Genomic DNA, 68,316 nt, shown 5'->3' on the forward strand with positions numbered 1-68,316 from the left:
GTCCTAACCTCAACTTTACTGACAGACCAAAAGGAAGCCAACATCCAAAGAAGAGCTTTGGATGTCCTTCCTGAAGAGCTATCCCTGAAATAAAGGTGGTCATGGCAAATATTTGACTTTCAAGCTTATTAGTTTTACAAACCTCTTTTCTGCCTTGTATGCTGTATTTCCATGTATGATTGCATTTGTTTCACACAGTTCCCATTTGCCTTTTTAAAAATATTTGAAAAAAATGAGTGATAGCTCAAGACTTTTTCATAATGCTATAACTACAGAGAATTAAAAACAATTTAGAAAATCGAGGGAGACGTGTTACAGCAACAGCCTGCGACCAGATATGAAAAAATTAATGGTCAGTATGCCCCAATTTTGTGCGTATTTAAACCACTTTCAATCAAAGATCTTGGTAGTTCTTTATCACTTCTTTAGTTTGGCTATACTACGAACTGATTGACCACCTATTTGTACGTACCACCGGTCAATGACATTTAACCTGCAGTAAGAATAATTGCAACATTGCCAAGTGAGATGATCACAAGGATGTCACATTTTCACAGCCACACAAAATAGGAACTGTAAGTCACCAGAGGAGTGACCTTAAAAAAGCTATGGGAGTAAAAGTGAAAATGCTTCAAGATGAAGACAGAGGAGAAATCAGAGGTTACTTTTTTACTTATACTTCCTCTTCTTCTTCCTCCTCCTCCTCCTCCTCCTGCCCCTTCTGCTCCTCCTGCCAGCCGATTCAGATCACCATGCAACTCTCACCACTATAAAAATCACCTCCATCACTATCAGGGGTAGCAAACATCCCACAACTCTGTTTGACTGGCCGAGGTGAAAGTAAACCCTCTGAGAGGTGAGTACTTCAGATCTAATTGACTCGATGACTTTTTTAAAAAATTTGACTGATGTGATCTTTAGCGCTCCGTCTGCCCGTGTTTTTCTCCGTCTCCGGTGACATTCCAGCGCTCGTGTCAGCGGAGATGTTGGCAGGTGCGTTAGTTCTGGGCACCATCCTTACAGCTTTACCAGGTAAGAGAAATCACAGAGAGATCAAAGTATGACATTTTTCTTTCCATTTTGTGCATCAAACAAGAAGCAAACTAAACCTTTGTGCATTCTTTGAGATTAATTACTAGATGTGTGGGTTGTTTGTTTTTTTTAATCAAAGATTAAACTGATTTTTATTGAAAAGTATATCACATGCAAAAGGATTTACATGACAGGAGTAAAAAAAACAACAACAGTTTTTACAGATGTATTGTGCACCAAGGCTTCTGCAGCCAGGTGTCCTTGCCTTTACGCTCAGGTTATTTATAAGTATTGATTGCCTTTTGTGCAACGTAGTCAGCCGAGGCAGGCTGTTAGGCGCACAGGAAGTCACAATGGCTGCTCATCAAGCCTCATTTACACTGCTTCACTTTTATGTGTCCCTCTGAACAGAGCAGTGAGAGCTGTGGTTTGACAGCTTTCCCTCCGAGGAGTCACTCTAACTTGTGGGTTGTTGAGATTTATTCTTTTACTTCCCAAATATGTATTCATTGACCCTGGTGGAGCCTGTATTATAAGATGACGTGATGAGATGGTGAATCATACACATGTGGTTTTTGTAGGCTTTCTTTTAACTGTGTGTGTGTGTGTGTGTGTGTGTATGTGTGTGTGTGTGTGTGTGTGTGTGTGTGTGTGTTCTTCAATATTTCTGTCTTATACCTGTTTGTGCCCCCTGCAGGCATCCAGAGCAGGTGGAGTGTCTCATTTTCTAGGAAGCAGATCTGTGTGTGGGCAGGAACGACCGTCACTCTGCCCTGTCGATATGACTACCCATCAGGTACAGAAGATGGGTATGGTAGATGGGTTCTGTACTATCAGATAAACACTGGATAGTAAGAAATAGTATAAAAATGTAAAGCGTTAAAGAAAGATGAAATTTGCAGTTTTTGTTTGTATGTTTGTTTTTATGATCTTCACAGGTCACACTGTAAAGCGGGTCATGTGGTTCCGTGTGTCTGCTGAGGGTCGCAGGGAGTTCACCCACCACACCGACCCAAACCAGATCAGCCTGTCATACCGCGGACGCACACGGTGGGACCACCCGCACATCACAGATGCATTAAAGTGAAAGTTTGGTTGTGAAAGTTCTTTTAACACTTCTAGAAATAATGTGTTTTAATATAAATCTATCTTCCAGTTATACTGGGGGTAGCTACTCCAGCTGTTCAGTCCAGATTCGCGGTGTAAAGCTGAGTGATGCAGGTCAGTATCACTTCAGATTTGAGACAGATCAGCCCCTGGGGAGATGGACCTCCCCGGACACCATCACTCTGGATGTAACAGGTAGGTTCACACTAATGAAAGTTGCTATGACTGCTATTATGTAATAAGGTCTTAACAGCTGTGCTTCAGACCTCCAGGTCCAGCTGCATCCAGCCAGGCCTGGCAACATGTTCGGCTTCGGAGACACTGTGTTTGTGGGCTGCCAGGCCAGAGGATGTGCTGCTCCAGGAAGGAGCCTTGCGCTCTACAGGTGCGTGAGTGTGCATGTACACAGTACACACCGTACATGTCTCTCAGCTGTTATTAGAGTAAAGTTAGAATTATGTTGTTTGTTGTTGGTGGCTGTAGCTCAGGAGGTAGAGGAGGTCATCAGCTAATGTGAAGGCTGGTTGTTTGATCTCTGGCTGCTCCAGCCTGCATGCCAAAGTATACTTGGGCAAGATACTGAGACCCTAGTTGCTCTCCAATGCATCCATCGGTGTGTGAATGCTAGACAGAAAGCACTTAAGCATAGAAAAGTGCTTGAGTGAATGGGTGTGAATGAGGCATGTTGTGTAAAATGCTTCGAGTGTTAGAAAAAAGAACCAGTCTGTTGAGCATTTATAAAAACAGTCCATGTTAAGTGTAGATTTTCTGTGCTGTTGTGCACGCAGGAATGGTCTAAACCTCGGCTCTTATGAGAAATGGATGATCATTAACCGCTTTGACCAGCAGCATGCCGGAGCATACACCTGTCGACCGATCCCACCCCAGAACGTACAGTCTCCATCACTCTCACTGGCACTGGGACGTAAGCAACCTCAGGCAACCAAACCTGAAAGCTTTTCATATCTTCTAGTTTATCTCTTCATGTCATGTTCACAGGCATGTAGGAGGATATTCCTGGAATAGCTGGAAAATGTAACTGCTGGAAAGATCAGCAATTAAATTTTCAGATTTTACTGAACTTCACACATATAGGGCATATATGCATGTTACTGGCCCTGATAAACGTTAAATTGTGTACAAACCCATTAGGATGCTGTGCACAATGTAAATCTACACATAACGATTTATTTAGAAATCAATTAAATTTTATATTTAATTCAAAATCATACAAAGACTACATAAGTATGTTACACTAATTTTTTTTAATCATGTCATAGCTAATGAGGTTACCAAGTAATGTGCAGAAAAAGGTCCTTTCAGAATAAAATATAGTGTGGCTAAACAGTTCAATAATTCCACAATGAAGTCTTCAGTATCCAGAGAAAACATCCGAACCTTCAGGGACAAGGTTGAAAACCAACACTGATTGCCCTCCAAAGAACATTTGCAAAAACTATCCTGAGGTCTGACCAACCAAATTAACTTTAATCGTCTTTCTTATTACAGTGAAACAATGCCAAACTACATTCTAAATGTACAGCATGGATTTGTAGAAAAATTGAAATAGAAACATTTTGAACTCCACGGAACAAAAATACAACAGAGTTGCCCCTAAACTGCTGTGCTTCTGCAATCCAAAATCAACCAATTCAAAAAAGCAACAACAACATCTGCTCTCCTCAGATCACAAACATAAAATATACTGCACACATGCTCTTGTTACCAAATTCGCAATGAGCATATTCAATAAAATTCGACTAGTTCAGCACTTGATATGTTGTCTGTACTGTTTTCTGTTAAATACAGGGTTTTCATTTTGTTATACTTACTCATCTTCTCAGATTTTTGGTAATGGGGTTGTCCCTCTTTGCTCTTTCTCATGCTCACCAGATGGTCCTCGCTTCACCTCCATCACAGTCTTTCCAGTAGGAGAGGTGTCAGAGGGCAGCTCCGTCACTCTGACCTGCAGCAGCGATGCAGCTCCGCCTGTCGAGAGCTTTGCTTGGTTCAAAGGTACCGGACTCACCTCTGTTCATTGTATTTAAATTATATGTGATACATCCACGTCCACCTGATTGAGATGGATGGACTAACTGGTTGATGACAGTTACACATAAGTAGACATAATAATGAATAATTTGTAGAAATAAAAAAATCTAAACTAACTGAAGTTTTGGAAACAGTGTACTATAGAAGAAAACATATTTCTTGGATTATGACCACACTTAAATTTTATGCCTGCACTAATCCTTTGTGTGTTTTCCAGACATGGAGAGTGGGAGCATCCCAGATAGTTTCAGGCCTCAGCTCCACCTGTCCAACCTCAAATACACAGACAGAGGAGAGTATTTCTGTGTAGCCCGTAACTCACTTGGAACGGATCGCTCCAAAGCGCTTCTACTCAATGTCACTTGTAAGTTTGTTGCATGTTTTTATTAATATCACAGAGACAATCTGCCCCCAATTAAACCAATCAAAATCATGTGTTTAGTAATAGATTGGTGTCATTTTCTGTAAATGGTTATTCTAGTCGGGGTTTTATTCTAGTTCTTATTGTGTAAATCTGTCAAAGGGCAGTCTGGGTTAAACTGATTAAGCAACGACTCTATTTTAAGCGAGATATGAAGCGAGTACTCAAATAAATGTCATATGGATAAAGGAACAGGAAGTGATACAACCTCAGCTCAGACAGTTTTTTTTTCATACTGTTCCACACAGATTAAGTTTAATAATCAAATAAAAAAGCTCTTTTGGCTGCTCTCTTACCACAAGGGTTTGTCACAGTGTTTAGCTCTGTGTGTTTGATTTGGAAATTTATGCTGGACGTCCTTACTGACGCAACCTGACCAATTTGCATAATCATTATAAATAATAGCATCTTTTTTTTCTTTTTTGACTGTCTGTCCGCTTCTTTAGACTCTCCAAAGAACACTCATGTGCTGGTGAGTCCTCGAGGGGATATGAGAGAGGGCTCATTTGCAAACCTGAGCTGTGTCAGCCACGCAAACCCTCCTGCCAACAGGTATGAGGGTACAGCAACAACCAAGTTTAATTCTACTACGTATTTTTTCCTTGTCTTGGTGTTTTTCCTCGTCAGTATCATGATTCTCTCATGGCTTTTCACCACATTAAAATTATGTAAATTCAAACTTCAGTCTTGTTTCTCATTTAAAACTGGATATTTTGCAAGTCCTGAATTATTTTATTATTTCTTCACCGAAAACCCCCCAGCACTATCAGTCATTAAAAATATAAGTAAGTAAAGTTTATTTAGTTAGCACATTTTGTGGCCATAAAAGGCACAGAGTGCTGTACAGCAATTAAGACACTTTTATTAACATCAATAGAGAAACATCTTAAAACAGAATTTAAAAAAAAATACTTAAAGACAAATGAATGTCAACAGCAGGCCTGATTATACCTGTTAAAGGGTCTGGGTGCCACAGACTAAAAGCCCCTGTCCCCCCTAATCTTCAGTCTTCTACCAGGGAAAACTAACAAAAAATTATTGCTTCATGTTTGCCCAGTCCCATGAATCATTTTCACCCTAATCATCATCATCATCCCCACCCCCATAATCACCTCTCTGCTACAGGTATGCTTGGTATCGTATCATTGGTGACCAGGTGATTGCTAAAGGTGCCTTTCAGAACCTGACATTGTCGTCTGTGCGTGCTCACCATGCTGGTCAGTACTACTGCAGAGCTTCAAACGGATTAGGATACCAAACGTCACCTGTTGCTACTCTCACTGTGCTGTGTAAGTAATGAATGTGTTGGCTGGCTTCGTGTCGTTTAGCAGTTTTGTCTCAGTTTCTGCTCTGCTTGTACTCCTGTGGCTTTTCTTCATAGAGTAAAGTTTGAAGCTGTCTTAATTCTTTCTTATTCTCTCTCAAGATCCCCCTAAGAACACTTCAGTTCTGGCTCGTCCCTCCAGTGTTGTGGATGCTGGCAGACCTTTGACCTTGACCTGCAGCAGTCAGGCGAACCCAGCAGTGGACAACTTCACATGGCACCGATTAGCTCTGGATGGAGGGGCTGTGCAATGTCAGCATATAAAAACTAACTAATACATTTTAAAGCATTTATACAAAGGCAACATTTCCATCTGTAGGATCCTCCACAGGAAGTATGTTATATGAATTTGTGTTGTGGCATGCATAAGAAGAATCTCCTTTCCTGTGCTCTGACATGCAGCTTGGGTCACCAAGTCTGGTCCTGTCTTTACCATCTCTGAGGTTGGCCCGAGTGCAAGCGGTCAGTACTACTGTGAGGCCAGGAATCGAATTGGAGCCCACAGCTCTCCAGTCCTCACCGTAAGAGTCAGAGGTACAAACACATTCACATTTGTTACATGTCTGTCAACAGGATGTTATCAAGCAGTTTTTTTGTTAGTTTATAAAAATATGGCTGTAATTTTTAACCACAGTGCAACTTTAAAGAAGGACATGTTGTTTGGTCTGCCCGCCACTTTGGCTGAGACTGAAATATCTGAACAAAGATGAAATTACGTAGGGACATGAATATTCTTAAAGAGGATCCAAACACTGATTAACTAGCAACACCTACAGACTATAAAAATATATATATATAAAGATGTGCATGGTTTGAAGCCTCAAGTTTAGTGTATTTGTTGTTATATGCAGCCAAAACTGATTATGACAGAGTGGAGTGCTAAGTTACCAGCTAACGCCTCCTGCTGTGGTTAGCAAAGTGCTTCTGCAAACAGACACATATCCCTGCTAATTAGAGCTAACATGAAAATAAAATGATACTAGAATACTGTTCACCAAATGTGTGTGAAACAAGCTATAGTTAAAAAGCACAGTTAATAAGAAAAAAATGAAGGATATTCATTATATAATTGCTTTAAAAATGCTACCACAGGCACAATTCCTTCTTATTCTTATTAGCTGAAGCAATACATAGCTAATAGCTAAAGCGCTATCAGAGAGCAGAAAAGCAGTTTAGCAGTTGGTTTTAGCCAAACCTTACCAGCATAGGTAGTTTTAGCTAGAAAAACTCCCCCCAAAAACATTAATAATAACATAAATATCCGCACAGTTTTCAATAAAGAGGTATGTTAGCACCATAGACCAAAGCTTTGTTGGTCTAATTCTGCCCAAGTTTAGATTGACTCACTTTTGGCACTAGCTAGCGCCAATGTCCAGTTTCAGAACTTCAGTTTTTGGTACTTTCCTCCCAGGATATTGCTCTTTGGAAGCAGCAAGAGATCATCAAAATGAAAGCTCAAAAATCATTGGAAAGTTTTTAAACTTTGTCCTCACATACACAATGTACACATTTCCTCCGGATAAACTGTAGTAATTTGGGGGATCTCTTCACTTTTTACACACTCACACTCAATCAGGCGCAGACTCAACAAGGCTTCGAGTATTTATCTGCAATTTTTTACCATAGGAGATGTTTGGATAGATTTTCCTTTGTCTGAATGGTGATGAAACCTTCCTGTCAGTATCGCAGGCTCTGGTCTTCATTGTATATGGTCTCATGATTTCTGACTGTTTTTGTATGAGTCATGGTGAGTCACTTAAAGCCCTCTCTCTACAAGGGGGGAGGAGGAGGTGATGAGGTGCTGTGGAAAACGACTCTGTGAGTCTAGACAGCCGAAGAAGTGGAGCTGGGTTTGGAAATCAGGACTGGAAACACAAGACTAAAGTCTAGACAGCGGCTAACTAATGCCGTGCTCTTTCCCTCTTTAGTCACATACACTTTCTATTTTTATTTCTGATCTTTTTTTAGCTTGCGGCACTTCTGTACTCCATCATTTCATCTCCTTTCTTCCACCCTCTAGTCACACTGATAACCCTTGTAATCCTTCCATTGGCAGGTCGTTTAAAGGTCATTGCCTTGGCCTCAGCAGTGGGTGTTTCTGCTGGACTCATCACACTGACAGTGGCTGTTATGATCAGGTGACAGGAAGTACACTGCTATTTATCCATTACTACTCCTGGGCTATTTCTGTGATCTTACGCAGACATAAAAAAAGCACAATTTCTTCCTCTGTTTTAAGGAGGAACATATGACAGTTTTGTCAGTTGCTCGTTTTTCTTCCCTTTGGCTTATTTGTATTAGTGTTGTTAGAGGGGTTGTCACTTGCTAACAATCCCTTTTCTTTACCTTCCCAGTAAAAACATGCACAGAGTAGACACAGAGTCAGTAGACGTGACAAACAAGGTACAGTGATCTTTGTTTAATTGGTTTTGATCAGTTATGGAATTGCTCTATCTCTTCATTTCTTGCTGTAGTTTTGCTGTAAGTCTAATTCTCAGTTTTCTCTGCTGTGTGTGTGTTTTCGTGCGTTTCCCCCACAGTGTCCATCAGTGACAGCTGACACTATGTTTTATGAGTCAGCTGAACATATCTACCCAGTGAGGAAGGGCAAGATGTCCGACATACCGGTGAGAAAATATTTACGAGGCATTCATGGCTATGGATGAGAAATGCAGTTTTTGCATTTGTGTGTGTGTGTGTGTGTGTGTGTGTGCGTGTGCGTGTGTGTGTGTGTGTGTGTGTGTGTGTGTGTGTGTGTGTGTGTGTGCAGGAGGAGCCAGAGGATTTGAGTGACAGCTCCCATCCCTCCATTGTTCCTCTGAAGGATGCTCCACCAATCACAGAAGGTCAAAGTTGCAGCCTTGCCTCCAACTACATCACTGTGCACTACTCCAGGTTGTCCAGGTACGGCACACCTGCATATCTTTTTCCCATATTACGCAAACTACAAACCTTCCCCATCCCAAAGGTCCCACCCAATATATAAAAAAATTTTAATTTAAAAAACATACACTCAAAATTAGCCTAGTACAATTGTGTTCAAGCAGTTAAAATAAATGATAAACAGCCGCCACATGTACAAGAACTTATTAGCATTCCCTCTGAGCCTGAATTAGTTTTTTCACAGTTTAAAAAAAAACATCTTTCAGCCAAAGTGATGTAGCTGGAGGGTGAGGACAGCAAAATTCTACATCAACACTGAAGTAAATGCAAAAACATCCATCAGCTTACGACTAAGGTTTAGAGTGGAATCCTCAGAGACCAAAAATGGAAACTAGTGGATGAGATTTCAGCGCAACGATCAAAACATGCGCAAGCACCTCAAAATAAAAAGTCCAGCATGACTGAGCTGGTAAAAAACATGCAAGTTAAATCACGGGCAGAGGTATTAAAAGGATGCCAGGATATGTTTTAGATCGTCTTGATTTTTACAAATGCAATCTGTATACAGTCTTAACCTGAATAAGGGCGAGTCTTTTTCATGAGGGTGAGGAATTCTGCCAATTACTTTTCCCCAGTAATCGTCCCCAAATTTAAGACCCACTTCCTGTTTCACTGTCGATTTGTTTCTCCAACGTTTAGGTCCACAGTACTATTGTTACTTTTGCTGTTTTCTACTATTGCTTTATGTTATGTTGACCTGTTACTTTTATGATATGATGTGAGATGAACTAATGTGGTTCCTGTTTGCTGTCCGTGCAGCACAGATCAGGTGCAGGTGCACAACCGGCCACTGGGTGCTGATAAAAAACCAAAGGATTCCTCCAAAGTTGTTTACACTTTACTGCCCCAGCTGAGTCACTAACCAGGAGGAAGCAGCTTCAGGTAAGTCACTTACAGCTGCTCGTGTCAAAAACAGCAACAGCACTGTGATGTAGGTTTGTTGTTGCTTTTCTTACCTGGACACGCTCCCTGTTTAAGTGCAGGTTTTATATTTTATTCTCTTCTCCTGTTTTCTTTCTTAGCTGAATGGCACATCAGCTTTCCTCATTTGAGCTAATCACTTTGCTTCTGTCCACTCAAGGGACAGGAAACTCACCCTGGTGACACCGTACACCGTTCTGGATCAGACACTCGGATTGTGTCACATTATGGATTCACTAAGAGAGAAGCATGTGTTCTTTCCTGGAGTCCAGCTCCTAACTTTGCTGTTTCTTTCTGTGCACCTGAACAGCAATAACACTGAATGCCTTTTTGCTTGCACTCCACGTTGCAGGTTGCCATATTTCTAGTGTTGCCTGTTTGTTGATACTTAACAGTGGAATTTTTGATGACCAATTATTAGCGGTTGCTACTTTATCATTTGCAGTGATGATTTGTATGAAAATAAGAGCTTGATATCTGAGGGAGAAATCGTGTAGAATCATTTTTGACATGCATAAAGGATATACAGCACTTCACATTGATGAGTTCCCGCACTGATTGATCTTCTCCACTAAATTTAGATGTTTGTGCAGTTGATAGAGCTTGTATTATATCCAATCAATGCAAATGAGCTGTCAATAAAATAAAATAAAATCAATCAGTTGTGCATGTCTGTTTTTCTTTGCTGCTGATTTTAAAATATCATCTAATTCATTTGTAATAAAATAATAAATATTTCAAACAATTAACTCTCACAAGAATCTTATGTATTTATCTATGACTGTGTACTTTGTGCACGGTTTTCACCGGACATTTGAGACTTTCCACAGTGACATGGATCAACTCAAGAACGTCTTGCTTCTTGTGGTGATCCACGTCTTGTTTTGCAACACTTTAGATTTTAAGCCTGAAAAGGAAAAATAAGCACATATTGGGTCTCATTCACTAACCTAAATGTTCTTATTGCGCAAAAAAAGAAAGAAAGTGAAACCTCAAACATGAACCAGTATTGTCCCAGTTATCACCGCGTTTGTTGGATTCACTCTCAACTACTCCTGACTGCTACCATAATCTCCATACCACACCCTCTTTTCTCTATATAAAGAAATCTCTTTATCTTGAAATTAATGGAAATAAATTCATAAATGAAGTCTGACTGAGGCTACTGAAACTATAGTCTCTGAAGAAAAAGTGCATTTTTACTCTAAAGTGATTGTTTCCCTTTTTTTAAGCAGAAAACACCAGGCTTGGGCTGGAATATATCTAAATTGATATTGGGAAAAAAAAGTTGAGGACAAGGATGTGTCAGCCTCAGATGAGAAACTGCACTGCAGTTATTGAAAAACATCCACTATCACGAGCAAAGCTGGGACAGTGTGGAGAAATGAAACTATACTCTTCATCTTCCATACTTGCTGGATGGAAATGAAGAATATTTTAAGATGAGATAAGATTAGACACCACAATGCCTTTGTTAGCTGTTATATGCTTATTAATAAAAAGGTTAAAAGTGTTCACATTTGTCACATATTTCATTCTAATTCTGAGCACTTTAAGCTTTTAGTGTTTTGGAAACCTTTGAATGATGAAGAAACTTATAATAACCAGTATTAGTAATAGAATTAGTAGTTGTAGTGTTCAGTTTAAAGATGTGTGACTAAATTTTCTAAGACATCCGGGCTTTTATCATTTGTTCATATGTTCTGAAGCGCTTCTACATTTGCTCGTAGAGTACGAACAAATTCAAGAAAGTATTGATGAGTCCCAGATTTGTACACAAATTTCTTTAGAGGCTCACTCACTCTTTCTGAAAGAGTCTACATATTTGACCTGATGCAGAACTTCATCCTATAGCTTCAAACTTTCAAAGTTTAGAAAATGTTTTTGCCTATAAATGTGTCACTAATGCGCTGTTTGTAACATTTCCTTTCTTTTGCAGCAATTGCAATATTTCGTGGGGCAATGTGTCCAGAAAAGACAACGTTAAGAAATCAGTCATGACAAATCATGATGTTACAATCATCCTGTTGGACGCACGATATAAAAGTACCTTAATAATGCCTTAGTTAAATACAGCGGAGAGGAGAGGAAATCACATGGTGATTGTTCCTTTGAGAACAGGCTCTTCCTGTTCATGGACACCAACCACAGTGCACAGCATAATTCACTTATGTTGGATACAAGAACCACAAACCTGAATGAGTCATGAAACATGCTCTTAAAATCCATTGCTTTTGATACTTAAACGCCTGCGAGATCCAAAACACAAAACAATCCATTGCCACAGCGTTAGAGTGACAGCTGCACACAGAGGTATCACATGAAAATACGTTAAGACGATCACAGCGCTGCACTTTGAGCAAAAAATATCTATGAAGACACCGGTGGGTTCTCCAGCTTCACTTAAATAGAGCGGTAGCCCCACCTGGTGGAAAAATATATTTCAGGTCGTCTACAAGCCCTTCCTACATCCTTGACTCCTTTCCTCGGCAAAAAAAGGCGATGAGCTAGAACAGCGGGCATTCAACAAATGAGAAATCCTTAATTAAGAACAGTCATTTTAAAGTGATGTTAGTCGAAGTCAGAGTTGATCATCTTAAATAAATAAAACATCTTCATTAGATGTAAGCTGTATCAATTAGTTGTCTTTTTTTAAATACAATTATTAGATAATGCTTGTTTAATAGAGTATGGAAACATTTTAATAGGTTAATTATAAATTGAAATATTTGTGTTGATATCCGTTTTAAAAAAAAATGAAACTATAACTTTTCATAATCATTCTGAAAGTGTGACATTAGAGGAAGCAACGAAAGGATGTGTGCCTACTTCTGCTTTTTGCACCACAAAAATGAAGAATGTGTAAAGCAATAAACCACTTTGCTTCAGCCGGTGAGTACTTCTGATCACTAACTCATGGTTTCTTTATTTTTTGGGACAGCTGGTGTATATTGACCTGTGTCATGATTGTTGCAGGTAAAACTTCAAATAATGGAAAGCTGGAGCCTGATCATTCTGGTAATAACGCCAGGTGAGGAGATTTATTTTTTTAATCTAATAAACAGGATATGTGATGACTAAAATGGAACTGCAGCGCTAATTCTGGAAATACATTTTTCTTCATTTTCTGCATTTTTGTCCAAAGGTGTCTGGAGCGGAGACTGGAGTGTGACGTCTGAAAATCAGTGTGCTTTGAAAGGAACATCAGTGTTGATCAACTGCAAATATGACTACCCTGTAGGTCACTTTGTTACTTCTGTCAGCTGGTTTAAAAACTTGTATGCATCTGGCAGATGGGGACTTTTTCCTCTTGATAAACTTACTTCAAGTCTGGACCACTTTAAATATTTGGGAAACTTCCGCGGCGACTGCAGTCTGAAGGTCAATGATGTACAACACACTGATGAAGGAGCTTACTATTTTTGTTTTACCACAACATTCAACAGATGGATGAGCATAAAACCGATGTACTTGTCTGTGGGAGGTAACAACTAATTACGAGAACATTTCTGTTTCGATGAGTTTAGCAAACATTTATTGATTTATGTTTCTTTATCAGAGCTGACCACAGTCATCGAGCCGAGCACTGTGACAGAGGGAGGTCATGTCGCGCTGACCTGTATGTCAGGCTGTCCTGAGCCTAAAGACATTGTCTGGTTCAGAGATGGGCAACCTGTGTCAAATCCAGTCTTCCAGGCCAGGAGAGAGGATGCTGGGGACTACTATTGTGCAGTCCATGGACAGGAATCAGTCAGATCCGCACCTGTGGCTCTGAATGTTCAATGTGAGTAGAGGGTTAAGAAAGCATACCACAGAATTCAAGTTACAGGCCCCGCTCTATTCATGTGCTACATGAATATATGATTAACTTTATTATATATGACTGTGTTTTTCTTTCTGTCTCCTGTGAGGAAGACCAATTGTTACAGGAGTACACTTGAATCTCATCATAATATTTCAATAACTTTGATCATGTGAATTATTAGAATCATTTTTGGACAATTGTGTCCAGAAATTGGCTCAAGTTGTACTTTTACATATCCTCACTTGGACATCACAATATATCACCTTTACTCTGGGAAATTAGGTTAAAGGCTGCTTGAAGTTTGATCTAAGTGTGAAATAAGGTCAGATAAGGTTATGTTTTATCCAGCATGAGCACCATTGTTGTGGCCCATGCCGATGAGATAAGAGACAGCAGGATGACAGAGGAGTTTTTTTGTGGCTTGTAAAAATTAGTTTTAAAAACAGAAAAGGGGAAGTAAAATACTGAAATTTTCCTTCATTGTATTTTATTTTTGTTGCATGTATTGACACTTTTAATGACTCCATCATTACGATCAGGATTTATCGTCCATGTGGCTACACTTCCTTATCTCCTCTCAAGCAGACGCTCCCAGAGAAGTGACACTATCAGTGAGTCCATGGGGAGACATCCGCAGTGGAGGGACAGCGACTTTGACCTGCAGCAGCGATGCCAACCCTCCTGTGGCACACAGCGGATACAGCCTGTATAAGGATGGACAGCTTCTCAGTTCAGGGCAGAATTACATCATCTCTGACATCCTCCCCAGCGACAGAGGATGGTACTACTGCCAGGCATGGAATAACATCAGCTGGAGGGGCATCGACTTGATCAACTCGACAGAGGTTCACCTTGACGTTAGATGTGAGTGTGTCTGGTTACTTGGAAGCTATCTAGGAGGGCAATTAGACACATGGTCATGAGTACAGTGTCAGACATTTCAAAGGCAATCCTCAACTGACTGATATCACAACTTCCTGATGATTGCTACAGTCTGTCTGTTTGCTGTCACAATGTGTCAAAAAGTTCAGTCTGGAGGAAGTGATATTAAAATATCCATGCTGATGCATCATTTTTTAACTTTTTACAGTAAAGCACACATGTCGTCTAACTGGTTTCACCATCTACTTAAAAAGGAAATTTTCTAAGACCTGATTATTCACAAGTTAACAAGTTCTTTAGTGTTGTCCATAGGGAGAAGAGACTGATGAATGAAAGGACCAGAAACACATTTTTAAAAAATCTAATTGTTGCAGTCTAAGGTGACCCCCTTAGACTGTTTTTTAGTGTTTAGGTGGGTTTATGTGGGTTCTAAAAACTTTTATTTTAAACATTTATTTCCTAAATTGAGCTTCACGGAAAGAGTTAAATCTATAACAGTTTTTTAGGGCTCCATGGTCCAAATTAGTCCTACATGCCCACTTTAATTTAGAGATCACTTCTGGAAGACAAAGTCTGTCCTGTCCTAACAAATACGTGATGAAATTAGAGTTTAACTGATACTCTTAAGGTTTATTCATTCAAAGAATTAATCTTTAACAAGATTCCAACAAATGTAACATTTTCCACTGAAGTTAGGCATCAAAGTTAGATGCAAGATTACATGCAACCAAATTAATTAAAGTCAGCAGCTTTTGTGTGTGTATGTGTGTGTGTGTGTGTGTGTGTGTGTGTGTGTGTGTGTGTGTGTGCCGGGGGGGGGGGGGTGTCATCCTTTTTTTTAATTTACATTTTGGATCTTAAAGCTATTGAGAAGTGTATCTCTTCTGTTTTTATTAGGAAGACAAGAGAGCACATTTAAATGTAATTATTTTAGTTGTAATGTGTCTCTTCAGATTTTAGCACTCAAAGAAGAAGAGGTTGTGAACAGCTGATCACTTATCACCATTTTTCCTGTCTTTTTATAACAAATCTGTTAACAATCGTGATGTTTGGGCTTTTTCAGACCCTCCAACGAACATTTCCATTTCAGTGGATCCACAGCTGTTTGATGAGGGCAGCAGTGTCAATCTGACCTGCAGCGGTGTGGCTAACCCCGCAGCAGACAGCTACATATGGTACAAAATGGTTGACTCTGACACCACCAGCTCCATGCTGCAGGTGGGCTCAGGACAGCTGCTCTCCCTTCCCTCTGTGGAAGAGTCCCACAGTGGAGTGTACCTCTGCAAGGTCAGGAACAGTCTCGGGGAGAGCAACTCAACTCAGGTGCTGCTGTCCATGCAGAGAAAGCAGGATGGTAGGAGCCAATACTTACAGATGCTCGTTGTATCCTCAAAAGGCAATCTGTGCCAAATACCACAACCTCTTAATCTGATATGAAAAATAAATCTTAAATTGCCTCAATTCCTTTATTGAAATTTATTGAGCTAATTGACTATATGTTATTTCCAAGCTGAGTGTGTGCTTTCCCCTCAGAAGGGCAGTCCCTCCCAGTCTTGGCTGGAATTGGAGTTTCTCTTCTTGTGACACTAGTGGTGGCGCTTCTTCTGTTCCGGTGAGTCAGTAAGAGATGGAGAGTGAGGCTTTAGTGAGGCTGACTCATGTCATTTTTTGCACTTAAACACTTACTTAAATGTGCATATTTCTTATGTCACTGTATTTTTTTTCACGTGTTGCAGAACTTTTAAAAACGTGTCTTACCTAATGCTGTAATGAGTGTTAACATGCACCGTGTGTGTCATCTGAATTTCCATTCTGCTGCTGCCATTTTTAACACATCAGTCACCGCAGCATATTTCTACACTGACAGTCGGTATCTTGGCATTTAGTAGGGAGGGGAGCATTCATTGCTAGGGTCCATATCAGCACAGAAGGTCACTACTATACATAAAACGACTTTCATGGATTCTTTATAGATTGTGTCTGTACATTTAGTTAGTTTTGATATATTAAGAAACTCCTAGAAGGCAGTATTTTAGCATGTAAGCTGCCTGTGTTTGCTAGTATTACATAACAGCTTCCCTTAAACATTAGGAAACGTGACTGAGCAAAGAAGAACGTTCTGTTCTGGCTTGAGTTGGCACAACTTTTGACATATTTAACCCTTGATTTATTTATCTTTTTAAATTTTGTTGTCATGGCAGGAAGAAACAGAAGACTAGCACAGACAAGAAAGTGAGTACATGCAAAAAAATCTTTAAATAAGCCATATCTGTCAGTTACACACAGGTTTGGGAAGTATCCCGCTGAAGAGCATGCACACACACACACACACACAGATAGCAGACCAAATATTCTAGTGGAGTGATGATTTTGATGTGTCCACTCTGGCAGAGAGTGTTTGACTCCAGGCTCATCAGAACAAGATCAAGATCTTCAGCCGCCGAAGATCCACCTGACACCACTTATGCTAACATCCACCCGCTTCCATCCTCGACTCCCTCTGTCCCTCCTCAGGCCATTTCTACGGCTTCACAGAGGAGCTCACACCGGGATGTAAGTAATGATCCACAGTCGTAACTGTTCAGCATCTCTACTAAACACAACACACTCATATTACATCAACTTCTTCTTTCTCTTAGGATACCACTTCTTATGAAGATGAGGTTACCTATTCCACAGTGACCATCAGGCCCAAAGACCCCAGTTTTCCACATCACCTGAACTCCAACAGACGGCCACAGCACTCCTGGTATGCTTCCTCTCCAAACTCTGACATGTTCACAGCACAGCATTGTAGGGTTTCCACACACGTCTCCAACTAAAGCAAAATAACTGAAATCATCACAGATAAAAAAAATTAAGATTTATCTTTATAACAATGGCTAAAGCCTGCACATTTCTAGAAACGTTACTAAAGGAGACACAACCACACTCCATGATAACAAAACTGATCTTAAACTGCCTCAGTGTTGCTATCGGTGTGTCATCATAAAGGTTATCACAGAAGTGACACCTGACACAGCTTCAGACTGCGACCCAACCACATTGTTCATTCCACTGTTTTCTCCTCAGGTCCGAAGCAAGAGAAAACAACGACTCTGTGATCTACGCCTCTGTGTTTAAATCCAGCTGAGTCTCTGCATTTTGTCATGTGCCCTCTTCCTCTCAAGAAAATAAGCAAGTTTAAAGCTCAGTGTACCGTCATCTTAAGGCAAACCTGTTTTCAGGAGTGTTAAAACGTTTGAAAACTAAATGTTTTTTATTGAAATAATTTTAATTATTTATAGCAATCATGTTGTTGCACTGTTTATGTTGTAAAAACACAACTGATCAAATTAATAGCATGTGAAATTTAAAATATGTTTTAAAGGATGGCAGGGAGAAAAAATGACATTTCTGTCATTCCATCAGCTAAGAGGTAATGAGACTGGTTCAGCTTGTGAATTAATTTGTTAATGGGATTGATTAATATATTATAAACAGATATGAGTCACAATTTTAGCTGACAGGGAGGAGGAGATTGGCGCTTTAGGAATTTCTTCAAGAATAATATTTTACTATTTACAGACAGGACAAAGTGTGACTTTCTCAAGAAACATCACAAACGAATCCAGGTCTCGATATTCTTCCTGTGGGTGCAGGGGTGTACGCTGTGCAGTGGCAGAGTACTCGTGTTATTTCTGTTAAGTCTGGGTTACTGTAAAACTGCTCTGTACTGTTATTTTATTTAGCTGAATTTATTTATTTAGCTCGAATGAATGAACAATGAATATTGTTACAAGATGCCTGCGGCCAATTAAAGCTTTATTTCAATGCAACACTCAATGCAACAATTACATTTTACAATATTTATAGTATGCACATGATAAATCCTGTAAGTGTAAAACAATTTTATTCCACATGGTGGTCCGAAATAGTAACTATTAGACTGAACAGACTTGATTGAACTGTAGTACTTCCTGCTTGGTAAAATCTGTTTACAAGTCAATCTTACCACTGACGCCTACATCATAAAAAGATGTTGATGTTCTTGATGTAGAATATCGAATCATTTATTTGGGTCATGTATAAATTCAATTTTCAGCAGCCACTCTAATAAGTAAGAACAAAACCAAGATATACAGTAATGTGTGTGCGTATATGTGTGTAGGAGGAATAAAACCAGTTAATGTGATGGGACACCTTTAGCATTTGAAAGTTGAAAGTCACAAGTAGAAGTATAAAAGTCTGCAACGTACATATTTAATAAGAACATGATTATAGTCGGTATTGCACTGTTGGCTCTTCAGATCAGCAAGTCTTTTAGACATGTGTAAAATGTCACAAATAAACATCTACATAAACAAGACACTGACTAATATTTACAAGGCAACAACAAAAAACTGATTGATTTTAACTGTAATCTGTATGATTTATTATTATTTTTATTATAAAAAAGTAAAGCTACTGCATATAAAAAGATATGGCGTGTATCACACACGTACAGGTTGAACTGTAAATGACTGTTATGAGTTTTAAGTTTAAAAAACAGAAACTCCAGGATTTCTCTACATGTTAATTAGCACTAATCTCTAGTTTTCTGTTAAGACCAAAGTACTTTAAGTATTTAGTACTAATTGATGATGCAGGGTGCACTCACTGTGGCTTGCTGAGTAGAAGGCTGCAGGAAGACCAACACTGAAGAAAGTGACTTGTGTGGGGCGAACAAATAAAATCTCCACATAAAGAAGAATTTCATAAAATGAGGCTTGAAATTACATCATGAATTCTTCAAACAGACCTTATAAGTACGCAATTAACTGATGTTGTATTTATAGGTTTACTTCTGGTAACTTTTTTTTTCCACAGAAATGCAAAGAAAATGGTGTCAGAAAAATAATGTAGTTTACAAACTGTAGTGGTTCTGATTACTACAGTGAATCAGTAAGCTCATCACTTGAGATCCTCATGTCTGGGCTCTGTCTGTGTATCCCTGCAAAGACATAAGCCTCTGTTAACATTTGATAATATGTACGGTATGAAGGTGTGACTGTGTCACACCTTCATGTGTGTCCAGACTTTTCACTCTACAGTAAAGGCTCAGAGAGTTGTTAAAATCCTCAGAAAAATGCTTCAGTGAGAATGGAAGGCTTGACGAGAGGGGAACATCACAGCCTTGTTTCCCCCTGTCGTAGCACCTATGTAGTCACAGTATCACTTATGGGGACTGTCCATTTTGTCATCCAAGAGTGGAAAAAGCAGAAACATGAAAGCAGGAATCTCATGTCCGTGCCATTTTATGAACACCAGGTGAGTTTTGATAGTTCTGAGGAAAAACAAAAGCAGAATTGAACATGTTATAACAGGATGAAATTCTTAATTGTATCATTCTATTCATCTTAAAACATCAATATTCAGCAACCCATCCAAAACATTAACTTCAGGTCTTCTCATCAATTTCATGGGCACAGGTATATAACCAAGCACTAAGACATGCAGACTGCTTCGACAAACATTTGTGACAAAATGAGTCGCTCTCAGGTCTCAATGTAACACTAAATATTCCACAGTTAACTGTTAGTGGTATTATAACAAAGTATCCCTGATTGGGAAACAACTGCAACTCGGTTCGGTGAAGGGGGGATTATGGTGTTGGGTTGTTTTTCAGGAATTGGGCTCAGCCCCTTAGTTCCAGTGAAAGGAAACCTTAAAGCTTCAACATAAAGAGACATTTTATAATGGACTGCATTTATATAGCGCTTTTCTAGGCACCCAAAGCGCTTTACATTCCACTATTCATTCACACACACTGGTGCAGGCAAACTACAGTTGTAGCCACAGCTGCCCTGGGACAGACTGACAGAAGCACATCGTGCCAACACCAGTACGGTAAAGTGTCTTGCCCAAGGACACAACGATCAGGACAGAGAGAGCTGGGGGATTGAACCAGCAACCTTCCGGTTACAGATGAGCTTCCCAACCCCCTGAACCACGGTCGCCCCGTGGCATTTTAGACAATTTTATGCTCCCAACATTGTGGAAACAGTTTGAGGATGATCCCTTCCTGTTTCAACATGACTATACACAAAGCAAGGTCCATAAAGACATGGATGAACGAGTTAAATGTGGAAGGCTGACCTCCACAACGTCCTGACCTTAATCTTACAAAACACCTCTGGCATGAATTGCTGCAGAGACTGCGAGCCAGGCCTTCTCATCCAACATCAGTGTCTGACCTCACAAATTGTGCAGGCTCATCAGGCCAGGCAGTGTTTTTCCAGTCTTCTGATGTCAAGTTTTGACGAGCCTGTGTAGTCTAATTTTTCCATTCTTTGCTGGCAGGAGTGACACCATCACTCCTGTGGCTGGTGTGCATTCAGAGATCTGCATACCTCTGTTGTAACAGGCCGTTGCCTTCCTATCAGTTTCTCCATTCTGATGTTTTCTTGAACTTCAGCAGGTTATGTTGCCCAACATATGTAAACACCACCATTGTGTTTCTGTTATTATTAGAAGATAATAAAATTCAAGTAATACAGTAAAACGCTAATAAGAACATCACCACATGAAAGTGGGGGTTTTGAAGTAAGCAGCACAGTGAATTGCAGCAGAGGTGCAGGTAGAGATCAGGAATTTGTAGGCAGCACATAAAATCAGGAACTGCTGGGAATCTATGTTGAACTTGAATTTCAGCTAGTTTTGCATGTCAGAGAAGCCTGGCACCACCCAGGTAAGGTGGAGGCTTTCACACGCAAATGAAAATGCTGTAAGTTATAAAAATGCAAATGAGGTTGGGGGCGGGGGGCGCCACACCGGCCGGGAGTACCTGTGACCTTAGCCTCGCATATAATTGGATGAGGTTTCCATGTGACCAGGATCTTGCAGGTGATTGGAGGAACCTCGCGAAGAGCGTCTCTTATTACCATATGAGCATGTTATTCTCCGCTTGGTGAGAAGTTGTCAGGCTGGGTAGATTTAGGACACCGTGTGTTGGCGGCTTGGATTTTCCGTGCAATGCCGGGAACTCCCCGCACAGACCGGGGCTGGCTGCTCCGGACAGCAGAGACCACAAACTGCTCACTGCTGTGAGAGGGCTGTCTCGTCAGCTGACTCGGTTTGCTGCTGATGTGAATGACCAACTAACAGCGGTAAACGCAAAGCTGCACTCCATAGACGAGAGGATGACCGCTTTAGAAGAAGTAGTGAACTCCCGCGCTTGTGTGGAGGAGAAGAGGAAAAGACGGGCGCACAATCCCAAGATTGCGGTATGTATGTGTGCATGTATGCGGCGTGTGCGTTAAGGAGGCAGAGGAGAGCCGCACAAACACCCCGAGCAGGAGAGGCAGAGAGAAGCCACCGCTAACTGCTAAGCTCTAAACGACTAGCACATCTGACGAGCTGGGAACAGCTGGATGAGAGAGTTTGTTCATAAAGTCAATTATGGTGTTTTATTTTGTAGGAGGCGGTGCGTCGTTTTCATAACGCCAAGGGAAATCGCAAGCGCTATAATCCCGAAGAAGGGTGAGATATTATGTCGTGTAAGTTGTACAGGCTGTATAATACATATATACATATATATCGCAATGTGATCGCTGACGTGTAAACATCTGGATTTCGCAGACTGAGCTCGCCTCACAATGAGGCAGTCACGTCTCATTTGGTCCAAGCTCTGGCTGAAAGTCCGGATTTGCACAACCTGGCTAGAGATGCCATTCTATGTAAGCACTGTTTGTGCTTTACTCTTTTACTGTAGCTTTGTCTGTTTCCAGGTTTGTGACATGCTCTCTTAATGGTTCCAGCTGCCTGTAAAACATACTATGAGACCATACGCAGGAATTTCCGCTACAGCCAGCCGGACCTTGCAGCCCAGGCTGAAGCAATGAAGACTGCAGCCCGCAGCCGTCAGAGAAGGAAAAGGGTAAAGTTATCTGATGTGATTTAAACTCACTGACAGTACTGCTGCACTGTTTTTCAGTCACATTAGTGCACAAACTGTCACCACACAGAGGTTGCACATCCACAACTGTATGTACTGCTTCTGCTTACAGCTGCTGGAAGCCAGGCAGGGAGTCCTCAGTGCAGATGAACTGGACTTCTGGAGGGGTGTAACAATTGATATGATGTCCGAGGAGGAGGATGGTGCTGTTGAAGGGGTGGCTGGGTGGATTGTTAGGCCTCCTTCCTTTCGAAGCAAAGAACTCACCGATCTGTGTGCGACTCTTCAGGCTAGATTGGAAGCTAATCCAAAATACACATCTACACATCACAGACGTCTGCATATTGGACCGGATTCAGACAGAAATCCTCCAAACGCATACAATCCAGATGCAGCAAAGAAACATTTCAAAGAGCATCTTATCCCCCAGGTTGGGTGATGGTTTTATTAACAACTGCATAGCACTCAAGCTTCCTTATAAGAATATAGATGAAAAAGATTATAATCCAGTTTGTGTCTTGGTGTGTTTTTTATAGAGAGCTATGAATCATCACAACTTTGAGAACGACTGCACTAGTTACAAAACTGAAGAACTGTAAGTTTAAAAACAAAAGCATGAGACACATTTTTCTGTTTAAATACCTGCTGTATGTTTTATGATGTATTTGCTTTGTGTTTTGACAGACTGAGCTCGCCCGATGACACAGACTTGCCTCCTTTGGACGACGCTCTAGCTGAAAGTCCAGAACATCACCGCGTGGATAATGAGATCCTCCGTGTGACTGTGGCCTAATGAAATGAATTAAATCTCTGACTGAATGTCACCTCAAGTCAATCTCCACACTACCACTGACCTGTATACATGGGGGGGGGGGGGGGGGGGGGGGACTAGAACGGCAGAGCTGAAATTAAAAGGAAATGCTCTTTTGAACTGGTCCTGAGCCTCTCTATCACAGTATGACATGAAGCCGATGTACAACAGTCCATTCTTTCCTTTTAGTGTCTCAATTTTTCCTCTCAGGAGATCATCAAGCCTCTGAGATACAGCAGTTGTTTTATTTTTTTATCACACAATTATCCATCCATTTTCTTAATCATTGTCACAGTTGACATAGGATGACAAGCAAATCCATTACAAAGCTGCAGGAAATCACTCTCTTATCCAAACCTGCTGCCAGTTTGAAATTAACCCGACAAATATATTGTTGGGTTCTGGAAAATCGTGAAGAAGAAGCAACCAGCAGGATTTAACCAAGAACTTTGTGGCAATGTTCAGGCATCAACATGGTTCAATGGTGGTCACATCCTAGAGACCGCTCTGAGGACTGCTGTCTACATGTTGTAGCTGATTATGGTCATACATGACTGGCCTGTGGACTACTCTTGTTAGTGCTGTTATTGGTCGTTGCCAGCAGCAGAGAAGAGCAAAGTTAAAACACAGAAAGAGCAGAAGTGAAATAGTGTCCATTGTGTCTGTTCTTTTCATGCTTTATGTTTTTGATATGTCTCTCGCGCTTCTCTCGTTTGTGGTGAACACCACTGTTCCAGCCCACTTTTCAACCAGTTAATGTTCAACCACATTGAGGGTCCATGGAGGACGGCACATATTCATGTTTGCAATAGTTGCATACCCCTTTCCCTAGTCAAATACCTAAAAGCAATACCATAAAACAGGTTTTTAACTGCTGCACCACTGTGCCACTCCATGAAACACTTTGTGAGATAAAGTGAGTGTTGTTTTAAGTTTTATGCTTGCCTATTTATTCAAGCTGACTTTGCTCTTTATTGTGTTTTTGCGCGTGTGTGTTTGTGTGTGTATGAGATCATGTTGATGGTGCTATAAAAATCTACTTTATTATTACTAACTGATCCAGTAGTTTCAGCTGTATTTGCATATTTGCACTTTCTGCTCACAGGAAACATAAATATATAGTCTTGGGTGTAACTGCAGATTTACAGGCCTGAGGATGTCAGAAGTAAACCCACCAGTTCGTAGGTCTGGGAACATTATTGCCAAAAGTACTTGCTTGTCTGCCTTCATATGCACAATAGCTTGAGGAACATCCCATTCTTAAGCCATAGGGTTTAATATGATGTTGGCCCACCCTTTGCAACTCTTCTGGGAAAGCTTTCCACAACGTCTAGGAGCGTGTTTATGGGAATTTTTGGCTATTCTTCCAGAAACACATTTGTGAGGTCAGACACTGATATTGGACGAGAAGGCCTGGCTCACAGTCTCCGCTCTAATTCATCCCAGAGGTGTTCTGTCGGGTTGAGGTCAGGACTCTGTGCAGGCCAGTCAAGTTCTTCCACACTAAACTCGCTCATCCATGTCTTTATGGACCTCACTTTGTGCACTGGTGCAGATTCATATTGGAACAGGAAGGGGCCATCCCCAACTGTTCCCAGAAAGCTGGGAGCATGAAATTGTCCAAAATGTCTCGGTATGCTGAAGCATTAAGGTTTCCTTTCATTGGAACTAAGAAATTGAGCCCAATTCCTGAAAAACAACCCAATGCCATAATCTTCTTTCCCCCAAAGAGAGTTGCTGTTGTTTCCCAATCACTTCCATATTGTTACAATATCACTAACAGCTGACTGTGGAATATTTAATAGAGAGGAAATTTCACAGGTGGAACCCTATCACAATAAAACACTGGAATTCACTGAGCTCCTGAGAGCGACTCATTCTTTCACAAATGTTTGTAGAAGTCTGCATGCCTCGGGGCTTGGTTTACACACCTGTGGCCATAAAAGTAGAATCATTGACACCTGAAGTCAATGATTTCTATCAATGCAATATAGTGCAACTGCAATACAAATATAAATCAGGAATGTGTAGTCCAGAGGCTTCTGACAAGTCTCTTTTGACACAGACTTGTGATTATGAAGGTGTTTACCTAAGCCTGTATAACAGTGGATCAGTATTTATGACAAATCACAAGTGATATTTCTTGGTGGCTTCTTCCAGTGACAGAATGTGAGCGAATGTAGTCACTCCTTTTCAGATGCTAATTAGATGTGTTCAGACTTCCAACCCCATCCCCTGCAAGTGATTCATTCTTGCACAAGTGAACATCACATGTTGCAAACAATTAAGATCGAAAGTGCTGGGACTGAAGGAGATTTGGCTGAGTGGATGGGGCTGCACAGACAGTTTTTATGCAGTGTCCGATGAAATGAAAAATGGCAGGACTCTTACCCTCATGGCTGAGGATATCCAGGGCAGAAATCGGGACACTCTTGTGTAGACACCAGGTTTCTTGGACATGGCACAGCCAGTTCCCCAGCTCACTACTCCTAGCAGACGATATCGAGTGGTCTTGGACAAGCAGTCTTCAGCCACAAAGGGTCCACCACTATCTCCCTAAAACAACAGACACACACTCACATTTTAACTACCCATGGGAAAATATAAGAGAAAATCACATGCATGACACTGATATAACATCACACCAGTACGCATGCCAATTTATATTCATGCCAGTAAAAGAAGGACTTATCAGACTAAACAAAAGTAGACAGAAATGCTGCATGAGCACAATCTGACCTGACAGGCATCAGTGCCTCCTTTCTCATAGCCAGCACAGAACATACTAGTAGTGATCTGGTTGTCGTAGTAGTCAGGAGCATTGCAGACGGCGTCACTGATGATGGGGACATTGGCTTCCTGTAGAACATCTGCTAGATGGCCTATAGTTTAGAATGATCAAAATTTAAATATGAGCAACTGTGTTTTTACCTGAATATAAACAGTCACGTATGAATAGTTGTTATCGTCACGCTACTGAAACCTTTCCCATTATATTTATGTTATTGTTATTTAGTGCACTGCAGTATTCATGCAAAATATGATAAGTTTAAATACAAAAACAACGACTGAATGCAAGAAGACGACGTTCTATAGAAATATTACCAAATTTATCAATAACTAATGTAACGTATACTCACCATAGTACCCTACATTTCCCCAGCCTGTCACTGTTCCCATCTGTCCATCTATCAGCCTTTGGCCATATGCAGGTAGGCAAACAGGCTGGATGTATTCTACACACAGAGACAAACATGAAACACAAACAAATATTTATTAACAAAACAAATGCATACATTTAATGAAAATAGCAGGCAGTTGATTTTGTCACATTTCATTAACTCATGTCACCCCCTGAAGAAAGCCAGCCATTCCTACCTTCCCTCTTACTTGATTCCCCCAAACCCCTCAGCTGTTCCCCTTTCATTCATGCTTGCTTGTTGACATCACCCAAAGTGTTTCCATCTTTTCTTTTCTTTTTTTGCAGTTCTAAATGTTGAACACTAGATGTCAGACATGATGTACTGGAATAACACTTGTAGTAGATGACAGCACAGAGATGTAACAGTATCTGACGCACTTCATCTCCTATCTGCAGTCTTTCTCAATTAGAGTAATTGAAGTAATTAGTTCAGTGCCTATAAGGTATCGTCACATTAGATTTTTAAAAACCTGTGATTAATTATTTCATATTTCAGAATTTTGAGTGAGTTGTTTGATACTTTTTCCAGTATTTTATTCAGTATAAATACTGTTTATGCTCTGATATTTATTTTCTCCCCCCCTAAAATCTTGTAACTAATTGATTGTAGTAATTCTAGTCTATCACATTACCAAGATGTGTGTGTGTGTGTGTGTGTATGTATGTATGTATGTATGTATGTATGTATGTATGTATATATATATATATATATATATATATATATATATATATATATATACATATATATATGTATATATATATATGTTTTTAAAATATGTAAAATATTCTGCACACAGTGCTTGTTTAAGTTTTAGTGTCACCCTAAAGCATCAGGAACAACCAACAGTTGCAATTTTTTTTATCCTGAAACAATTATGTTGGATCAAATTTAGGAGGTAAGTTACTGAAACCAGGCAGATTTTGATGATGTGCAAATGCGTCCTACCATTGAAAGTGAGAGGCTGAGTGAGGGCCAGGACAGCGATGTCTCTGCTGTTGTCGTCAATGTTAGCATCTACAAAGGGCAGGTAGCTGCTGTGGTAAACAATGGTCTTAACCTCCGCTACGTTGGCATTGACAGGTTTATTGTAGATGGAGCCCAACAGCACACGCCAGCGATTAACAAAGCGATACCGCCTAGCATTAGAAGAGCAAAAATAGGAGAGCTGTGATGTGTTTTTTTATGCACACAAACATCTAAATTTACATGCAAACACTACGTTAAACAAAACAGCAGGCAGAGCAGTCTGATGATTGTCCCTATGTGGCGAGGGCAAAATACACACACAGCTATGTTGAAAATGAACTTTTCATAGAAGTAAAATTACAGTTTCATTCAAACTGTCTGTACAAATTTATTAAACTTTCATGTATGCCTTGGATTTTCCAAAAAGCTACAATAATCCATCAAGCTGTTGTTTCTGTGTTAAATCTATCTGTTTCACTTACTCTGGGAAGCAATGAGCTGCAGAAACAATCCAGCGGTCTGAGATAATGGATCCTCCACACTGATGAACACCATCGTACTGCAAACTGACTTGCCAAGGCCAGCTGCCGTGCCTGGCGTCCACACCACCCACTATACGGTCTGCCGCAAAACTACGTCTGCCGCAGTCTGGTTTAAGATAGTAACAGTGAGGAAAAAGACCAGTTACTTTTTAAACTCTAGTTGAAAGACTGATATATTATGGACAAGAAATCAATGAGAATAGCTCCATTTAAAAAAGTAAACAAAGCAGACAATAGCTTAATAAATACATGTGAGATTAGTAGAAAGAAGACAAGAACAGACCGTGTCTGGGAGCTCTACACACCGGGGTGAAAACAGTGTTGGTGTTGGGTGTCGGTGTATAAAGTGGGCCAGTGTGTCAGACAGAATGAGTGGAGATCTGCGATCTTACCTTGGCACAACAGTGTGAGAACTTCCCGGCTTTCACAGTCACTGAAACAAAGACGGACAGAGTTAGTAACAACCTGACACAGAAAACATCCAAAAACTGAAGCCAGTGTTCGGCTGTCCTCTATGTTAACAGAGAAGACGAGTGAAAGAAGAGACAGGAAGAGCAACAGAGAGGACAGTGTAGTAGAAGGGCAGACCGCTGACAGACAGCCACTCAGGTGTATGCGTTACCATGGATACAATGAGTCTTTGATTTTCTTGCCATAGCTGAGCTCTTCCTGTCTGACGCAGAAGAAGTCTCCAGCATCGCCGCTGGCCTCTGACACGGCTGTGACTGAGTAATTCACCACGCTGAAACAAGCACGCGCACACATTAGTCCCGAGGATGACAGTGTGTCACACTGAAACAACGAGATACAACTGTGAAATTACCACACCTGACAAATCCCACTTCTTCACAGCTGATGCTAGCTAGCAGTTCATCAACTGGGGAGGAACACACCTGACGCCACCTCCTGTGAGTGGAGTCGAAGACTCTGAGATGCTGGTCAGGTGAATTTACCTGAACTGTGGAGAGTTGTAAGAGCAACTTTTAAAACTACTGGTCCAATAGCACATACTCCTGTAATGTAGTATATATATATATATATATATATATATATGTGTGTGTGTGTGTGTGTGTGTGTGTGGGGGGGGGGGGGGGGGGGGGTGGAGGGGGTTCTGACGGTATCACTAATTAAAGAATGAAGAAAAAAGAAAGAAAGACATACATTCAAAGCTATCAGTAGACTCACCATCATACTGTTCTATGTCTTCCTCCATTGTGCAATATGTAACTACAAAGTTTAATAAAAACAGCACATCAGTCTGTTACAGCAAACAATGAAAGCATTTGCATCATCAGACAGAGCACAGAGCACAGAATATCAACTGCTTGAAATATCAACAATAACAGATTATGTTCGTCAACACTTTTGAACCAAATGTGTGTAGGTGTGCAAGAACTGCAGTCTGACCTACGGCCCAAACGGCTGCTCCAATGGCTCCCAAGGTCATCAGCGTTACACACACTCCAATTACCCGACAGGGGGTCAGTACACAGGTCAGAGAGATGCCCCTGCTCCCTGCACACACACATTTGAGGACACACAAACAAGCATACATAAAATAGCAGAGGATAATATAAAAGCATCTTTGCACAGCAACACACTGACAAGCACAAAAGCTCGCATGCTAACATGCTTGTGCAGCACTCCAGCTTTTAACGTTACATAACACACCAACAAATACACTTTGCTGAAAAGGTGATGAAATCTAAAAGAGTAAATAGTGAGCTATACTAGCTGCGTAGCTGCTGTGTAGTTCATGTTTTTACTTTCCAGCTGCCCTTCAAACCCTCACAGAGATGGCTCAAGCCCCAGTGAGAGCAGACATACAGCACATTCCCTGGCACAAACTGAAAAGTACAAGTGACACTTACTGATCAATAGTCTAAAGTCTAGGATTTCTCCACCAAGCAAGAACAAACTCTTCAACTATGATATAGTGCCAAAGCTGTCCTGAGTGCACGTACTGTCTGTTTGTGTTGCACCTGCACTGGGGTGTCGCTCTCAGTGTTTCCCCTCCTGTCTGCTTTTCTCTGCTGTGAGAACAGCTTGTCAACTTGACCTTGAGTAATTACTCATTTTTCATTGCACACATGTGATGGACTGAAAACCTAACAGTATTACAGCATTTTAGTATGCAAGTCTCAAGTTCCTGGTATTGTGTCGGGTTGCTCACTGTCATGATCTACAACCATTTGGTCTGCAGTTTGTTGTAACAGTTTCATAAGTCCTGTTCTTGCTTTGACAAGTTTGTTAAACTTCACTCAAATAATAATAAAGAAACTCGTTACGATAACTGTCAGTCTGCCATGCAATCCCTTATAGTGAATTATATGTCTCCCCGTGTCTCTTCCCACTACCAACCATTTACACAAACCCACTGTCGTTACAATCTTCATCAAGGTTATAACTACAGCACATCTAAAATCAGATGACTTGCAGCTTCAAATCTTTACTACTGTACTTCCACTTCTCCTCCTCCTTCATGTCCTTGGCATCCACAGTGATACAAGTATAAATAAAATACCCAACCACACTGACTATATCAACTTATATTTCACTTATGATATACTTAAGCACACCAGCATTAGTATAGTTATTAACTGGCCATGATGAAACTTATGGAAATACTAAACTGTAATATGTCAAGTGGCTACTTGAGTACACAAGTGCTTCACAATTTGACAAGTCATTTACTGTACTGTAGCATCTTTACCTTATAGTGTAAAGAACCTTAAAATGTACTCCTGAATTTAATAATAAGAACACCGCATTCTAGCCTCAGCTATGTGAACAAGTGTTTAAAAGTATTGCTGGTCATTTCACGTTCAAGTCGTTTAATAAAGACAGGAATACAGAGATCTAAGCTCGTTTTAGATCATGGGGACAGATGCAAAGATACCTACATCTTGTGGTCATAAGTTTACAAACACTCATCATGGGCATTGTGATTTGAGGCTTTTCATTAATTTCCTTGATCACTGTACGTATGCTGTACAGTCAGTGGAATGACTGTACAGCATACGTCTTTAAAGTATCTAAAAAACAAGAATTTGAACGATTTCTTTTGGATTTTCTCAAATCCACACAGCATCAGGAGCTGAATATGTACACTAATATTAGTTAAGTTTGAGGTCAGGGCTTTGAAAAAGCCATTTCAGAAGCTTAACATTACTATACTTTGTACATTCCTAAAACTTTTGATGTGTGCCTGGATCCTTGTGCTGTTGGACTATTCAGCTGTGTCATAGGTTCAACCATCTAGCTAATAATTTGAGGTGAAGAACCTGGAGGCAGTCCATCTTCGTTCTTTCATCACTTTGTCCAATGTATCAGTACCACTGGCAGCAGAACAGCAATGATGCTACCACCACCATACTTGACAGCTCATACATTTTTCTTAGGTTTGAAAACCTCACATTTTCACCCTCAAACATATTTATTGCCATTTTAGCCAAATAGTTCAATCTTTGTCTCGTCTGATCATAACATGTTTGTCCAGAAAGCATTTGGCTACAAGTTTCGAGCTTGAAGATGTCAATTTTAGAAAAGGAACTTCCTTCTTGCTCAGCACCGACTGACAAAGTGATGACATATCAGAATAACTTGTACTTACATGCAATTGCTTAAACTGAAGATCCTGTACTCCGCAGTAGTTGAGAAATGGCCCATTACGTGTCTGGAATGAACTTCCAGATCTTAATCCTACTGAAAATCTGTGTTCTGTGTTTAAAGGCCAGTTCAATGTCAGGAAACCAACCAACTCTTCTGCTGTGAAGAGTGGTCACATGTCCAGCCAGAATTATGCCAAAGCTTGTTTATGATTGTAAAAAGCATCTGGTCAAGGTGCACGCTGCTAATAGACATTTAATCAATATTAGTGGGAGTCTGTGTAACTCCAAAATAAATACAAACTTGTGCACTCAATTATTGTTTTTTAAGTCATTAAAGATGCATGCTGTACAATCGTTCCACTTTTAAAAGAGAACAGTTCATAACAAAGCCCAGAAATTACCATGACATTCCCTAAACATGATAACCATTTCAAGATGTCTGAGTAATGAGTGCACTTTCAACAATATGTCTCATTTTTCTGCATATTTTTAGTCTTTACATGTCACCCTGGCTCCTTTGCTTGACTACCTTACTTTGATGTAGTATGGCAGATGATGGATAAACCTAATGATACTTCAGAACACTAGTTTGGATAAATTAACAGTTTAGACAATCTGTCTTATGATGTGACTCATTCTTAATAACAGTGAACAGTATGAAAATTATGCCTGTGTCCTCTGCAATTTTCAAACTGCAAATCCATCAAAGGACCCTTTGGTGGGCGGTTCTGACCTCCAGAGTTCATGCCTGACACATTGAGTTGGCCTACACATGTCACTGAAACAAACATGATCAGGTCATTTTAAAGGGTTCTTAAATGGTTTTCTTATTAGATCTACTCCCCATCAGCCCTCCTGCCCCACAGGTACTGACTTTATGTGGATTTTTCTGTCCAGTATGTGATCAGCAGAAGTGTAACAGCAAAATTTTAAAAAATCTTAAAAATTGCATTAAACTGCATTAAAAAGAAAATATAGTGAGACTGTTCAATTCCACAGTTGCTGAATTTTTATGTTGTTATCAAGAAACGTGACAGTTGTGTAGACTTGCTGATCCAGGGACCTTAACCTTCTACTCTGCTAACTCCTCACACTGCACAACATAACCTCTCCCTGACAGTGGCGGTCCTAGCCTGTTTGGCGCCCTGGGCGAACACTCCCTTGTCCATCTTCCATTGGTTTTAATTTTGCACTCCAGTATGAACACCCATCCCCCAACTCGAGGATCACCACAACATAACCTAATAGACCTACACCTTAGTTCACAGATATGCTTTGTCTAGGGTTTATTTCTTGGATTTCGCACAACCCGGGATTCAAATCATGAATACATAATAATACATTATGGGCTTGGATTTACAACATTATGAATGAAATGTGCTCTATTTGGAAAGAGCTTTTGACCCTTTCGAAGGGTTGTGTGTAAGACTTTAAATCTTCAAACTGTAAATTATAAATTTTAAATTGTCATTGATCCCTTTCCTAATGTATATGTTTATTTTCTTACTCTTCTTATATTTATTGTTTGTTTACTTGCACTGCTGTAACTGGAGCCTCGTCGTCTCGTCTCTCTATATACTGGACTGTAAGTAGCGGAGACGACAGTATAGTTTACTTTGACTTCAGCAGTGAGCAGGTGCACCGAGGGCTCTCGCGCTCACTTTTCGTGTATAGAATTTCGAAAAAACATCGGTGCAAATTATAAGTCTGTATCATGATGTCTGGTGTTTTCGTGTTTGTTGTTTTGTTTTTATTTTGTTTTATTTTGCGAGTTGGTTATTAGACGCCGCTCCAGCCAGCCAGCCAGCCAGAGAATCCCCCGCCGCCCCGCCCTCTCCTCCCTGTGCCGCAAGCAGCAGGCGCACCTCGCAAACGGAGGGCGCCCTTACTCCCAGCAAAAGGGCGATAGAAAACCGATCGGTGCCTATGCCATTCCCAATATGCGCTGGCATGACGTCGAGGCAGCATGAGTACGAGCAATTTTATTTATTTTTTGGTCGATGCCCGTGATGCCGTCCCCCACCATGATGCCACCCCGGGCAACCGCCCGTGTCGCCGGTATCAAAAACCGATACTGCTCCCTGACTAACTCTACCTGTACACAGATGCTTGAAAACTCCCTACGTCTTTCTTGCCTCCTCCCTCTCTTCTCTTTATACCTTTTTCCTTCTCCTCCTCCCATTCCATACCTGTCCTCTCCTCCACCTCTCCTGTCCTCAGGCTTCCCATCCAGCTAAACAATGGTGTTATTGTTCTTTGAAACTGTGAGTAACAGCTGTGACCCAAAGGTCAGAAGGAGATGGTGAAGATAGAAACAGAGGTATAGAGATGTATGATTAAGCTTAACGACCCATGTTTGCTCTTTCACATTTTCTTTCCACCATACCTCAGCTCTAACAAAAACATGCCAAAAAGCTATTTTTGGCTGTTCTCTTTTCACAAAGAAATGTTGTTGGTTTTTACATTAGATGTCCTTCTTGGCACAACCCCACAGGGATTTCTGGATAGAGCCACTACACTACTGCTGCTTTAATACACTGCAGCCCTGAACATTGATAGACATCCAACAGAGACGTGAGACCAAAAAATGTCTAACTCAGTCAGGTCAGACATTAAAGGAGGTATACCCCTCCATCTTCCTATTACAAACTCCATGTGATGGCCAGCTGAGCCCACTCAAGAGACAAGAGTAACTGTCTAGAGAATTCACACTAGTGGGCATAGTGTTTCCTGCCACCTGCACACTCCAGCCATCAACACCCACACATAAATCTAATGTGTTTGAAGAAATGACAAAGCATCATATAGACTTGTTGTTTAGCTACATGTAATCATATTCTACATGTGAATAAAGGTCACTTTCTAACTGTTTCTCTCTCCAGTATACCCAGTTTACATGTGAAACATCTCTAGACTGGTGCCACTCACCCTTCTTGTTCCTCATATTGGCCGTTCCTTCTTTTTTCCAGCTATACTTCCCCACATGCCATTTTCCTAATCACAAAGCAGGTCAGAACAAGCTCTCCATTGTATCTACCTCTACCTGAGACCCACTTTTCTCTTGTGTGTGTGGGTATACATGTCAATGTGTGTATTATGAGGCAGGGCTTTCTGAAATCGCTGTGGTCTTATAGTCGATGATTGGATTAAAATAGTTAATGTTCCTATAAAGCACTGAGTGTAGTCCATATGAATGATATTAGGAATATATGCTACCCTGAAAGAACGCACTAGCAAATCCTGTTCATTTATCTTGACAGCTAACCCAAACATAAAAGCTACTAACAAAAGTTTTTACAAGATACAAAGTCTGAGCCCTGAGCTCTTGCTAACAACAAGCTTAGTCAACAAAAACATTTTAGTTAGTGTGTATTAGCAACATCACTGTTTTGGTGTAATTTTACCATGAATTCCAAATTTAGAGCTGCTACGAAGTGTGTCTGGATAGATTGTTGCCATGGTTTGTTGTCTTTATGGCAAATAAGGGTAAGAATGAATCATAATATAGTACATGACCAATCCACAGAGACGTGCAGATCATCCACAAACTCTTTTATAGTTTCCGATGTCTGTTCTCAATCATGAGTCACATGTTAGTCATTCTGTGGGATGTTGGACGTTATACTTTTAACATCGCATGTAGCATCTGACTGCTGGTTAAAAAGCAACAGCTATGCACCAGATGACAGGTTAAGCCTCCCTAAACCAAGTTAAAAAACACAAAAACACCACACCACATGACTACTGTCATGTTACCACAGTGCATTTTATGATACGCTATACTGCCAAAAGTATTCACTCATCTGCCTTCACATGCACATGAATTTAAGAGACATCCCATTCTTAATCAATAATGAAGAATTTAATTGAATATGTCAGCCCACCCTTTGCAGCTATAACAGCTTCAGCTTGTCTCAGAAGGCTTTCCACAAGGTTTATAAGTGTATTTATTGGACCATTCTTCCAGAAATACATTTCTGAGGTGAGACACTGATGTTGGACGAGACGGTCTGGCTCACAGTCTCTGCTCTAATCCCAAAGGTGTTCTGTCGGGTTGAGGTCAGGACTCTGTGCAGGCCAGTCAAGTTCTTCCACACTAAACTCGCTCATCCATGTCTTTATGGACCTTGCTTACAGAAAAAAATCTGATAATTAATTTCTTTATTTTGCTGTGAACCTATTGTAAAAAAAAATGTGGGTGGGACTTTTATCAGTAGGAAAAACTATAAAAACCTATTTAAACTACAGTTAAAGTAAAAATATCTGCCCTCCGTCACATTTTTAAAAGCTGTTCAGTGGGCCGGATCGCAGTCTGTCCAATTTCAGCCCCCCTGCCTTATGTTTCACACCCCTGTGCTATGCTAATGTTTATTAGGTCTGCTGACCCTCTCCATTCCTTACTGCATTGTCAGCATCTAATGTATCATCCTTTATCCTCTAAGCAGCGACATTTGGACATGGGGAAACCAGGAAGATCAGATATTTATGTAACTGGTTCATCAAAACAGGTCTGATCTTGCTTCAACAAACACATCCCCTGCAATATAAATAGGAAAAAGGTTTAAGGGGTTCGCAAAACGAACAGAGGAATGTCCATCATCAAGTAAGCCTAGGTGTGGTACAGTAGGAGTGGGATAATAACAGTACAGGAGCAGAAAGAGACCTCACACACAGCTAAAGTTACAACACGAGCTATGAGTCATACATGTAGCGGCCATTATCACACAAGACTAAAATTAAACACGAACACAGGAAATATTAATCTAATAAGACAGACACACTATCCTATGAGAAGAGTGTGCTTACACGCATGTGCATATTTCCTTTTCTTTACTTATTCACACTTACGTGGTATATAATCATGTAGAGGTTGAGACAAACACAGATTGCCTCTGAAAGCTGATGACGTACCACCTAATCTTAGCTCAGACAAAAACAAAATTAGCCACAACATATGTGACACACCTAAGATGAAGTGTGTTTTCCATATAATTACACACATTAAAGACGCAGCCTGTGTTTGGGTGGACGCCTTTTCTGTGAGGCATTAGTGGTTCGCAAACCCATGCTGAAACACAGAAAGTAAATTACAGCAAAGCCTTGCCGAAGGAGAAGAACCGAGGAAGATGTGGAAATCATTTTAAGGAAAACTTCATTTCCTGGGAGACTATCGGCTTCAATGCTGGAAAGCTGTGCCTCGTGTAAGGTAAGGAAAGCAACTTATAAGTAGCACATTTAAAAGAGATAAAAACAGTGTTAAAGTACTGTTTTAGGATTAAAATGATAAGAGCTCTTGAAAGGTCACATATTTATGTAGACATCACAAACAGAATGTCACAGTTCATACTGACACAAGTGCCTTTCAGCAATAACATGGCAAATAATCTTATCTTTCCTTCCATAAATTACAGTCAAGTCATTTGCAGCTGTAAAACTTGCGTATAAAACTGTGCCACATCACATTTTAGCTAATACCAAAAGACAGGAGGACATGTGGAGTCTCTGGTTTCTTTTTAATGTTGGTTTTCCCTGATGCTGTTGGAATAAAACAAGAGAACTAAGGTTACAGTAAGTAGTTAGTTTACGATTGCCAAGGGATGATGTTGTTATTGCAGTTAGTATATTGTGTTACAGTTTACCGTGCTAGTGTGCAAAGGACTTTGACATATCAGATTTCTACTTGGGTTGGGTGCTTATTCTTGTTGTAAGAGAAAAACATCAGCCAGTTCAAGTATATGTTTTTCACCCTAAAAGAACCTCAAAAATAACTCCAGTGACTATCATAGAGACAGCCAGCTTTGCAAAAAGCAGTTAATGGTTAACTGTCATGTGGACTGATGTCTCTTCCCAGACACAGAAAGTAGGCAGCATGGGCTGCAGCATGACCAGCGCAGCATTTCAATCTTCAGATATGTATGCATGCATGCATGCGTGTGTGTGGCAGGAGATAAGACTGCAAAGACTTGTATATTTCACATGCGCACTCACCCATCTTTCCTTCAGTCACAAATTTTTCAGCATACATTTGTGCACAACAGGAAGCAACAGTCGACAGCGGCAGTTTCTTCCTTTCTCTTCCTCTCCTTGACTCCTTGAGGCAGATGGTCCAAGTCCTTGGTGCTCCCTTTTGTCTGGCAGCATGACATTGATAGGATTGTGTAAAAAAGATAAAAAATCGATAAAGCGGGTAGTATAATATTGTACTATAGTCTATCTTTGGGCAGAAACAATTCACTCAAAACCTGCTTTGATAAATTTTATGATCTCTAAAACATCTGATCTTTATATTTTCAATTAATTCCTGAAACTCTGAGATGTTACAGCAGCTGTTAGTCACTGACTTTGTTTAATTCGGAGGATGTATGTCTATCCTCTATACCCAAGACCCACACCCATCCAGGCTTTCCAACAAGTTCCTGTTACATTGGGCTCGACTATGAATTACACCCTCACTTGCCACTTTATTAGGTACACCTTGCTAGTACCAGATTAAATCCACTTTTGCCTTCACTACTGCCTTAATTTTTCATGTCATAGATTCAACAATTTGTTGGAAACATTTGGTCCATATCCACTCGACAGCATCACACAGCTGCTGCAGACTTGATGGCTGCTAGGAATCTCCTGTTTCATCACATCCCAAAAAGGCACTCTGTTGGATTGAGATCTGGTGACTGTGGAGGCCATCTGAGTACCATGAACTCATTGCAGTGCTCAAGAAACCAGGCTGAGATGATCTGAACTTTGCAACATGGTTCATTATTATAATATTCATTATTAAGATAATCCACATCATTATACCACCACCATCGACCAGAACATATAAAACAAGGCAGCGTGGATCCACGCAACACCAAATTCTGACCCTATCAGCAGAAATCAAGACTCATCAATCCAGATAATGTTTTTTCAGTCTCCTATTATCCAGCTTTAGATTACAACACACAGGATAAGCCTGTGTGAATTGAAATCTCGACTTCCTGTTATTAACCAATCTGCTTCGAGGTTTGACAAGTTTGGAGATTCTCTTCTGCATACCTTCGTTGTAATGTGTGGTTATCTGAGTTGCTGTTTCCTTTCTATCAGTTCAAAGCAGTCTGGTCATTCTCCTCTGACCTCTGACATGAACACGGTATTTTCTCTCACAGAACTGTCACTCACTGGACATTTTCTACTTTTCTGACAATTCCCAGCAAACCCTGGAGATAGTTGAGTTGGAAAAATCCCAGCAGATTGGCAGTTTCTGAAATACTCAAATCAGTCCATCTGGCATCAACAACAATCTACGTTCAAAGTCACTTAAATCCTTCCTCTTCTCTAATCTGATGCTTGGTTTGAACTTCAGCAGGTTGTGTTAACCATGTCTGCCTGCCTAAATGCATCGGTTTGCTGCCAAGGACCTAAAAATGTGGCTAGTGAGTGTAATTACATGTGCGTAATAACAGATAAGTGGATGATGGTCATTTAAAAATTAGTTACAATTTTTGCTGCTTTTGAAAAAGCACAACATACATACAACATACAAATGAGATCGCTGAGATCTGAAGATCTCATTTAAAGTAATGTATCCTGGCTGTATAAAAGTCTATCCCATTGCCATTCTATACATCACAATGTAAAACCTGTGCTGTGACGTTTGAAAAGTGTTTGTTTGTAGGCTAATATTGGCAGTGAGTATTGGAGACTAATTTAAACCGCTGAGTGTCACTGATTAAACAGGTTAAACAGACCCAAGGGCATTTTAAGAAGCTCGCCATATAAACTTTAAATAATTAAAATATCACTGCCAACTTTAGTTTAGACTATTTCAAATAACTTGAGCAAGGTTAACTCCTTAAGGAGAAAACGAAATGAGCGTGACTGCTAATAACCAACAAGGCTTAAAGACACCATTCAAATCGCCTTCCAGACAATGACTCACCTGTCTGTTTTCCTCAGCTACAGGTGGAGCCTTTCGCTTTAAAAAGATGTACAAATCAAAAGAAGGCCCATAAAACCTCTAATAGGAAGAAATTGGATAGCAATTTTAAACGCCAACACGGATAAATCCAAAACTTTCCGAGCTTTTGCCAAGTAAATCCTTCCCCCCCTTTTTTTGCTCTCTCCACAGGTTACTGACCCCAACAAAGAAGACGAAGAAAAAACAGTAAATAGCCGTTTTCTACGACAGCTCTTCCTGTCAACCAAAACCACCAGAGCTCGCTTCTAACTGGAGAGAGAGGAACATTTGGACGAATTAAAACAAACTTTTAGTTTCGTCGCTCTGTGTGTGCGTGTGCTGTGGTCGTCCTGCGAGCGGTCATCTGCGCACAAGAGAGGGGCACGAGTGACGTCAGCACACGTTTCTGAGTGGACAAACCGCGCGCGAGGGCTCTCTCGGGACCCCTACAGACCTGCCGCAGCTCAACGCACCGACATATAAACACAAGCTCACTGAGACAAACACTGTCAGCTGTTATTTTGTATATTATATTGAACTTGTTGACCTCAATCTGAGTCAGCAGATGCATGCAGTATCCACCAGCCGGCACCCTCTCTCTCACACAAACACACACCAAGTTCTCTTTACTGACATGAAAGCCTAGTCACGGTCCTAGTTCCTCGTTGGCAGATAGTATAAAAGGGAATTTGACATTTGACTTACACTTACAACTGCACTGAATTACCCAAAGACTAGAAGAGGACGCCTTGTTAGACAGGGTGAGAGTGAAGCCAAAGAAGGTTGGGAGGATCAGAGCACCACAGCTAAACAGACAGCAAAGAAGGCAAAAGATGCATGGAGGCATGGCTCAGAACTGCTGGCTCTTGGTCACACTCTCTCTTAAAGGTAGGTACATATATAAAAGCGCTGCAGCAGTCATGCTGGGATCCGAGCTTCACGCAAAGACAGTGATGGTTAGAATTTAGGGGTTTTTTTTGTTGGTATTACAGGTATTCTTGCTGGTGATTGGTCAGTTCATCTCCCATCTGGTCCCATCTGTGCTGTGATTGGTTCTTCCATAGAAATCCCGTGTTCCTATGACTACCCGCAGACCTCCAATGAAACCAGGGAAGAGGGGTGGCCCTCTGCTCAGGTATTTCAATAAAGAAGGCATTGTTAGCAGTTATACTGTGCATTAAGAGCTAAAAACTGCAGTCAGAATAAAAACAAGTGTCAGTTCTTTGATAAAAACTAGCCAAAATTAGTTTTTATGCTAAGCTTACAGGTGATGTTTTGGGTGTGGTTTGAACAGATACAGTCAAGTTAATCTAGAATTTTCCACTTTACAGTATCCACTGATTTAAAAAGCTCTGTGTATCTGTTAGGGTGGAGGAGGTGAAGGAGGACAAAAGTACATGGTTTTGTCTGAGATGTGGTGCCTTGAAGACACCCGGTGTATTACGGCAAGGTAACAATGATGTGTTGAAGTCACAGAAACACACACGAGGGTGGAAGTAAAGAGCACAGGTGTCTAAGTCTGTCTTCTTGTCCCTCTGTCTGTGTTAGATATGTGTACCACAGCGATCACATCTTCCCAGATCTATCCTACCAGAACAGGGTGCAGTACCTGGGAGAACCAGGAAGCAAGGTCTGCTCTCTGAGGATTACTGATCTAAGGCAGTCAGACAGCGGGACCTACGTGTTTTACCTCATCACCAACCACTCCACAGAGAAGATGCCAGAGCAGGCCGGCGTACAGCTCCTGGTGGCAGGTGTGAACCTTAAATGAGTAAAAATATCATTCTCATCGTTAACAATGATGGTGTGCAATCAGCAAACGCATCGTCCCCCCATCATTCAAAAGCTTTTATAGATTTGCAAAGTACGCAAGAAAAGATACCTTATTTTATATCTATTTTTATGAGTTTCCTCCTGTTGTCGTGATCATTTTATACCCTGGATGAGTCACATCAGTATGACCTGGCAAACCATTAAAGACAAACCACACATCCCTTCTTATTATTTTCTATGTGCATTGTGGTTTTGTCTGTCTTTCTCTTTCTTTTGCTATGTATTGGTCAACTTCTCTGTAAGTAAGATTAAAAAAAAACTTCTCTGTAAGTTGCTCAACTTCCTTGTCACAGAATATATCTCTGTTTGCTCTGTTTCTTATTTTGTTTTCTTGATGAATGGATCTGAGTGTGATTCCCTGTTGTCAGAAACACAGCGCAGTCAGAGACCAGCATTTACTGTCCAATAACCTAAAGCTAGCAGCGTTTACAGTTTACCTTACTGTATTTCTTAAATGACTGCTTAGCAAAGCTCGTTGCTTTTTCTAGCACCATTGCAATATTCAGTAACAGTTTCCTTTGTGCAACCCTTTGTCTGACATTTTGTGCTATTTATGAGAAGCTGAAGTGAAACCGACGACTTGTTGGGTTTAAGTAATCTTGATGTAAGACTCTGTTTCATAACCTTTGATGCTTTTGAGGTTGTAGTCAAATTACTCTTAGAGCTAAACATTAAAGACGGGTTAGTATTTGCAGAGCTTGGGAGAAAAAGATATTATAACCTGTTGAGAGGCAATCGAGTTGAGTTTGTCTGTCTTACATAAAGCTGGTGTGAGAAATGACAGCAAATAGCTATATGATTATGTTAAGACACTGTGGAATAATAGTGTTTAGCATTAAATTTAAACACATTCCCTGTGTGTGTGCTTTAATATGAGCCTCTCAGCTCTATGTCTTGGTATAGCTTGTCTGGTTCTGCATGCATATGAGAGCATCAGAGTCCTGTCCTTTAAAACTGGTGGTCTTCTGTGGATCTATAAAGAAATTAAATAGTACATACATACTATCACATGTAATAGTGATATGGCCCAAAAAACAATGGAATAGAAAGCATTCATAGTGGTTTCCTCCTACCTTTAAATAGAAAATAGGCATGTACAAATGGTATATAAATCACTCCACCCATTGGCTTACCAACCACTTTTTTTAGCCTCAAATGTGGTATTTTGGTTGTTGCATTGTTGGACGGGTACCTAAAGACTACAGACACCAGGCTGTAAGTGTACTTCCTTCTGCTCTATTTGCGCATTTTTACATGTGCACCTATGGAGGCTGACTCACTTTTAGAGTCAGCCTCCAGTTACCGTTAGAGGAACTGTTTTGTTGTTGTTTTTTTTACTTTGGCTTTGTTTTTCAGCTGCAGAGCTTGTTCCTTGAATACTGTCCTCATTAACAAAAATGAACTAGTTAACTATTAGGATAGTGTTTTAAAAGTTGTTGACTTTTAGCTTTTTGTAATTCATGATTGTTTTTTCCATTTGAATATATGAAATAATAATCTCACCACATATGTGCTTTGTCTGTTTCTGTTTTTTTTCCCTTCAGACTCCCCCAGTGCAGTCACTGCCTTAGCAAATCCATCCAGGGGCATCACAGAGGGTGCAACCTTACGTTTGGCCTGCTGCAGCCCTGCAGAGTCACAGGCCAATGTGACTTGGCACAAGAGCACAAGTAACAGCGTAACACACACTGGACAGGTGTGGAATATTACTGAAGTTAAATCAGATGACTCTGGCAGCTACTACTGTCAGATGCAAACTGGAGCCAAAGTGCATAACTCAACCATACTACCAGTTGATGTGCAGTGTAAGTCAAGCTTTTGTTATAAATGTAAAAATCAGATCAACATTTATATACAAGGTCATTCATCTGTTTATTTATTAAGCTTGTTTTGACACACAGAACTCCAAAGAGCAGAAAGAAAATTTTCAAGCTTAAAATATGTGCTGCTGACGAAGCATTTGAACTCTTTCTAGAGAAATTCTAAAAGTAAGAAACTTCCGCATTAAGCCTGGGTTAACCTTTTGTAACAGGGATACAAGCAGTGCTCTTACAGAGTTTTTATTTCCTCTGTTTCCTCAGTATTATTGTAGGGCCTTTACTTTACAATATAAAGTGCCTTGAAGAACTGTTATTGTGATTTGGTGTTATATAAATAAAACTGATTTGAATTGAATCAAACTCACTTGAAGATTTAACTTATCTCTAATGCCTCCTTCTAGATGCTCCTCGAAACACAACCGTCTCAGTGTCACCTGCTGGACAGCTAGATTACGAGCTCCCCATGACTCTGACCTGCAGCAGTGATGCTAACCCGCCCGTGCACACATACATCTGGTACCAGGGTGCAGCATGTCTCAGTGACGCAGACAAAAGCTTTCATCAAGGCAGACGAACTGTAGCTACAACCACAGGAAGCAGCCAGACATCCAGCAGTGCCAACATCACCACTGAGGAATCTGGGCAGCACTGCTGTGTGGCACGAAACAGACATGGATCTCAGACTTTCAGTATAACGCCCAGAGCCTCCAGAGGTAGGTGTATGAAGAGGCAGGTCTTAATATAATATTAAGACCTTTCCCTGCCTACAGTGTCAAACATCACATAAAGCCAAACTTTACCACCACAATATCATTATATCCATTTTTTTCAAACATTAAGTGTTACTAATGTGTATTTTGTTGTCAACTGCAGCTGTGATCCCACCCCTCTCTGGAAAAAGAAAAGGGGTGATTGCTGGAGTGTTCATTGGAATCCTTCTGGTTATTGTTGTCATAGCCATCTGTGTCATAAGGTGGGCCTTTGTTTGTTTACAACCAGTAACTTTCATCATAATTCACTTCACAGTCCCTGTAGCTGGCCTCGTGCACAATATGTGTAAAGTAATTTCATTAAAATCAAATGAGAGTGGTCATTGCTTAAGTCAGAGTCATTGGTTACTGGCGTGGATCATTTAAGCAAATGAGTTATTACTTAAAGGTTAGGTTTAAATATGACCAAAAAGATAAATCAATCAATTATCTTGGGTCATTCTATCTCAAATCAACACGAGATTTCTGCTCGACCATCTCAGATTTGGATAAAAATTTTATGATAGAAAGTTTGAATTTATATAATGAGTCCTGTGAAATTTTAATTCCATATATCAGAGCGTTTCTACATAGTACTGTAACTATAACACTGAACATGATGTAGTTAAATATGTGCACATTTTCATTTTCAAGACTTGGGTCTCTCTTATATAATCATATATTTTTAAAAAATATTGTCTGCTGAGTCATCACCGATGCATAAAAATGTTATGGCCCGAAGTTTGAATATACAGTATATAATGATTGCTGTTAATTTTAATTTCATATATCAAATACCTTTTTAGAAGTCTAGTTGAGTCTAATTAAATCTCTGAGGTAGATTGATTGGTTACTAACTTTGATCATTTAAGGAACCAAAATAGTTAAACAGTAGGTTTAAATATGACTGAAAGGATGAATTAATGAATTTAGTTCATTATATAACATGAAAAGTGACTTTAGATTGCAGTGACAATGTCTTTATTCTTAAAATGTTTTGTTCTTTTTGCTTTCAGGAGACAGAAGTCATCCAGACGTCAGTCATATGTGCTCACTGCAACTGCGTCAGAGCCTTAAAGAGTCAGTGAAATCAGGCTTTATTCTACCTAGAATCTTACCCACAGTGCAGCACATGCACCAACAACAGATCTGTACATTTCTCTAACACACACACACAGAGCAAATATTTTTCTTCAGCTCCTCCTGTGTGGTTACTAACATCACTTTCCCCAAAGTAAGACCACATCACATTAACTTTAAATGATTATTACACTATGGCTGAAGTCTAAGGTGGTAATCAAATTTTGGCACCAGTTCTCACCAGCTGTGAGCGTGTGCAGCTCATGTGATAAACATCAATGTTCATTCAAGCAAGCAGGATGCGACAGATTTCAAAGCACTGACCTGAGCTTTCGTTTCCTTTTCAGAAATAAGCGAACAATGGAGCACCGTCAGAATGTATTTCACCCGCTTGTTTTCCATTAGTTTAAATGCATTTCTTCTTTAGGATTAAGCCTAGTACTGAGTCGAGGATGAAGTGATGCATCTCTAAGAAAAGGTTTTATTCCAAAAGAAAGAAGCTAGGAAACAAATGTCACCCCTTCATATGACCTCAAATTTATTTATTACTGTTTTTAAGTTTATTTTATTTGTATTTTATTTTATTATTTTATGTTATTCGCTTCAGTTTGTTGGAGTGTTGCCGTAACAGATTTGAATTTAAATATCCTCCACGGTTCATTGCATAACACGACTACAGGCGACATCCGGAGATCTCGCTAACACTTCCTGACACAGGGTTGTAACCACACAGCACAAAGTGCACCGGGTAATGTACAAGCAATGTCCAGAAAGAGAAAACATTGAAGAAGTTATTACTGAAGGCCTGCCAGTGATGATGACTGCGAAGATGATAACCCAATTAAGTGCTGCTGGCAAGTCCAACTGGATCCTGTTTGTGTGGCTTTGAGTAAACTCCTGAGAGCGATAAGCCTCCAGCAGATACTGAGCAGAGCGTGAGGAGAAGTGGGAGAGGATGAAAACCAAGAGGACAGTGACTCTAACACCCAGACATCTAAAAACTGCACTATTTTAGGATTTTGCTTTTGTTTGATTTGCCATATTAAAGTGAGGTGTGACGTGCAAAGTTGTTTTAATAAACAATAAAGTGTTTCATTAACAACTATCCAAAGAGACAGTTTTGCACATGTGACTCTTAGCTGTAACAAGTTGCATTTAATACACATTTTTGCAGCCATTTTATGTTTTCATGTGATCTGTAGAGCATGTATTGTGCTGTCAGTGCCAACTTATAATTTCATTAAATGCTCACGAGCTGAAATTTATACTGAAAAGCATCCAGCAAACTGCAGTGGGACCAAAACTTACAAAACTCAGACTTCGGACCGTTTTCAAAGTCAAACTGAACTTGGAAATTAAAAAAAAATAGTTAAAAAAAGAAGAGCCGGAAGCAGATCAAAAGGCAACAAGTTTTACACAATAATCTTTATACAGTTATATGGCAGCAAATATTTATCCAAGCTTCTGTTACAATTAACATTGAACATTTTAAAACATTAACCACAGTTCTAGCAACAGAAAAGACTATGAGAGCGATGGTGTCATGTGACCTGTGAGCAGAAGAGAATGCACATGCTTATTGTAACTCAAGGGGGAGCAGAAAGTGTTGTAACCAATGAAAGCCATATGTCCACACATCAGCAATGTGGCTAACATAACACACTGGTGTGAAGGAAGACTTAAAGAGATCACATGTCCTCTCAGTTTCACCCAGGAGAATTCCTATTCACACTAAGGCTTGTGGGCCTCAATTGTTGAATTAAACATTTATATTTTCTCCCTCCCTGCGCCGTGAAATTGAACAATGACCCAGTATTAACGAAGGCAACCTTGCAGCTCAGCTTTTTCTTCTTCTTCTTTCTTTCTGCATAAACCTGTTATGTTTTCTGTGCTTGTCATTCTGTCTGTCAGCTAAAAATCTGAATTGATTCCGATAAAACTTTGTAGGAACATAGAGTGAGGTCACGTTAACGATCCATTAAAATTTGGCTTACATCCACCAAGGTCGTCTAGGTCAAGTTAATCATTTATTGGACAAAGATAAAAATCCTTATAACTTAGAGACTATAAGACCATCAAGTGTGGTGCGTATTGGCAACGTATAGAAAGCACTGTATGAAGATTTTAAATTTCATGTCACATGACCGCTGACCTCTCCTCCAAGGTAAAAGTAACTAATGCTATATAGAGCTATTTACAACTACATTTATATTACCATTGTTTTTATTAACAACATTTGGGCACATAAGGACTGATTCAGCAGGTAAAATAAGTATTTATCATGTCACCAATTTTCTAAGTAAATGTGTTTCTAAAGGTGCTATTGACATGAAATTCTCACCAGATGTCAGTAATAACCCATCCAATCCACACACGCAAGGGAAATAAACCACAGATGTCCACAAATTAGGTGTAATAATGGGAAATGACACAGGGAAAAAGTATTGAACCCAGGAAAAAAGGGAGACGCAAAAAGATGTGGAAAGTCATGGCACCAGAGGAAATCTATCAGTAATTAGAAAGCAATGCCAAGGCCAAAATTGAAAAACTCTTTAGATGCCAAAAAACACACCATGTTTAAAAGGCACTACATATATCTCCCCAACAACACCATGCCAACATGTTTAATATAACTGAAGGAAGGATGAATGAAAAAATGTATCTGCTGCCAGGATGATGAAGATGAAGGTGGACGTTTCAGCAAGACAATGATCCCGAACACACAGCAAAGGAAACTCTCAGTTGGTTTCAGAGGAAGAAAATAAAGCTGCTAAAATGATCCAGCCAATCAGCTGACCTGAACCCAAGTGAAAATCTATGGAAAGAACTAAAGGTCAGAGTTCACAGAAAGGGTCCACTGAACCATCAGGACTGTTTGTGTGGAAGAATCACGACTGAGCAATGCATGCAAATAATTTCTCTTTAAATAGGAGGCATTTTGAAGCTGTAGTCACCAACAAAGGATTTTGCACAAAATATTGCATAATGTGTGGATTTGATCAGTTTAGCACCTTTGGAAGTATATTTACTTGTTGACGTAGTCAATGCTTAAATATTATATTATCCATCCATTCGCTTCTGCTTATCCTTTCCAGGGTCGCGGGGGGCGCTGGAGCCTATCCCAGCTGTCATGGGGCGAGAGGCGGGGTACACCCTGGACAGGTCGCCAGTCTGTCGCAGGGCTAACACATAGAAACACAGACAACCATTCGCACTCAGATTCACGCCTATGGGCAATTTAGATTAATCAATTAACCTATCCCGACTAACAGCGTGTCTTTGGACTGCGGGAGGAAGCCGGAGTACCCGGGGAGAACCCACGCAAACACGGAGAGAACATGCAAACTCTACACAGAAAGACTGATGGTGGAATTGAACTCAGTACCTTCTTGCTGTGCAGCAACAGTGCTAACCACCGTGCCCCTATTATATTATATTATATTATATTATATTATATTATATTATATTATATTATATTATATTATATTATATTATATTATATTATATTATATTATATACAAGTTTTACCTGCTGTATATGGATATTCTAAATATCATGTTACTTTAGACCTCTGATCTCTTCTTCAAGGTTGAATAAGGTCAAACTTTCATAAAATGTTTCCTATCTCTAAAACTTGCTTTAAAGCCTGCTGCTTTTGTACTGACAACATTTAGCAAATGATAATAGTATGTGTGGATTCTTGTTTTCTGGGTTATTTTTACCCATTTCACATTGTCATATTTTCATAATCATTGCTGTCCATCTGAAACATAAAAGGACAGCATTAGACATTTTGTGAGAGACGGTTATAATCAGTTTGAATCAATATTTCAAACAGACCCGAGTCCAACGTGTCATCCTTCTCACCTTACTGTCCCCAGCAGGATTACACCACCCCTTCCTTTAACAAGGAAACGAGAGACGTTTGCAAACACAGCACAAAAACATTCAAAATCATCCAACTGCTACTAAATTAGGAGTAGTTGGTATGATTCACTTACCGAACCCAGATAATAATCAGTGTAAGGAAAAGCATCAAAACCACTTTGACTCCAATACCAAAAAGGAGGATAACACGATCAACTGTTAAGAAAAGTAGGAGAAAATGACAAATGACCAAGCCTGCATAGTTTCCTCTGCAAAAATGTAAAAATAAATGCACATTTTTTTGAGCCACTAGATTGGATTTCTTAACAATTTTATGAAATATCTACTAATAATTTGCATCATTTGAACAATAGGTTATGCCCACTCGCCTGACAGACTCACTCTTTGTTTCTTCCACTTCCAGCAGGACCGCCGTCGAGTTGCTTTCTCCGAGACTGTTCCCGGCCTTGCAGAGATAGACTCCACTGTGGGACACCTCCAAAGAGGGAAGAGACAGCACCCGGCCCGAGGCCACCTGAAGCCTGGAGCTGGAGCTGTACCAGGTGTAACTATCTGCTTCAGGGTTAGCAGCGCTGTTGCAGGTAAGATTCACATTGCTGCCCACTGACAGGAGGCCAGCCTGACTCACCTCAGCAGACACGTTCAGTGGAGAATCTGCATTAAACAAAGTCACTGGTTGCACTTTGTGTTGTATGAGTAAAAACTCAGCTTGCAAGAATCAATATTATCTTCATCTACTTACACTGAACATCCAGAGCAGCAGGGTGTGATTGCACTGACTCATACCCCTTGACAGTACATGAATATTTCCCAGTGTCTTCTGCCTGCGCCCACAACAATGTTTTTGTCATTGGATGTCCATCTTTGAACCAGAGTGTGCTTCCAAGTTGGCACGATGTCACACATTCAAGAGTCACCTTTTCTCCAGCTCTCACTCTCTCCGGCTGCACTGTGGCTCTCATCTCTGGATGTGGGTCAGTTAAATTTTTTTTTTTTTAAAAAGAACAAGAGGCTGGAAACATTAAGTCTGGAGAGCAGGTTTAATGTAAAATCACTTTACCTGAGACGGTCAGATGCACAGAAGTTTTGCTACGCATTCCTATCGTATCCGTGCCAAAGTGGAAGTAGTAATATCCAGTGTCATTAACCTGCAGGTCATGAACTTTCAGGCTGCAGTTGTGCTGCTGGTCGCCAAGATATTCATAACGATGGCGATACGACAGAAGGTCGACTGAAAGCTCAACTCGTTTCCAGACACCATTTTCCAAACGTCCCTTGTACCATCCAGTCGTTCTAACAGTTTCCCCAGCTGTGTAGTTGTATACGCACCTAAAAGTCACAGATGATCCCTTTATAGCACAAAGATCTGGGTTTTCAAATGTCACTGACCGAGCAGCACTCACAGTTCCTGCTGACAGGTGATGAAACACGACAGAACATATTTTGTTAGTTTCTTTTATTATTATGGAGAATTCAAAGACAAGACGTAAAGGGGAAATTGAAGTAAACCGCTGAACAGTGTGTTTTTTACTTCTTACAAAAAAATGAGGAAGTGAAGTTGTCAAAACAAGGCAACAACAAGAAGGTGAAGATCACTCTGCTGTTCACTCTTATTCGGCCTCCACTAACTGCAGCTTTTTGTTGTCATCATTTTGGTTTGGCTTTTCAGACTGAAACAAATAACCAAACATTGACCTGACAGATACTAAAACAGTCAGTTAATCAGGGGAAATTACCCGATTACATGATTGCCAGCAGTGCGTGTAATGCAAATACTTTCAAATGTGCATGTGAACTGCCACAGTGAAAACTGGGTACGTGTTTTGGGTACAGAATAGGAAAGTAAGTAGGTTCCTTTAAGAGAGCAAGTAGAGGTTGGGTGTGTTTCTTTTTTGTGACGTGACTGTCTAATTGCTATCAGATAATATTCTTCTGGCAGCTCTCTACCAAGCTTTTCATATTTGATGGATTACAATCGGTTCCGATAAAATTTAAGGAGAATAATATTGCTGTTCTCATCCTCATCAATGTTTTTTCTTGCTCATTTGTTGCCTTTTAACTTTCAAAGAGGAAAATCCCACTGAGTACTTTTTTGTATTTGAGTGTCTGCAGTCGCTGAAAATCACACATCCTGAAACAGTTAAACAGCATTTTAACTGTTTCAGCATTTAAGTCTTCCACTGCTACACATTAGCAACTGAAAGTCCAAAACATCAAAGTGAAACTTTGAAGAAAAAAAGATGGTTGGTTGTAAAAATTTGAATCTTGGAAAGTACCTGCTTTCAGAATAATATAATCCCTCTACTCATTGTCTCATCTTTTTATTTATTCCTGTTTGATGCATCATTGCTTCAGCAGGTACAGTCATCTTAACAACTGTGTTATTTTCTATCCTCATGTTCCACATTCACTCTTTGGCTCTTACAAAGTAAAAGCAGCCCCATGCAGTGTAGACATAACAGATAATTACTAAGTATACTTAAAAAAAAAAGTCTAGAATTGCAATCAAAAGAAGTTTTATTCCATTCCAAGCTTTTATGTTATCTTAAAACTCAATTGATAAATAATCTTCTTACCTGACTTCACAGTCAGGAGCAGCAGCACTGCGATCATCATCTCCACATCAATGCGCAATATTTCCACACAGCTTTGAAGTCTTGGCGTCTACTGTAGCTGATACAGTAGACGCCAGCTACACATTTCTGCATTCTGCTCTGTAGAGTTGCATTGAGACCTCTGCATGAACTTGAGATTCAGACAGTGGGAGGGCTCAGCGGTCTCTCACCCATCCTCCGTTATGACTCATTGCCAAAAATGTGACAATTTAAAGTCAGGTGAAAAAACAACAAAACAGAAGACAGAATGGTTTTATTTTGGCCTTAAACTAATTTAATAACATTTGTGAAACCCATTCATAAATAAATTACAGCAAATATTCATTTATTTGTAACTTATTATTCACTTTTTTCAAGATTTTTTTTATAAGCTGGCAGATGGGGAACTTGTGTTTCACTAGTTCAACTTCCATTTCTGTTATTACTCTCACTTCGTAATGAAAATATGACAACTTTGAAAACAAATGCCCCTCGATTATTTTTTCCATCCAGCCAAACACCAAAATGTAAAAATGAAGAAAACCCTCTAACAGAAGGAAGGCATTTCTGGCAGGTCACGATCATTTACCATGAACTTTGTCCCTTGTGCCTTTTTTAAACCATTCAAAGAGAAGCATCACTGATTGAAGGGTGAACAAAGAAGACAGGTTTAAGACATTTGTTTGTGTGTGTGTGCGCGTGCGCGAACCTGACGTCTGACCCAGCTATAATCGGTTCAGGCTGGGCCTGCATAACCTGTTTGTTACTTGTTTTCATCAATCCAGCTTGCACATAAGGAAGTTCTCCACATTCCTAAAAGCGCCCTGTTGTCCTGAACTTCTGAAGCGAGCGGATGGAGATAGGCAGAAAGAAGTGAAGCAGCGAAGGGTAAGAAGTGTGAGGACAGTGACACTGTTATGGACAGTGGGCGCAGATGTTCGTCACAGCGGCCGGTCTCCACCACATCTGTGCAATAAATAGGATTTTCTTTTTAAAGAGGCACCGTCAAACAATCTTCAAATAAGGAAGCTTTCTGTAGAGCTGGTTGGGAAATTCCAGTTCGTTTTGTGCTCAGTGTAAGTAATTTCATTTGAAATTCATATGTTTTCTAAAATGAAAAAAGTAAGTCATTTGCTCAGGTGACATAGAGCAGCATGTTAGATTGCATGTATGTTTAATTTATAGTATTTTTAAAACTATGTTGTTGTCAACACTCTCAGTTTGCTATATCTAATTCTAGAACAGTGTTCATCTACTGCTGCACTACACCCATGAAAAGAATGGTTGCATAAATAACTGGTTATCTACACACTCCCGCACACAGGCACCCGTATAACCTGGTTTTGCATTCACTGAACTTCTTTCATGGTTTATGAAGTTTTTGTTGTTTGCAGGTTACTAACTGGAACTATAGTGAAGAAAATATGGACGGAGAAATGAGGAGCAGAAGGGCGCTTCCTCTGATGTGCTTGTTTCTGACTGTGCTCCAGATCAGCACACCTTCCTCAGGTAAACCAACCACATCCATGACTTCCAAAATATACTTTGCAGTCACTGAGACATTCCTCTCTCACGCTTCCTCATTCCATCGTCGCAAATCTTTCCATCCATTTCATTCCAGTCATTAGGCTAGATATACATTTAGGAGAGGAGGTGTGACTCTGTATTTGGATATTTGTTTTGTATTTATTTTGTGAAATAACTTTGATGTTATTTACTTTCTATAAGAATTTTTTTACTCTTTAGTTTTACCAAATATAAATTGCTGATATATTTGGGTTAGCAGTGCATTTGTTAAATTGCAACTTTTTACTTTTTACCTGATCATTTTTCTTCCTTCTCTCTCTCTCTCACGCGCATGCATTGATCACCCAATCACTGCTCCAGCTCAAAACACAACTTTGAGTACTGCTAGCACCACTACCAAAGCTCCAAGCACCGGTGCTCTCAAGTACAGCACACAGCCATCTAACATCTCAGTGGGTGTGGGAGAGCCTGCAGTGTTTCACTGTGGCGTGCCCGAAGCGCATCCGAACCTCACGTTTACCTTGTATGGGAGTAATCACAACTACAGCCTCACCTGCCCCGGTGGCCACGTGGAAGACATCCCCCAGGTGAGGGAGGGGAGGGGGGAGTGACCATGTGACTGTTGTTTTCTGACAGGAAACAGCTGCTATTAGATTACAGGGAGTCTTTCTGAAGAAGCAGAAACAGGATGTGCACATCGAGGAACAAATATGACAAAGCTTTTCTAGGAAACCAAAGTAGAACCAAGTCACATTTACAATAAGGTTACAGCAGCCCTCACTGTGCCGTGGATTTATATATTCTAAGCGTGTCTGCATATTCATTTTTTTCATTGTAAGTGGTCATTATAAGGACATTCAATCATGAGTTTAACATGTTTGCACTATGGTGCATTTTCAACTCATCCCCATCAAACGACCCAGGATCATTTTATAGTATCATCGTCTTACGTGTGTTAAGATTGTGTTGACATTGTAAATTGACCACCATCAATCACCCTATGAAAACGTCTTCTTTTGAAGCACTTTTGAATCCCTTATTCAGTCTCCTTTCTCTCCTCTTTCTCCATCCTCAGGCTGTCTATGGACGTTGTGAAATGAAGAATGGAGAGTCGCTGGCTACGTGGACCCTCCTGGGAACTGCCTTGCCCCACAACGGCACAAGAGTAGTTTGTCAGCAGCTGAGCAACCCGAGAGCGCTCTCTGCCGTCCTGCATGTTTATGGTGAAGTATTGAAATACAGTAAAACTAAGTGCATTGCCTAACGTTGCATGTCTTCAGTTTAATTCAATCCAGTAGTCTCTTGGGTTCAGGTCCAAGTCGCTTTATTTGTACCTTTCAGTAGTTGCAGTTTAATCAGATGGTTGCCCCACTTTGAGCGTTTCCCGTAGTTTCTTACCATTAAAAGGGGGTTAAAAGGAGAAATAACATCATCTCCTAGTTCTTTCTCAGAGGGGATCATCTGACTTTTGGGTTTTCTCTCTTAATTGTAGGACCTCAACATTACACACTAAGACCTGTCAGTTCTCTGTGGGGGACACTAAGTCTGAGACCACTGTGCCCAACAAAATGTTTGCAGTCTATGGAGTCCTGCTGTACTGTCAAGAGGACACCCTGAGCTTAGTGACTTTCCACAGACAATGGGCATTGCAGCTTTTACATCTTATGGCAACAAGTTTAAGTGATCATTTTTTTGCAGATAAACCACTAAAACTCAAATTGTTTCTTCAATATGAGATTCTTAACTTCAATTTGGCAGCATTTCATTAATGTGCAGTCATTTTAACCCTTTAGCTTTTTATTGAGTGGTTTGTTTGTTTTTTTGTCAGTGTTCATTTTCAATCTCTCCAGGAAGTAGAGGACTGAGTGAGGCAGAAAAGAGGAGATAGAGAGCATATAGTTTTACCTACCTCGAAGCAGGACGCACCTTATGACAAACTGAAAGTGTAATAAGCAATGCGTCTTTTCAGCCTTTTCAGTTAAATACACACACACACACAGTACATAATCAGGTGCAAGTCTAATTTCTAATGTATTTACTTTGCCGAGACTAGGGCTGCTCTGGTTACATCATCCAGCTCATCCATATATGGGCATTGAGATTTTTGGACATTTCTAAGCACACAAACTACAGGGAGGTGCTCATCTCTGAGGAATGCCTTAAAACTGAAAGCCTTCTTCATCATATCTGTTCATGGCATGACTTGGATACATAGGATCCAGATACAGTTATAATCTTAGATATAGTGATCTTTTTCTCCTCTGATAAGGAGAAAAAGAATGATACCCTCTGAAAGGTGAGACCTCTCTTAAACACGATGCAACAAGGCTGGCTCAATCTGCAGAGACCACGAAAAGCCTGTGTAGTTGAGACAGCATGTAAAGTTTCCTTTACATGGCGGTGTCCTGTTTTGCACTCATGTTGTTTTTATTTTTACTTTATGCCTAGATACTGGTGCAACCAATGTCCTTCTCATTGGCTGTATTGTTGGAGGATTCTTTGGCGTCCTGTTAGTGGCAGCTTTGTTATACACCTTCCTGGTCAAATCTGAGTCCTTCCAGGAATGCTTCGGTGAGTGATGGATAAATTTATTAGCACAAGAAATGACTGAGAAGAATAAATAGCCTGACAATTAATATACAATGTGTCTGTGCTTTTAGGTGGGGAAGAAACCGAAGATGATATGATCACTATTGTATCAACGGAACAAAAGAAGAAATCAAGTCAGGATGTGACAGACTGAAAATAGATACACAAACTGTTTCTATTTTGTTACCAGGCTAGCTAAAGTGAGAGCTGGACTGAGCCAAGGTCTGGAGATAATGCTGTTGCAAATGTTTAAAATCAATACTTTTACTGAAAGTGCTCATAGATATGACGAGACAATCTGTTCCTACACTTTGATCTGTTCAATTTAGATGCTTTGAATAATTTCTTCTCACGCTTTAAATTATTCGTGACCACAAGCCAAATAAATCTTGCTTACTTACTTAAAATTAGTGTATGTATGTGTGTAGAGAAAAGAAAAATCAGGCAGACAAAGAGCAATGAGCTCATTTACATCTAAATAAGTCGTTCTCTTAGCTTGAAAAACAACACTGGTATTTTATAGCTGTTTTATTTTGGAAATATTATAATTCCACATTTATGCAGTGCAACGACGCAAAAATCACCTGTACCAATTCTGATTACTTATTGAAAGGACGATGTGATTTAGGCCACTTAAACTTGAAATTGTGATTACAAGTAATTTAGTATCACTTGATGATTTTGAATCTGTAAACATGTTTTCATCTCAGCTCCAGGTGGAAGGAAAAGGAAAGAAATGACGGTGCATTGTAGCCAGTCGGTGCCATGTTTTACTACATGGCACTGACATTTTTCTCTCTCTGCTCCATTTATGCCTGCTTTTGAAGGCTTTCAGCCTGACAATGGGCTGCTCACTAATGCAGGAACTACATGTGCTTTTAACAGTAGGTCAGTTTGTCCACTTGAGGGAAGCACTTACTCTGAGGAAAAGCTGATCATCAAAGAATGACTGTGAATAAAAACTCTTAGTCAACATAATTTGCATATGCTAATAAATTAAAAGTACACTGTAGATGTTGATGTACTGGAGTTTATTGAATGAAGTGAGCATCTATATTTATATGTTGCTTTTTCCATAAAGACAGCACAGAGCAGAGTTGCTTTAAGTTTTTACAGCTCAGGGTGTATCACTCTTTATGCTTTGTGTGTATGTGGTTATTTGCCGTCTATGCATTCTACTTTAATTTTTTCATATATTAAATATATTTGTATGTTTCTTTACATATATCTTGCTGCAGCTGCTCACACTTTTCATGAGACACACTGATGTTAAAAATAAAAGCTGAGTGCACTTTAATCCAGCCCTTACTGATTTTTTTTCTCCATATTGAGCTGTTTGATTCGCTCTGTGGGTCACTATGTAATCTTGGGTCATTAGTTATTAGAGGAGCAGGTTAGGTGCTCTAACTCCTAATCAATATATCAAAAAATCATTCTATGACCATGTTTTTTGTAGAATCCAGGCCCAGAAAAGCCTAAGAAGATAAGTTAGATAAAAAACTACGTTTGATACGGCCTTTCGTTGTGTTTAATGAGATATCTGGATGTCTATGTCTATGACATTTGTTGTAGATGTAGGCTTGATTTTCTTCTGTAGTCTGTAGGAAGTTTACCATCAGATTTTTTTTCCTTCTATAATGTTGTGCTGGTCAGACCTTCTTGTATTCACTTTAGAACAAGACACCCGGATGAATTGTCCCTGCAACCACGAGTCAGTAATGCGATTAGACATCACAATATCCGGCGCAACATCTGCTCCCATTTCTTTAGTTGAATCTATGAAAAATTCCACATTTTTATACAACAAATACAAATTGTTGTATAAAATCTGATTTTTCTACCTATAACTGCACATCACTTTCATTTGCAGTCTTGGTTCTAGTTAAAGTGAACTTTTATATCAATCCGGCTTCAACAATGCAGATGGTTTTAGAGTATTAGACTGTACTCTCTTCTCTTCTCTGTTTATATTCAAAATTAAGAAAGGCAGTCCACAGCTGATCCACATTATGAATTATGAAGCTTTATGATGATAACTGATGGATTTTCCCTTCACATGTTTGGCTCATTATCCTGAGTCAGTTAAATATTTCAGAACGGCCGACCATACCAAAGGTTTTATTTTAACAGATCCAGTTTGAAAGTCCTTTGCTCTTTTGCCTTCTGCTGATATCTTCTTTTATCATTTCATCATCTTCTTCTGCACTTCAGTCATTTGGACCAATAACTAAGACTCGTGAAAGAGACAGAGGTCAGTAGCCTGTCATATTGAATAAGATTCAAATTCAGACATTTACCTAACCTTAATTTGCCAACTAAGCCCAGAGACTGGCTGGATTTGAATGTAGAAAATCTCTTTGGGGCTTTAAAACACAGAGCATCAGAGCCTTTTACTCCACCACACATGGCTGCATTTGGGTCCACTTTATGTGCTTACTTAAAATTTGTTTTTTTACGATTCCCATTTTCTTACATAAGGAGCAAATGAGATCAGGCCACTTTTACTGTCATGGTTTTTCTAGTAGAAAGAAACGTCTGATCCTTTGTTAGACACACCTACATTTTATGAAAACTTTAGGGAAAGATTGATGTGGAGGCAGAAAAGAAAGAAAATAAAAATCCTTCTCACATCCACAAATAAGTCCAATGTAGAATCTCACTCACTCAGCAGTCTTTCCAGGTACATCTCTTGTCATCCCCAGCGTGTCTTATCTTTTTTAGATGGAGTGTATTTGTCAGGTTGAGTGGGCAGTCTATTTATTATCTATTTATTTATTGCCTGCTAAAAGACAATATGACAGAAAACGTTTCTGAAAGTCTCAGAAACACCATGAGTGAGCAAAAAAAAGGTTCTGGTCTAAACAGTTTCTTAGTGACCGCATACATTGGGGTACATATCTCAGCCAAAAAAAAGCTGGATTTTGTGGGATAGTCAAAAACTCTGGACACATTTCGATACATATTATACAGCAACTCGGAGTAGATTACATTAGATGAAACTTTATTAATCCCTCGGGTGGATTCCTCCAGGAAATTCAGTAGAAGTTTTGAGCTGTAGCTCAGAAGCTTGATGGTATAAAAACCTGGAGATGGTGGGGATTGAACCCAGGACCTCAGACATGCAAAGCATGTGCTTTACCACTGAGCTACATCCCCTGACAATATAATGAAGCCTGGGAATGAATTTAAACTGAATGAGACAATGGAAAGCGTTCTTGTATGTTTTCAAGGCAGTTCTCCCAAATGTCGTCTGGAATACATTCTCCAAAGTAATTTTCCCGCTTAGCAGAAGAGGAGGCGCCTGCAGACAAGAGAGCGTCAGGTGGGATTTTAACATATTTTTCTACATGCTACTCTCTATTATAGTCTCAAAATTAATTTATACCTGACGTTACCTGCAGGTAGCAGGGATAAGATGTTACTTTGCAATCCCTATTTCCTTTGTAACTGCTTGAAAGAAGCAAAGACCCCCATTCATGCAAATATCGTATAAATATATACCAGATTTGGTGGGGGTTTTAGCAGTGGGTAATGCTAGGGATACAGGGTTAAGATTGAACTAAGATTAACTCTGTTTCAAGCTCCATACAAGACTGAATATGATTGAGCTGTTGTTAAAACCTCACTTATTAGTAGTAGTGGGAGTTAACTGGATTGCACACTTATTAAGAAAGAAATTAGACATTCTCAAACAGATGCAATTAGTTTCCCAATTAGAGAGTAAGGAAGAGTTTTCCCAAACTATTTCAACAAATATAAAATAAAACATGTAGTGTCACAGTAGAGTAGGAGAGCATCTTTAAGAACAAAGTCAAAGGTGACAACAGGAGAGTACAACAACAGGGCCATTTGAAATGTATTTGAAATTGTGCAGAGTTCCTATTGGTAAGCTGGATGTTGAGGTGTGTGTAGGTGGCACTGATCACATAGCTGGTTGCTATAAAAGCAGGGTGATTGCTGTTCAGCAGCCACGGATCACATCATAAACTGACTTGACAGCAAATACAATCTCTGAAAACTGATCTGTGTGGCTTGTTGTCCAAACAGGAGCAGATATGGGGAAAAGCAACTTTGAACTGGCACTTTGCCTCGTACTAACGGCTGCCTGTGGCTTACAAGGAAACATTGAACGTGACACACAAATTTTTATTGGGAAAAGGAACTGGACACAAGCAAGACTATTCTGCCAGACACATTATGTTGACTTGGCTACTTTGGAGATGATAAATATGAAAGTTATTATACCATTTTTGGTCCAAAGGAATATCCCAAACACTTGGATTGGTCTGCTCAGAGATCCTGAAGATGACTCATTCTGGAAGTCTATAAATCTAAGGTCAGTGTCAATTTTGAAATGACCTTTATGTCAATATCCATGTCTGTTTATGCTGATTTTGAGATGATTGTTGTGTTGATTTCAGAACAGGTGAAGGTGTCTCAGGTGATGACCTCTCACATACCAGCAAATGGGCCTCTGCACAGCAGGACTACTGTGCAGTTGTAGGAGATGACCTCATGTGGTACAGTGCACAATGTTCAAGTATCAATAATGTCTACTGTTCCCGAGGTGATGTAATCCAGTATCACACTGTTATGCTCGGTTGGTATGATGCTGTAAAGTGCTGTATGGAAAACTATGGTTACCTAGCCACTGTCACCCAGGTAAACTCAGGTGATGTTGACAAACGGGGCTGGATTGGACTGTATCGAGTGGGAGGCAAGACCTGGAACTGGACGGGTAGTTTAGCATCTAGCTACAGAAACTGGGCACCAGGACAGCCACTCACTGCAGACTGTGGCTCTTTGCATGCTTTTATCGGAGGCTGGGTAGGCTATGCTTGCTCTGAAAAGTTTAACCCTTTTTGTTTTGTTGACAACCTGGTGGTGGTGAATGAGAACAAGACATGGGAGGATGCCTTGATTCACTGCAGAGAGATGAAAGCATCATGTGCTGGTTGTACGTACGACCTCCTGAGCCTGACCGATGTCTCTCAGTACAACTATGTCAGAGACAGGATCTACAGAGCAACCACTGATGAGGTTTGAGTTTATTAGTTTTGAATTATAGATGTTCTTCTAAATGCATCACTTGTTCGTAGATTCTGCATTAAACACCAGAGGAGTTCACGTTCAAGTGGCTTTACTCTTTCTACTAGTTCAGTGCTTTAAGGCATAAATTCCAGGCTGTGCTGTGGAGATGTCCTTTCATGTCCAATGTGTTTAAAATCTATACTGTACAAAACAACTGCATGGGGGGGAAGGAGGGGGTGGGGGTAAATTAAAAAAAGGATCAATATTCATTTCAGGAAAGGCTTCACTAAAGCCTCGGTAATGAGTATTTGTGTCCGGCTTAATTTGCAAATAGAAATCTCTTATATCAACACTTCCACAGCCAGGAGTGACTCTCCCAGTTTTGTCCTGTGTTTCTCAGGCTTGGATTGGCTTGCGCTTCCTGGGAGGAAAATGGTTTTGGTTAAATGGAGACAAACCAGGTCCCAAAGATATGCTGCCGGACTGTCCGTCCAACTGGGAACACTGTGGGACTTTGTCCAAGTTTGACACAAACAGCACGTGGATGATCAGGGACTGCGCAGACAGAAGAAACTTTGTCTGCATTGAAGTGACCCCATAGTGAATGAAACTGGCAGCTTAACATCAAATGCGATAGTAATGGTTGTTCTATCTGTACGTTAGAGTTATGCACTAATCAAATCTATGCTAAGTGTGATGCTAATATTATTTATTAATCCTTTCATTGTAACACACATTATACCATATACATATGTTATGATCTCTGAAAACAACGGTGTACTCTGAGGTTGTAGATACTTTAAAACGAGAAGTGCAGATCAGGCAAGATCAGTTGCATCATTAAAACACGAAATCATTACATGGCTTTGAGCTACAGTGACAAAGGCTCCTTTAATGACAGATATATTATTCAAGGACCTTAAATGACTTTAGATGACTTCTTGAAAACCCATCTGTTCTCTGATTGGATTGTTACATTTGTGATTGACATGACATTGACCAATCAGATGAAAGGAAGAAAAACAGGGTCAAAATTCGTACTTGTAACTTGCAGGGTTTTTTTCTGGCTAAGTCCACACACAAATCTTTTTTACGCACACACAAATCTTTTTACACATACAAAAAATTTTACACACACACAAATTCTTTTTACACATACAAATCCTGATTTACAAGTACAAAACTGACTTACAAGTACAAAATATTTATGACCACATGTTGAGCCCATAGCAAAGCTCTTCAATTTGCAAAAGCTTTCACCTTCAATCCTCCAAATGATAACACCACAAGAACAATGGACACCTGAACCAAGATGAGCAAATCATGCCTGTCAAAGCTATGTCAGTGTCGAGGACCACTGAAAGGCATCCAGAGATGATTCCCCACATCTGTTTAACATGGCAGAGGTTTATCGATGATGCAAATGTGAAAAAAAAACAGAAAAAAGCTCCTGGCCTCTCAGCTTGCCCAGTTCAAGCCATTGTTAACAGGAGATGGATACACCATACAGATGGCAATAATGTAACGGATGGATGTAAACAGGCAAGGAGCTTTATGACAGCACTGTCTGAAATGAAAGGAGAGAGATCCCTTTTTTCGGTATTATTTAATTAATGTCTATTTCTAAATGTGATACTAAGGCAAGCGTTACTTGCCTTACTTTTCCTGATGGAACTCCACTGCGTAATGTCTGCATTAGTCTTACACATGCCACATTTTATACACAAATTTGAGTTACAGTATGCTTAACTATCTACTCTCAGAGTGACTTAGTAGCATATAACAGTAGGCAGTTGATACCAGAGAAAACTGTTGAGCCATGAAATGAAGCCAGAGGTGGCCTCATACATGCATACTACTACTACTACTAATGATGATGATGATAATAATAAATAAATAAATAAATAAATAAACCACCCTTCTCAGTTTTGTTATGAATGGTGAAACCATGCAAAGGCCTTTTTACAGTGAGTAAATATGCTTTTGAATCCTCTAAAATTTGACTTTTTATCACAAGAGTCTGTGTTGAACTGCAGTTTTTGCCACTTCAGCATGGACTTACAGTTTTTTCTGATTGCTTAAGCACATTTTTTGTAACTATTGGCTAATTTTGCAAAACTCTTCACACAGATAAGAAAACCTGTCACCCAATAATCAAAACATTGTAGTTCTCTTGCAAAAGCAAACACAGCTAGATTAACTCTTCACACCTTCGTAAAAATGGTGTTTCCGTATCAAACAGTACACACAAGCCATCATCTACTAAGCACACAATGCGCCAACTGCACACTGATGGTATGAATACAAAACACATCTGGCTTTTGCTTTCTCTGTGCACAAGGTAGGCTATGTCAGTTTGAGCTCATACTTCTGTCATAGATCCATAAGCATAGAGGGATCCAAACTTCAAGTACTGGTGTTTATTCAAACACATCAAAACAAACACAAGTGTTTATTTCCAAGTATAGGATTATTTGCAATCGCCATAATGACTATATGGGTTACTTGGTCTGCAGTGAACATGCTTCCTCTGGCCCCAGCATCTGGTCATCTAGCAATTCTGTAAAGTAACAATTTCAGTATTTTTACATCAATGGTATTGGTGTGTTTCTCATTGGCATATGGCAGTGCTACAAATCTTTGTGCAAAGTGACTGTACTAACCGATTCTCATTTCAAGATGTCCTTATGGTGCTTGCTACAGTGTAGCGGCTCGAGTTAGGCTGGACCCGTTGGCCAGCTACCCTCAGGGTCATTCCACGGTTGATTACATGGTCCACTATTGTAGCTCTGATGTCATCAGCAATTCTATTTCTTACTCTTCCTACCCTTCCTCTCCCCCCTCCTCATCTTCCTCTCCCCCCTCCTCGTCTTCCTCTTGCTCCTCCTTGTCCTTGTCGTCCTCTTCATCCTACTTCTTCACCTCCACGTCCTCTTCCTCGGCCTCCTCTACTTCTCACTCTTTCTGCTCCCTCCATTGTACTCCGCACACACAGCTTACCTGTATTATAGTGCTTAGGCTGATTGCAAAGTGAACTAATTATCTAAAAAAGTTTTCACATGTGAAAGTGTGCCAGACAGTTGGCAAATTAGTGTTAATGATAGCCATACATGTGTATACTTTTGCTAGGAGTGTGTTGGAAATTTGGTAATTGAGTGTTGTGCAGTGAATTGTGCCTACAGTTTTGCAAAGTGTGTGTTACAAAATTGCAAACTGAGTGCAAAGCAGTTTTTGTGCTTTTAGTTTTGCAAACTCAGTGAGTGGTTTTGCTATAAGTCTGAATAGTTTTAGAGATTGTGCTACAGGAATCACAGTTAGGGTTTAAGCATTCAGAAAAAACTGTAATTCCCTGTTGATATGAAGTAAATCTCTTTTAGCGACCTCTTGTGTTTTGCTTCCCCCTGGTGGTGATTACAGTTTGTCTCAGGACCAGCTACTACCTACTTGTATTTGCTTTTTTTTTTAACTTTCCACCCTCATGTCAGTCTAAGCAAGCTGCTCATAACATTTCCAATAAACTAACCATTTATTTCTAAACTTAATGTTGCTAAAGTTCTCTCCAACTTCACTAAAACATTGCTACTCATAAAACGTGCCACGTCTGGGTGCATAAAACAGGGACCAAGTCTCTCATTAGTAATACAGCGCTTACCCTGCCATTTGATTGCCTTTGACCGGGATCCTCACTCACTCTGCTGTGTGTTGTGACACCTGACTGACGAGCCCAGCAAAACACACACACAGACAGAGAGGGAGAGAGAAAGAAAGAGAGAGAGAGAGTGAGATCAGCAGGAGAGAATTCTCCCTCAACTTTTAGTTGATACAGTGAGGTAGTTTGGAGCAAAGTGTTGATTCAGCTGCTCATCTGCACCTCGGTCCGCACCACGATAGGTTTCTGTCATATTCTAGTGTCTCATCTTAGCCCGTAGTGTTAGCATGGCTAAAAGATGAATGAGGAAAATGATGGATATGTGTTTAGGAGCCAGTCAGGTTATGTTCCTCACTTTTTATTTCTTACTCTGGCTGGGATTAAATCTAACTGTCTAAACACACAGGACTCTCACATGGCCACCAACTAGTAAATCTGAATGACTTTCTGTTTGCGTATAAACCATGTTGTGACTTTATTTTGAAGGGCTTTATCATTTTTATTGTTATTGTTGGGCTTTTATTGTTATTGTTATGATATCATTATAATGATATCATTGTAAGGATAATTATGTGCAAGGATTATTATTATACACATTTCTAGGTCTGACTTCTAACTATTACGTAAGCTTACCTGTCCTCACACCTTTCTTTCTCCTGTTTATGGAAAAACACCCTCAAATACCACCATAACAGAGGCGCACGTGTGTGTCCACTGTTCAGTGTGTCTTCTCAAGATGACCTTTGTCAAATACAATGAAACTATTTAACTTGTTCCATTATATCGAAAGAAATGACTAGTAGTAGACTAGTAATAACTAGTAGCACTGGCCGAGTTGAGTTAGTTGTGGGGCAGTTGATCAGTTTTATAGCTTTTACAACTTTTAGATACAGCCTCTATTTTTTTGTGCTTTTAAGGAGGATTTGTTCGCCTTCGGAGAGCTCCTGAGAGATTTGAAATTTAAATTTTGCTCTCCAAAAATCAACACATAACATAAATATTTTATAAACATTTTGGTTTATGCCATGCTTTAAAACATTATGTCTCCAAAACAAGTAGTTGACATTATTTATTTAACCTTTATTTATTAGGTAGTCCCACTGAGACTCAATGTCTCAAATACAAGAGAGACAACATATTAAAATTACAACAATAAAAAAAACAAAAAACATAAAAAGAGCAAAGAATTGTCTAATGTTTACACAGTCATGTCAAAAACAGGAACTAGTTCCCAGTGATGATTTCACAAGGTCATTTGTATGTCTTTTAAAGTCTGCAAGTGAAATCGATCATCGAGAGAGCTTCTATAATCTAGTCCTTGAAGACGGGGCAGAAAATGCCTTCTTTCTTAGTTCTGTACGAACTGTAATGATGTCCTGCGACTGTAAATGTTATTTTTGAGAGCTTGTTTTACTTTTACAACCTGTATTTAAAGAAAAGAACCAGACTTTCAACCGCTTCACTGTCAAAGAACAATAGTATGCTATATTGACCTGGGGTAGTTTCAGAGTAGTTTCATACCTGTTCGAGGATAAACTTTACTGTGGTTTCTTATTGCTGTTAAAATGTTCTTTAATATAGATAGGAGGCCAGAGAAGAAGAAAACAGCGCCTGCAGATAGAAACCTCTTACCTTCACAAAAAGAAATGCATGAGTGTCCTTTACATATTGTACAGGACACGTCCTGTAATTCTATCAGTGACATGCCAATGTCATGGAAGAAAATGACCTTTATTTAACCTCACTTATGACAAGCAAGTGGTGCTTTATGCAGACAGACACCACACACACAGCTGTTATTGAGTGCCTCATTCTTTCACCCCTGTATGCTTAATAATGTGATTTAATTGTATAAAAAATAACTTCAAACCATTGATGAATTATAAATTAGTTAAGCTAAGCATAAGCATAGCATTGGGATGTAAAAAAAAAATGTTGGATTTTAGTTTTTCCACTCCCCCATTTTCCTTTCTTGTCATCAGCTTTGCCACTATCATGTGTCAAAGTATTTTACTCTCCCATAGACCAAAACCTCAGCACACATACTTTACATTCTTGTGTCTGTGTCATTGTCTCTCTTTTCTAACCTTGCAGGTATCAGACGGATACAGTCTACCTCGGCTTTTTTCTGCTGTGTGACAGAACAAGGAATGGCACCACTATACGGCATGATAAAATGTAACACCAAAGAAAATCTACGCGGATAACTAACCAGCATACTTGTACACAAACACCTTATTAAACAAAAACAAACACATCGCAATTTGAAAACTGTGTTTTTGTTTATGCTATCTTTTAACCAAGGAGAAAGCTGAAAGTTTTCTTCTCAGAACGACCTCTATATCCTGCCCAGGACAAATAAACGGAAAATGCCCAGCAACCATCAGACCAAAACAGTGCAACATATTCCACAGAAAGATGAGCACCGGGGATACCTGGAAACTTAGCAGATCTTCAAATGGCAGAAACAGGACAATATGTGTGTGTGTGGGGGGGGGGCATGACCAAAAAAGGAGAAGGAGAAGGAAATGAAAAATAACATGTATGACAAAGGCTCACACAAGCATGTCTTTATTTAAGGCTACATTTAGAGGTAAGCCTTAATAATTCAGGCAAAATTTTACTTTCAAACATAAAAACTGATAAATATATAACACTATACAAAAAATGAATAGAGTAGAAAATAGGAAAAAATTCTTACTTGATATCTGAATTTGTACGTTTTGCCACTTCCAAAGGAATGAACAGTTTCTACTTTTTATGGTATTTTAATTTTTTAATGAAAAGAGATAGCATATAAAACAAAAATCCAGAAACACACATTACATAGAAGTTATAAAACGGTTTGCATGTCACTGACTGAAATAAGTATTTGATCTCGAATAACAGCCAGAATTCTGGTTCCCACAGCTTGGCTGTGTGCCCATGTGACCCACTGATCAATCAATCCTGATCGCAACTCATTATATGTGCAAAGCACACCTGTCCGCAGAAACAATTTCTTCCATCCCATGCAAAAGGATGTAAGGGACAAGATTATAAACACACACAATGGACTGAGCAACATGGCCATCACCAAGAAGCTTGCCAAGAAGGTGACAAGTGTTGCTGTGATTATTCAGGAATGGAAGAAATATAAAAAAGACCATCAATCGCCCTCAGTATGAATCTCCAAGCAAGGTCTTGCCTCACTGGTTGTGGATTACCATAAGAACTTATTTCCCTCAGCCAGAACAAATTGTACATGTACAATGACAATAAAGAGCTATTCTGTTATATTTTAGTAGATGGGTCTCATGATATAACAGTGACCCAAAACATACTGCCAAGGCAAGAAAGGGCTAAAGAAGAAGCACATTAAGATCATGGAGGGGCTTAGCCAATCCGTAGCAAATCCATAGAAAAACCTGTGCAGGGAGCTGAAGCTTCAACTTGATTTAGTGTTTCTGTAAATACGCTAGAAAATCCAACCTGGGACAAAAACTCAATGCATTTAGGCATGTAGACATGGTCAAGATGACCCCCTGAAATTCAAACCAGCATCAGAATGAGAACGAAAGGTGATGTAAGTGACTTTGAAGGAGACATGACCGGACAGTCTGAGTAATTCAGAAACTGCTGATCTTTCGGAAATTAAAGAACTGAAGGCAAAAGGGACCTAACCTGTTGCTAGCAAGGTGGTCTATATGCTACTGTCAGGGAGTTGGTGTGTGTATTTTCCTGACTTCTATCCACTCTGAAAGCAGCAGGGACAGCAAATGAGTCTATTTAAAGGATTCATCGACTCACCGTTATGTCAAAGCATCCTTTGCAGTTCAAAGCAGTGCTTAGCTTAGAGCATGATAATAATGTCTATCAACATATATAACAGAGTTTCTCAACTACGTTTAAGAATGTCCTCTCTGAGGGACATTATGACAGGCTTTGTTCCTGCTATCCCCATACACACGCAGATGTTTATGTAGCAACAGTGACTTTGGTCTCTGATACATGTGTAAATGCGTCAACACAGCAGCCAATCTCACATCCACACCGGACACGTGTACACACAATTGTTTATATCCCAAATAAAGAGGAGGAGG

At 39.9% G+C, this 68,316-nt stretch overlaps 6 protein-coding genes across 7 annotated transcripts; 5 read left to right on the plus strand and 1 right to left on the minus strand.

The window, feature by feature from the left end:
* Nucleotides 1-983: 983 nt before the first annotated feature.
* LOC308405534 (sialic acid-binding Ig-like lectin 10) lies at nt 984-9,421 on the plus strand (the record flags this gene model as incomplete). The annotated part of the gene is made up of 17 exons (XM_080896205.1): nt 984-1,032; nt 1,730-1,828; nt 1,971-2,082; nt 2,189-2,334; nt 2,404-2,524; nt 2,928-3,064; nt 4,033-4,155; nt 4,409-4,555; nt 5,059-5,164; nt 5,738-5,901; nt 6,039-6,188; nt 6,339-6,470; nt 7,993-8,074; nt 8,291-8,339; nt 8,477-8,563; nt 8,707-8,840; nt 9,388-9,421. 17 exons carry the CDS (start codon nt 984-986, stop codon nt 9,419-9,421), a joined length of 1,872 nt encoding a protein of 623 aa, XP_080752331.1.
* A 3,370-nt stretch (nt 9,422-12,791) lies between these two features.
* On the plus strand, nt 12,792-17,923 carry LOC308405535 (B-cell receptor CD22-like; the record flags this gene model as incomplete). Its single annotated transcript, XM_080896206.1, has 5 exons — nt 12,792-12,831; nt 12,946-13,284; nt 13,360-13,577; nt 14,145-14,469; nt 15,551-17,923. The coding sequence occupies 5 exons, from the start codon at nt 12,792-12,794 to the stop codon at nt 15,922-15,924; spliced, it is 1,296 nt and encodes a 431-aa protein (XP_080752332.1). The 3' UTR covers nt 15,925-17,923.
* A 239-nt stretch (nt 17,924-18,162) lies between these two features.
* On the minus strand, nt 18,163-39,841 carry hpn (hepsin). 2 transcript variants are annotated; one of them, XM_080895876.1, is made up of 14 exons: nt 39,655-39,841; nt 39,457-39,492; nt 37,524-37,666; nt 29,332-29,439; nt 29,110-29,151; nt 28,753-28,882; nt 28,547-28,666; nt 28,317-28,357; nt 27,865-28,030; nt 27,362-27,552; nt 26,354-26,449; nt 25,953-26,095; nt 25,605-25,769; nt 18,163-19,792 (listed from the first exon to the last, which is right to left on the minus strand). In XM_080895876.1, the coding sequence occupies exons 3-14, from the start codon at nt 37,558-37,560 to the stop codon at nt 19,748-19,750; spliced, it is 1,284 nt and encodes a 427-aa protein (XP_080752002.1). In that variant the 5' UTR covers nt 37,561-37,666; nt 39,457-39,492; nt 39,655-39,841; the 3' UTR covers nt 18,163-19,747. The 2 variants fall into 2 exon arrangements, with proteins under 2 accessions (XP_080752002.1, XP_080752001.1); XM_080895875.1 differs by having other exon boundaries at nt 39,457-39,534.
* Nucleotides 20,837-23,271, plus strand: LOC308405331 (uncharacterized protein C14orf93-like). The gene is made up of 7 exons (XM_080895878.1): nt 20,837-21,731; nt 21,926-21,987; nt 22,087-22,184; nt 22,266-22,384; nt 22,515-22,832; nt 22,939-22,997; nt 23,087-23,271. Exons 1-7 carry the CDS (start codon nt 21,648-21,650, stop codon nt 23,193-23,195), a joined length of 849 nt encoding a protein of 282 aa, XP_080752004.1. The 5' UTR covers nt 20,837-21,647; the 3' UTR covers nt 23,196-23,271.
* Nucleotides 39,842-39,979: 138 nt separating the features above from the next.
* LOC308405330 (lachesin) lies at nt 39,980-46,002 on the plus strand. Its single transcript, XM_080895877.1, has 9 exons — nt 39,980-40,362; nt 40,539-40,609; nt 40,842-40,924; nt 41,023-41,228; nt 42,852-43,112; nt 43,529-43,840; nt 44,001-44,100; nt 44,893-44,956; nt 45,304-46,002. Exons 1-8 carry the CDS (start codon nt 40,308-40,310, stop codon nt 44,951-44,953), a joined length of 1,149 nt encoding a protein of 382 aa, XP_080752003.1. The 5' UTR covers nt 39,980-40,307; the 3' UTR covers nt 44,954-44,956; nt 45,304-46,002.
* Nucleotides 46,003-52,259: 6,257 nt separating this feature from the next.
* Nucleotides 52,260-56,849, plus strand: LOC308405467 (uncharacterized protein). Its single transcript, XM_080896140.1, has 6 exons — nt 52,260-52,514; nt 52,833-52,947; nt 53,326-53,552; nt 54,041-54,188; nt 55,414-55,536; nt 55,626-56,849. The coding sequence occupies exons 2-6, from the start codon at nt 52,863-52,865 to the stop codon at nt 55,706-55,708; spliced, it is 666 nt and encodes a 221-aa protein (XP_080752266.1). The 5' UTR covers nt 52,260-52,514; nt 52,833-52,862; the 3' UTR covers nt 55,709-56,849.
* Nucleotides 56,850-68,316: the final 11,467 nt, after the last annotated feature.

This window comes from Rhamphochromis sp. 'chilingali', assembly GCF_963969265.1.
Source record: "Rhamphochromis sp. 'chilingali' genome assembly, chromosome: 11".
In the NCBI taxonomy this organism is placed as follows: domain Eukaryota; kingdom Metazoa; phylum Chordata; class Actinopteri; order Cichliformes; family Cichlidae; genus Rhamphochromis; species Rhamphochromis sp. 'chilingali'.

What these genes read in the sequence shown, in the direction of transcription:
- LOC308405331 (XM_080895878.1), top strand. Translation starts at nt 21,648, where the DNA reads ATGACCGCTTTAGAAGAAGTAGTGAACTCCCGCGCTTGTGTGGAGGAG. An exon ending in CGCTATAATCCCGAAGAAGG is followed by an intron (nt 21,988 to 22,086) that starts GTGAGATATTAT and finishes TGGATTTCGCAG; the next exon opens with ACTGAGCTCGCCTCACAATG. An exon ending in AAGAGCATCTTATCCCCCAG is followed by an intron (nt 22,833 to 22,938) that starts GTTGGGTGATGG and finishes TGTTTTTTATAG; the next exon opens with AGAGCTATGAATCATCACAA.
- hpn (XM_080895876.1), bottom strand. Translation starts at nt 37,560, where the DNA reads ATGTATGCTGAAAAATTTGTGACTGAAGGAAAGATGG. An exon ending in GAAGAAGTGGGATTTGTCAG is followed by an intron (nt 28,667 to 28,752) that starts GTGTGGTAATTT and finishes TGCTTGTTTCAG; the next exon opens with CGTGGTGAATTACTCAGTCA. An exon ending in GCAGCTCATTGCTTCCCAGA is followed by an intron (nt 27,553 to 27,864) that starts GTAAGTGAAACA and finishes TTCTAATGCTAG; the next exon opens with GCGGTATCGCTTTGTTAATC.
- LOC308405330 (XM_080895877.1), top strand. Translation starts at nt 40,308, where the DNA reads ATGCATGGAGGCATGGCTCAGAACTGCTGGCTCTTGGTCACACTCTCT. An exon ending in ACCCGGTGTATTACGGCAAG is followed by an intron (nt 40,925 to 41,022) that starts GTAACAATGATG and finishes TGTCTGTGTTAG; the next exon opens with ATATGTGTACCACAGCGATC. An exon ending in ATAGCCATCTGTGTCATAAG is followed by an intron (nt 44,101 to 44,892) that starts GTGGGCCTTTGT and finishes TTTTGCTTTCAG; the next exon opens with GAGACAGAAGTCATCCAGAC.
- LOC308405467 (XM_080896140.1), top strand. Translation starts at nt 52,863, where the DNA reads ATGGACGGAGAAATGAGGAGCAGAAGGGCGCTTCCTCTGATGTGCTTG. An exon ending in GATCAGCACACCTTCCTCAG is followed by an intron (nt 52,948 to 53,325) that starts GTAAACCAACCA and finishes TCACTGCTCCAG; the next exon opens with CTCAAAACACAACTTTGAGT. An exon ending in ACGTGGAAGACATCCCCCAG is followed by an intron (nt 53,553 to 54,040) that starts GTGAGGGAGGGG and finishes CTCCATCCTCAG; the next exon opens with GCTGTCTATGGACGTTGTGA.